The following is a 62840-nucleotide window of genomic DNA, read 5'->3' as shown; positions in this document are numbered from 1 at the left end:
AAGATTATCTGAAAATATTTCTTTATACTTAATTATAAAATTTTAAAACTCAAAAAATAATTAAAATCAAATAGATCTATAAATATATGAAAATCTAAAAAATGGACGGTCTAGATAATATGTTGCAAGATACACTATTTCTAATACTCAAAATCTTCTTCTTTTTTCTTTTTTTTTTTCATATTCATACGTCTCAATGTTGAGATGATCAAGTAGAGGGTTTTTCAACATTAAAACAACCTTTTCTTATGGATTTTTGAGATGCAACTATATTTCTACATTTTAAGGCTGCAACTTTATATAAACTTTTTATTTTTAAAAAAATTAAATTTTATAATTAAATATAAGTCACCAATATTTCCAGTATTGAAATTTCTATCGATACTATTTGAAATGCGCCTAACTTTGATTGTTTAGGACTTCTGCACTATACAAACCATGCCCATATTCAAAACTCTCTCTCCCTCTCTCCAAACGAACAATGGCTCTACGAGGGGAAAGGCTCAGAGTGATAAAGTATCATAGTGCAGATGCACCAGGTCATCTACGTCCGTTTCAATGATGGACAGTGGGGATTAGCCTTCTCCACTGTCTTATCACTATAAATGATGGTGATCTTCCGGTGATGTACGATATACCCCAGGTTTAAAGGCACAATTGGGGTGACCTGGGTCTTCCCTCCAAAAAAAATGGTTCTAGACCTGCGGATCAACGATCTAGCTTAGTGGGCCAACAAATAAAAATCAAAAAAAAAATTAAAGAACAAAAAATTGGAAAAAAAAAAAAAAAAAAAAGATAAAGTAGGGCGGGTTCTTTGAAAGAACCAGTTTTATTAGGACGTGTTTGATAACAAGAACTTGCTTCCCAAAATTTGGAAGTTACCTATTATTGTAGTTGTTATGTGTTTGATAAAGGTTAGTAAGTTTAAAATGTTAACTTACATGTTACTGTATAACTTCCCTCACTTTAAGCTTAAACAAACTTCTGTCGATTTGGAAGAGCAGCAACCTCTCAATCATCATCGATGAGTTGTATGCAGATTTTACAATTTTTTCCATATCTTTTTAGTAATTTAGGTTTTCATATCCTTTCAGAGTTTTTTTTTTTAGGAATCCTTGAAAAAAAGATTTAGGGCCTTCTTTATTTTTCTCTATTGTAGATCTGCTGTAAAAAAATTTGGGGCTTTCCCAATATTTCTTTGTTGTAAATCTCCTAGATTTTATTTTGTCTTTTGATTTCTTGTTTCATTTCTTTTCATACAGAAGCGAACAAGATACTTTGATTTATTTCATTCATTTATGATATTTAATGCCCCAAATGCATGTAAAAAAGCTGTAACCTTGATTCATATATTTATGTATTGGTGATTCTAGTTTACTGATTCTAGAGAGCTACAATAGTTCTTTATTTCATGGCTTGAAATGGGAGCCAAGAAAATCTGATTTATTTCATTGATTCATGATATTTGATGCCCCAAATGCATGTTTAAAATCAGCAACCTTGATTCATACATTGGTGATTCGAGTTTATTGATTCTAGAGAACTACAATAGTTCTTGATTTTGTGCCTTGAATTGGGAGCCATGAAATTTCAATTTACAATATGGAACTTTTATCTCTCGTTACTGTCCCTCAATAAATATTTTTTTCCCTATTGTGTTTTGGATTTCCTCTGTTTATTTAGTTGTTTTTTGTGATGTTATGTACATAACAAGGCTGAAAATGTTCTTGTATAATCTGATTTATTTCCTTGATCCATAGTGGAATGGATGAAAATTTTCTTCAAAATGGAATTGATGGTCTTCATATCTTCAAAATGGAATGGATGAAAATTTTATTTCCCATTCTCTCTCTCCTATATTTTTCTTTCATTCTTTAACATTCCAGGAGGTTATCAAACACAGAAACTCATAACTTCTTTAACATTCCAAGAGATTATCAAACGTAGAAACCCAGAACTTTTTACAGTAACTTCTTTCTTCCCATCAAAGAAAAACTTCCAATTTACAGTTCATAAACTTGCTTCCAATTATCAAACAGCCCCTTAGAGAACTAGCATGATCCCAAGGGGATATTTAGGCAGAACTGGACCATCCCAAACAATTCCTTATCCAAACCAACAATTACCAGTCCAGTTTGCTGACTTTTAAAGCCTTGGAAATACCATTTAACACCTCTGTATTTCCTAATTCACTCGAGACAAAATAGTTAGTACGTTGTTGGCTTTGATTGTGGCCTTATGAGAAAAGTAAACCTCAATTCTAATCAAAATTTTAGTTTCAAACTTCAGAAATAGAAAAAAATTAATCATATTGTCCTTAAAAATTGTGAATCTAGAAAACAAAAGATGGATTGTAACATTTATGAATCTTGAGGGGAAAGAAAGGATTGTAGGCCCTAAAAGTTCCATTTCCTAAAACCATTCTTACCTCCGTAGACTCCACTCTCTAAATTTAGACATGAAAAAAATGATTTTTTTAATATTATGAAAAAAATTTAGAATTGCATCAATATCATTTTGAACTTGGAAAATGATTAATCAAGACCTTTATTACTATTGTTACTAGATTATTATTATTGATTTATTCATTTAATTAAAAAAATTCTCAAAATATCTATAAGAGATTAATTATTTAACAATCAATATATTGTTGTTGTTATTATTATAATTATTATTAATTATAGTTGTTATTATTATTATCATTATCATCATCATCATCATCATCATCATCATCATCATCATTTTCATCATCATCATCATCATCATCATCAATAAAATTTGTATATAAAGTCGCAAAAAAAAAAAAAAAAAAAAACGGATGACTAATTTATGGGTTTGGCATTTTGTGATCAAATTTATGAAAGAACAAATAAAAACATAATTAGGGGGCTAATGGTTCCAAAGTTTTAAACTTGAGGGGGGGGGGGGGGGCAAGGGATTTTAACAATACCAAACGGCTAATAGGGATGAAAATTTTGAGGAGAGGCGTAGAAGTCATTTTCCCTACTTTTTTACTTTTCCATATGGCCCAAAACATATCTAGATCCATTCAAACATTTTAAGTACAATATTTCAAACCAATACCATCAATGTTGCACAATGTCATTTGGCACGATATTTTACATTTCACATGAAACAATTTTCTGACAGCAGGCCCATTAGTATGTTTACTAGCATCTACAAGATAATTGCAAAGATCCTTGCAGAATGACTGAAATTGGTGTTATCCTTGATTATTTCTGATCCTCAATTTGCCTTTATTCCGGGTTGTTTGATTACTGATAGTGTTTTAATAGCACATGAGTGTATTCACTCTAGAATTTCTTCATAAGAAATGGGAGCTGTAATCAAGTTGGACGTGGAAAAAGCATATGATAGAGTAGAATGGCCTATATTGCTAGAAATTTTGAATAGAATGGGATTTGGGGAGAAATGGAAGAACTGGATTTTTGGTTGTATTTCTTCCACTCATTTCTCTATTCTAATCAATGGTAGCCCGAGGAGTTTTTCAAAGCTTCAAGTGATGGAGATCCTTTATCCCCGTTTCTCTTTACTATCTATGCTGAATATTTTAACCTTACTCTCATAAATGTAGAAATCAAAGGTAATTTTTTGGGATTTAAGATTAGAAGGGACGGGCTAGTTGTGTCTCATCTGCAGTGTACAAATGACACACTTTTTTTTTGTGAGGCTGATCAGACCAAGGTGAATAATTTGGGGAGATTTATGTCTTGTTGTGAGGTGGCACTGGGATTAAAGGTTAGTTTTAAGAATACCTCTATGTTTGGGATTAATTGTGAAGGATTTAGCAGATTATTTGGAATGCAAGGTTGATACTTTTCCACTTACTTATTTGGGTCTTCTTATTTCTGATATCAATCTATCTGTATCAGTTTGGGATAAAGTCATTCAAAGAATTCAATGCAAATTGGATCTTTGGAAGCCCAAATTTCTTTCATTGGGAGGTAAAATCACCCTTCTGGGGTCTTGTCTGGCAAACCTCCATGTTTATCAGATGTCCCTTATTCAGATGCCTACTTCAGTTATTACAAAAATTGAGTGTATGATACGTAACTTTCTATGGGGCTCAAGTAAAGAAGCTAGGAAGTTTCATTTGCTTCGATGAGATAGGGCATGTACACTTAGGAGAGAAAGTGTACTGGGTTTGAGAAAGATAAGGTATGTCAATGAAGCACTTTTGTGTAAGTCGTGGTGGCGTAGAAACCTTGATAGAGATCAATTGTGGTGCCATGTATTTATCACCAAATACGGTGTGGATAGACATGGTCTTTGGATTGGAGGTGGAAAAGATAGTTCTAGTAGATCTATCTTTTGGAAATCCATTTTCTTATGCAAACGACTGCTAGCCTCTAGCACCCCGTGGTGTGTGGGTAATGGTACCCAGATTTTGTTTTGCCATCATAAGTAGTTAGGTGAAGGGCCTTTAAAACTTTACTACCCCGAAGTTTTTGAGAGAATGGAAATTCATAATGCTACAGTGGCTGAATTATTGAACGTGAGGGGCGGCAATGTTTCCTGGAACCTTCATTTCATTTATAATAGACTGTCTGATTTCATTCTTTCTTGATTTCTAATGTTGATGGAAGAGTTGAATAGGGTTTATATTTCTCAAAACATGGAGGATTAATTGATTTAAGAGATGGAGAGTGATGGTATATTCACGGTCAAGTCAGCCTGCAGACTACTTTTCAATGATCATGTACGTTGGTCTCTTCCTAAGGTGGCCCAAGTGTGGAAATGGCCTATTCCACACAAAGTTCAAGCTTTCATTTGGCTGGCAGTACAAAATGAGATACTTACATTTGATAATCTTATTAAAAGGGGGAGGATTCTACCGAACATCTGCCTTACGTGCAAGGAAGATGAGGAATCGAGTTCTCATCGTTTCAAGAATTTGGTGCTGGTTGTTTTCTCTTTTGGGGGTTAGTGTTGCTTTTCCATAAGAAGTCCTCAATGTTATCACTCAACTAGCTTTTCCTAGCTTACCTAAAGTTGGGAGTGTTGTGTAGAAGAATGTCAGAGGGGTAATTATGTAGGAGATTTGGAAGGAGCATAATAGGAGGACTTTGAGGAGAAGTGTCATCTTTTGACAAGGTCCTTATTAATATTAAACATCCTTTGTGGTGTTGGCTAGCTAGTATGAAAGAGGGTAGGGGAATCTCCGAGGTTGATGTCTCCATTAATCTTTCCAATCTCTTTAGAATGGGAATGATTAAATGCCATCCACGGTCTTTGTAGGTTGCACCAGTGCAAGGTTGTTTCAAACTTAATTTTGATGGGAGTTCTTTGGGCAATCCTCATTTGGCAGGTATTAGAGGTGTGTTGAGGGATTGGAACGGGTTAATTGTTTTCTCATATGCTGGTCCTATAGGTACATCGACTGCTAGTTCTTTTGAAATCCTAGCTCTTTTCAATGGTCTTAGAATTTTTATTTCAAAGAATTTGGGTACTGCTTGCATCGTGGAGGGAGATTCTCTTAATATGATTCAATGGTGTACTAGGGAGCAGCGAGTTCCATGAGAACTTAGGTTGGTTTGACTCCAAATTTTAGATATGGCAGCATCCTTGAGGGTTTCCTTTCACCATGTATTTAGGAAGGCAAATGTGGTGGTGGATTTGCTTCCTAAGATCGGCGTATCCTTGCCTTTTCTTCTTATTTCTGAAGATGTATTTACTCCCCTGTAATTTTTCCTATTAATAAAGCCTTGAACATTTGTCAAAAAAAAATTTCCAAGTGAAGGACCATGGTGCAAATTTAGCCCAAATTTGATGTATCAAAATATTAGAATTTCGCCCTTGATATTTATGAATTTAAAAATAATAATTTACAAGCCCTAAAAATATTATATCTTGTAAAATTCTGATTGATCATACTTTACACATTTGCACCATTTTTAGAACAACAAATTTCGTAATTAGAGGGAAAAATTTTTCTCTTGCCATCGTAGAGGCTTTCATGCTAGCTTCGCGCACGAGAACTATATTTTTTAATGGATATACTGCTTTACTTTTGATCATAAAGCTTAAGCCTTACTCTAACTTACACTTCTTTTATATAACATGAAATAAAAAATACACAAAGATAAGGCCTACGCCAAAATGAAATAATTAACAATGTGTGATCTTTGTTAAAAATAATACCTACTGACAAGGAACTTTTCGAGTAAATCGTTGGTCTGAATGAACTTTGCGAGAAAAGAATTGGTTTCACTCCATACTAGAAAAAGATATATTGAAATGAGAGATAGAGAGAGAGAGAGAAGGGGCAACCTTTCATATCATCCATTTGGATAAGGACACGTTTCTATGCGGCCAACCCGCATATTGTAGAAATGCGGGCTTGGCAATAAATATATTTTTTAAATATAATTTGATCATAATTTTTAGAGAATATATAATCTTTAACATGGAGATCATGAAGATGAAAAAAAAATAAAAATAAAACTAAAAATAATAATTATATTAAAAAAACATTTGGACCGTTAGTCCTTTTTTGTTTTTGAAAATATGTTAAAAAATGTATTAATGGAGAGCGGTTACAATGAATCAATTACATCATCAGAAATAAGAAGGGTGGGTAAAGATACTCTTGGCGAGTGAATCAACCATTGCATTGACCTACCTATAACCATATTGAAAGGAAATTGAAAGGGGTTATGCCATATCCACAATTTGAAGCCAGACAGCCCTCAGCTCCCAAGGTACTCTCTGCTCTTTATTACATCACCGGATCACATTCAAATAATCCCCCTCCATAATAAAAGCATCACCCAAATTCTTAGATATGAAAATCTTAAGACCATGGAAAAGAGTAAGGATTTCAGCATGATTAGCCATCGTTGTGCCAATGGGACTAGCAAAGGTAAAGATTGTAGACTCATTCCAATTCCTAAGAACGCCTCCAATGCCTGCCAAACCAGGATTGCATAGAACTACCATCAAAATTAAGTTTGAAACTTCCTTGTGAGGGGGCATCCCAAAGCGACCTCGGGGCGACATTTAACTATTCCCAATCTAAACATATTGTTAAGATTAATAGAAACATCAACTTCTGAGATACCCTTGCCCTCTTTTGTAACAGCTAACCAACACTATAAAGAATGCTTAATATTGTTAAGGATGTTTGATATTGTTAAGGATTCTATCAAAAGATAAAACAACTCCATCGAAAATCCTCTTGTTACGATCTTTCCATACCTCCCACATAACTGCCTCTCTCACTAACGTCCACATAACACTACCAAGAGGTAAATTATGAAAGGCTAATTGAGTAACAATACTAACTACTTCTTGTGGTAAAGTGACACTACCTCCAACTGAGACAAGAACCAGACCAAATTCTCAAAACAAAGGAGCAGTGGAAAAACAGATGCTCGCCACATAAGCCATATATTTGGTAAAATCTTACTCCTCTTAACAAGATTATCAACTGTAAAAACTTTATTTTGGTTAGCCAACTAAATGAAAGCTTGAACTTTGTGTGGAATGGGCCACTTTCATACGTGAGCCACCTGAGGTGGAGACCAATAAACTAGATCATGAAAGAACGGCCAGAATGCAGATTTAACCGTAAAGAGACTATCACTCTCCACCTCCCAAATCAGCTCGTCATCCTTATTCAAAGGAATATACACCTTATCATATATATATATATATATATATATATATATATATAAAAGAAAAATCTGGGGTTAGCACACTAGCTCATAGGAGCCCAACGACCTAAATTGAATCTGGACCGATCTGATGATCACTGATGTCCGGTAGTGTTTGAATTTTATTTTATTTTTTATAAATCCAAATTACTTGAAATTTTAGGCATGTGTTCATCAAAAATAAGTGAAGTTTCAAAAAATATGAAAAAAAATATTTTACATGAAATAAATTGACCAGAATACCTCGAAAAGATTTGGGGGGTATTTTAGTTATTTTTATTTTCACAAATAATTTTTTTATATTTTTATATTTTTATTAGTGCGCCTTGATGAGAAGAACACACATCTAAAATTTCAAGTAATTTAGATTTGTAGAAAATAAAATAAAATTCAAGTACTACTGGATATCTGTGATCGTCAGATTGGCCCAGATTCAATATAGGTCATTGAGCTCATATGTTCATATGAACTAGTGAGCTAACCCCAGCTTCCCTCCCCCCCCCCACACACACACACACACACATATATATATATATATATATATATATATATATATATATATATATTCCCAAGTGATTTTGCCTACACACATCACCATCCAAATGTCATCGTACGGTCACAATTGTCCACTAGTATTTCAATTTTCATTTTTTTCTACAAATCCAAATTACTTGAAATTTGGAGTGTGTGTTCTTAGTGAGACACACCTAATAAAAATATGAAAAAAATAATTCGTAAACTATAAATTGACCAAAATGCCGCCATAAATTTTCGAGGGTATTTTGGTCAATTCATATTTTACGAATTATTTTTTCATATTTTTATTAGGTGCTCCTCACTAAGATGTACACATGCTCCAAATTTCAGATCATTCTGATTAATAAAAAAGAATAAAAATTATATATATATATATATATATTATAGAAAAGTCTTCCCAACGCCTATAAGCAAAAATGAACAGTGATTTCGCCTATACTCATCATCGTCCAAAGTTCATCGCACAGTCTCAATTGTTTGGTAGTGTTTCATTTTTCATTTTTTTTATTATAGATTAGAATGATCTAAAATTTGGAACGTGTGTACATCTTAGTGAGACGCACCTGATAAAAATATGAAAAATATATTTTGTAAAATATAAATTGACCAAAAATACCCCTATAAAGTTTTAAGGGTATTTTGATCAATTTATATTTACGAATTATTTTTATATATATTTTTATTAGATTTTCCTATTTTTTATTAATACACTCTCCAAATTTCAAATCATTCCGATTTGTAAAAAAAAATAAAAAATGAAACACCACCGGACAACTGTCACCATGTGATGAACTTTGGACGGTAATGAGCATAAGCGAAATCACTGTTTTATATATATATATATATATATATATATATATATATATATATATATATATATATATATATATATATATAACACTACGCAACTTCTATAGGCGAAAATGAACAGTGATTTCGCCTACCCTTATCACCATCCAAACTTCATCGCATGGTCACAGTTGCCTACCCTCATCACCATCCAAACTTCATCGCACGGCCACAGTTATCCGATAGTATTTCAATTTTCAATTGTTTTCTATAAATCCAAATTACTTGAAATTGGGAGCGTATGTACATCTTAGTGAGACACACTTAATAAAAATATGAAAAAAACAATTCATAAAATATAAATTGACCAAAATGCCTTGAAAATTTACAGAGGTAGTTTGATCAATTTATATTTTGTGAATTATTTTTTTCCATATTTTTATTAAGTGTGCCTCACTAAGATGTAAACACGCTCCAAATTTCAGATTACTCCGTTTAGTATAAAAAATAATGAAAATTAAAACACTATCGGACAATTGTGACCGTGCGATGAAGTTTGGATGGTGATGAGGGTAAGCAAAATCACTATTCTTTTTTACCTATAGGCTTTTTGTAGTATTTCCATATATATGAATAGTGATTTTGCCTAGCCTCATCACCATCCAAACTTCATCGCACGGTCATAGCTGTCCGGTAGTGTTTCATTTTTTATCTTTTTTACTAATCAGAATGATCTAAAATTTGGATCGTGTATACATCTTAGTGAGGTGAACCTAATAAAAATATGAAAAAAATAATTCGTAAAATATAAATTGACCAAAATACCCCCTAAAATGTATAGGGGGATTTTGATCAATATATATTTTGCGAATTATTTTTTTTCTTCATATTTTTATTAAGTGCTCGTCACTAAGATGTACACATGCTCCAAATTTCAAGTAATTTGGATTTGTAGAAAAATAATGAAAATTGAAACACTACAGTATAACTGTGATCATGCGATGAAGTTTGGATGGTGATAAGAGTAGGTGAAATCACTATTCATTTACGCCTACAGGCATTGGAAAGAGTTTTCCCATATATATATATATATGGGACTGCCCACTAGCTCATATGAACAAATACGCCCAACGACCTAGATTGAATCTGGGCTGATCTGACGATCACGGATGTTCGGTAGTGTTTGAATTTTTGTTTTTTTTCGACAGATCTAAATCACTTAAAATTTTAAGTGTGTGTTCTTCTCATCAAGGCACACCTAATAAAAATATAAAAAAAATTTATTCGAGAAACAAATAACCAAAATACCCCCAAAACTTTTTGGGGATATTTTGGTCAATTTATTTCATGTAAAATATTTTTTTGATATTTTTCAAAGATTCACCTATTTTTTATGAACATACGTCTAAAATTTTAAGTGATTTGGATTTGTAAAAAAAAAGCTAAAATTCAAATACTACCCGAACATCCGTGATCATCAGATCGGCCGGGAATCAATTTGGGGCGTTGGGCTCATATGTTCATATGAGCTAATATATATATATATATATATATATATAATCCATCAAGGTTAGAAAACGAGACAGAAAGACGTCAGGCAACCTATTGTAAGTAAAATTCAAGTTTTATATATATATATATATATATATATATATATATATATATATATATATATATATATATATATATATATATATATATATATAATCCATCAAGGTTAGAAAACGAGACAGAAAGACGTCAGGCAACCTATTGTAAGTAAAATTCAAGTTCCACACAGCTCTACCACCTCTCATCTCTAATAAATCAGCCACCTTAGCATTCTAATTTTCCATGTTCTCAAAAATTTCAGGATAGTAGAGTTTTAAAAGCCCACCACCTAGCCATATATGATGCCAAACAAAAATATGGGTGCCATCACCCACACCCCAACGAATATTAGAAACTATCAAAGGTTTACATAAGAAAATAGATCTCCAAAAAATTGATCTACTAGAGCTGCCTCTACCACCACCAATCCACAAACTATGTCTATCCAACCCATAATTTACGACAAGAACTTGACACCAAAGTTGATCTCAAAACTGATTACTACGCCACCACCAAAGATACAATTGGTTTTAGATGGACTACCTATTTACATCTATCTTTACGATGGGTGCTTTATACCTCCAAATCGTACATTGTAAAAATGAGGTCCAGCCCCGCATGAAAGAATTTTCCTTTGGAGCATGAACTATTTATTAAATTTTGAATAATTATATAAAAAAATATATCTCTCTTTTTCTTTAAATTAAAGAAATATTTAAATTGCTTTAACTATATACTTATACCCATTTTGTCATGGTGTATTTTTTAACCCGAAATGCCCTTCACAGACTTGGTAGGGTAGTGAGGAGTGATATGCCGGTCTTTTGAGTCCCACAGTCTTAAAAGCACACGGTCAATCATCACAATCCAATGACCTTATTGGTAGAACATCACAGTGCTAATAGCGTCCTGGTGGGCCTTCATGGAGTCACAGGGTTAAGTGGGAAAGAAAGGACCGTGATAGTGCCTTTAGCACCGTATGACCGGCCTTGGACCATCACGGACTTAACATAGGTCAATGATGACCGAAGCCCACTTTGAATAAAAAAATTTTTGTGAGGACATAGTTTATAAAAAATTTGGTTATATTTTTTCTTTTTTGTTTTTTGAAAAAGGAGATATTATTTTTTTAAGGACGCAATTTTTATAAGTCGGCTGATTCATATGTAAGACTATCATTAATTTTTTAGATGAATTTTTAATCTAATTAATAGTAATATTTAATATCTAGCTTGGGGATCACTAATATAAAAAAATAAATTTTGAAAATGAAAATGATATTCTTTGGACGAATAATTTAGACCATCGGCTTTATATTTTTGTGGAACTATCATCTTTTTGTTTTTCAGGATTAGCTATAAAAGTTGTATAGAATAATCAGTGTGTATGGAAAAGATAAGTGCAGTATCATGTATTTTATGGTGAGTCTGAATATAATTTAGTTGTCAGTGATTTATTTTCATTCTTGTCATCTGATGTTTATACATAGAAAACAAGCATACATATTAATATATATTAATAGACACAGAGAGTCTCCTTGGATAAACAATGAGACTCTAACATAATATCAAAGCGAGAAATCATCTTTGCACTGTTTTGTTCTTGTATGATTGCGTATGTCGTTCTGATCTTGCTTAATCCTATCTACTTTTATCTTCGAGCAACCCATTCTATTGTTCCTGAGGCTCGTTTATCAGTCTCAGATGATCATTTTGTTGAAATCTTAAAGTTACGATTTTCTTCGGTTTCCGTTATGCTTTGATTCCGGGTGAATCTCATGCCTTTTGTCGGTGATTGCCAATGAGTTTCTCTATTTTTCGGACTGTTTCCCTTGCTAATTTGGCTGGAATTTGCATTATGAACTGTCACAGCACCGATAATTTGGCCAAGAATCTCCCCGGTGACAATAAGTCGAGTGCCTTGTTATACAGGAATGCCCCGTCAATATGAGGAGGTTACAAATCTTTTCAGCACGATATTGATGCTTTCTCCCAGCTCCTCTCCAAGCTCCCCCAAAGCCTAAAGTTTTCAATACCCCGCTAACACCACCCTACTAATAATACCTTCAACAAGCTAACTCCTAATCTACTTGGAAAAAATGGATAGAGTTGTCTTTCCCATTGAATTATAAAAAAAACAAATTGAATTATCAAGAAAACAAAAAAAAAAATCAACATCCAAAAGTAAATTTGAGATTCAGCAGGGATCGATGGTCCTTTAGAGCCCTCGCCATCTTCAACAGCTGCAAAATCAATGGCGTTCTCGATTGGCTCTACAGAAGATTTGTGCCAAATCCAGCAAAGCCCCTATGACTGCTTCTACCAGTCATGCTATACATCTCAACACAGAGTCTCTTCAAATAAACCTTAGACCTTTTTACACTTTTACATCCATCCTCATCTGTTTTACATCGATCATCGGGATGGATGTTTGATGGGGATGCCAATGTAGAAAATGCTTCCTTTTGATAATATTACCCTAAAGATTTCGAGTAAATGTTCACTTCTCTACCATCTCTCTCATAAATATTTGCTCTTTAATCAAATATTTGGGTCACTCACAATAAATCGTAATTGAATTCTGGATGTCCAACCAAATTCTAGTTTCACAAAAGGTGCTCCACTTTCATCGCATCACAAGATTCTCTATTTTTTATTTTCTAGATGATTAAAGAGATTCAAAAAGTAGAAGCTTTAACTTTATATGTTAGTAATCAAGGGCAAGAATCAATGAAAACCAGAATCAGAAATCAAATAGATCCAAGAGCCCCACAATCAAAAACATAAAGAGCTCCAAATAATAACCCAAAAACATAAGAAAAACCGAAGTAATATACTAACAATAACAGCGTTGTCAACAAGGCCATAGCCCGTCTTATTACATATATTGATAAATAAAGACTTGAAAAGACTAACAAAACAAACATATATTGATAAATAGAGACTCGAAGAGACTTTCAAAACAAACACCCAAGTTGACAACTTGAAGGGAAACCTCAAGGCAAACTTCCTAAACAACAGCTTTACAGCAACCATAGGTACTGCTGCTGCTAATCCTCCCCCATGAAAGAAAGAGAGAGAGAGAGTAACCATAGAGATTCAACCAAGGGAGCTGTTACTGGTTACTATATACCTCCATGAGAGACAGTGGTGCCATTTAGCATCAAATATGGGTATTCTTTCTGGTTTTCATCCCCCCCACATGAAAGAGAGAGAGAAACAAAGACTGATGGTACCATTAGCAGCAGCCATATACTGTTATTTGATTCTATCCTTCCATAAAAATATGAGAGGAGAGAGAGAGCACAGAGAAACAAGGAGGGTGAGTACCATTTAGCAGCACCCATGGGTACTCCTATTTGTTTCTATCCTTAACCGTAGGGTACACCTTCAGCTGCAGGGTCTTCATGTACTGAACTGCCTCTTCAAGAACACCATTTGTATCCCTATCACTCCCTCCAGGAACCAATCCTCTCAGTGTCATTAACATCTTCTTAATCCTGATCTTCCTGGATTTACTCTCGCTATCACTAAATCCATGGCTTCCTTCCGTTCTCCTCTTCTTCCTTGGCCCACAACTATCCACCACTTCTTCATTTTTTCCCAAATTTTCAATAGGCCAATGACCAGTACTCAGTTCCTGTTCTTCTTCGTCATTTCCCAAATTTTTTACTAGCGAATGACCAGTAGTCACTTCATTTTCATCTTCTTCATCATCAGAAGTCACTTCATCTTCATCGTCGGAGCTTAGAAGGGTATCAATATCTTCCCTCTCTTGATCTTCTCTCTCTTGATCTTGTCTCTCTTCAAGCAACTTGTTATTCCAAACATTACAAGAACCCTCCTCGGGAGGGGAGTATATTGGGTTCATCATATCCATTAGAGTGGCCCCTCTTTCTCTTTCACGCCGGATCCTCTCAAGTGATGCAAGGGCAACAGCTAAGATCCCTTCATTCAAACCCAATTGTGAACCATCAAATATTTCTTCTTTTCCAAATCTGTTTTCCATATTAAGATTTGGAGTCAAGCCTACAATCCTAATTGTTCCCTCTCTCGATTGATCAAACACAATCAGCCTCTTCTCAGGCTTGTTTACAGATGTAATGCCCTTGCAAGGAGGACAGGATGCTCGTTCACCAATGGATGCGTTAATTGTTGGCACCATGCGGCTTTCATTCCTTAGAGATAGAGTGGGAATACTTGGTTCCAATTTTGAGCTTTCTGGGGTTGCAGATCCCAGTTGCAGGCTCGATTCAGAGTACGTAATATGGCTCGATTCAGAGTATGAAACATTAGTTTTATTAGCCATTCTTCAAAGATGAGATATCACACTTGTCCTGAAAATGTAAATTCAATTACACAGAGAGAGAGAGAGAAGGCGCATTTGCTTAACAGAAAAGAAATTTTTCATTGGAAATTCCCGAAGCAACTAAGAAAGCACTTCCAAGCCTGCCCCAGCACCCCATGTATTTTTGTGAGAAAGTGACTGTGAAAACAGTTACCCAGGCTGGTGGAAAGCTCTCTTGGTGAAAAACGTTTCCCAGGGCCCCGGAAAGTGCTTTGACACAAAACAAAAGCACTGTTCATGAGATAAAGCAAACTTAGAGAGACATACCAGATAATGCAGAATCCCAATTTTGCTGATAAAACAAGAGATATATGTACAGGAATTTGCTTGCGGTTTGTGTGAATCAGAACCACCAGCATTGTTCAATCTGTTCTGACATTTTGGAGTTACGAGAGAGTGCATGCGAATGGATCTTGCTTTGATTCTTCTTCAGAGCCAGACAGAAGGGAGAGTTTATGACAAAGGGTTTTCTACGTAACAGGCTTGAGCAACTGGCGGAAATACTCAGCCTACAAATCAAACAGTGAAGTATTAGCGAATGAAGAACAAATGGAAGTGAGACTCAACTGCAGTTTCAATCCACGTTATGGACCCATTACATTATGTGAATTTCCCAAAGCTGTAGATCCAAGATTTGGGTCCTTCATAAAATGGAGCTTAACATTCCATACACATAAAAATTGGAACGCATAGTAAAATATGAAATGCTAATGGCATTTGAAGGCCAGAGTTTTAGAGAAGATGAAATGAGGGTGAGATAAAAATTTGAAGGCATAGAATGTAGATGGAAAGCGGTAACTGCTTCTATCTATAACAGAAAAACTCTTTAACAGAATCATGGATAATTACATCAACAAATCCATCAAAAAGAAACAAGGCAAATCTCACAAGAACATAAAGCTAATTTCACTCAGCAATAAGACATGTGTAGCACAGGCAGCTTTAACGCATTTTGAATTTTTTAAGCAAGTAGTGTATCACACGAAGTACTGATATAAAAATCATTTGACAAAGTTCTCAAAACCTATGCAAAAGTAAAGGCAAACAACCAATAGCTGCACAATATTATTTGAACATAGAGAAGGGTCTTGTCAAAGTTCCATACATGCAGTTCAGAGATGCTACATTTTGTAACCATGTATCGTGATATTCCAAGTGCAAAATTGACAAGAAAGATGTCAAGCTACCTACTATGCGAAATAATATTTTGAGTGCCATTTATAATATCATAACTCCATGTCTCTGCATTCATAAGGTACAACAATACCAACTGGCTATGCAATGACAAGATTTCAATTTAAGTTACAACTTTTCATGGGCTTCCTCAAATGAATGGAGATTTCAATAAAAAATCGAACAACAAAAATTAAAAAGAAATGAACAGATGGGACATCATATGCCTCAAGCAAAGGAATACAATTCAAAGATTGAAGCATACACTGAGTAAGCCTCAAGTTTGATACTACACGATCAAGCACGCCTTTACTCCTAGACAAGACTTATGAATTTCACTCCAACACATACATTTTTCTATCATTCAATTCATATATAGGATATGCAATCTCATGGTGAATAATCAGATATGTAAGCATGACATACGGGTGGCCATTAAACGTATCAATCTTCGATCTGGGTTAATGAAAATGTCAAAGCAAGTTCTAAATCAGTAGAATGGTGCTATATTGTGGGTTGTGGGCAGCTCATATTGTCACATTTTAAACAATTCACCTTTCAATTATTTACTAATGGTATTTATCACTGTGCAATCCACATAACTTTGGAAAGAATTAGCGTTCTAAAACTAGTTCTAAAACTAGAGCGACTCTAAGTAGGAAGCGGCCGCTTGGGCAAGTCTGAGCAGGAACCGACCAAACTCAGCCAGTGTCTAAATTTTATTAATTATAATTTTGTACACACTCGCCCGAGGCTGTATAAGCCACTTGGACTCGGAAGCCCGCCAGTTCCAAGTCCAAGCCTTGTTTTTTAATCAAGGTAGAACAAGAAAGTAATCTTCCTGATTCCCTATCATTTGAATTAATCAACGTAGAACGAGAGAGAGAGAAGCTCCATTCCCAAATGAATTCCTAATGAGAAAAAGTAAACCAAGAAAGAAGCCCAAACAGAATCCATAACAGTGCAGTAAAAAGGTATATAAATTAAAGGTTCTAACACAAGCAAAAGCTGTTAAAAAGATAATGTTCACAATAGAACTCGAATTAGCAATGGGAAGTCAAACCATAAAAGGAACACCGGAGGAGTGCAGGTCTCAAATCAGGTTAGTCGTGAGAGTATAATTGACTAAACTCAAAGTTAAAAAACAAATCTCAAACTTCATGGCACCAGACAAGAATTAGACGTCTAATGACTAGGAGTAATTACAACCTCCTTGTTACAAAGATAAATGATATCCTAGTACACAATTTCTTACATTATTTGCTTCAATATTAAAATGGCGGACATCATGATAATTTGAGGGGCATTTATGCTCTCTCTCTCTCTCATTGAGGGGCACTTATGCATACATTTCTCTCCCATATGCAATTCTCTCCCATATGCAAGCACGCGCACACAAATAAATGCATATGTTTTATCAAAAGGGAATAGAGCTGAGGCTCTAAGCAATCAAATTGGAGCCTACCACAAAAATTTCACTAGAAGAGGTTGTTTTGATGCCCAAATATCCTCAAATTGATCATCTCAACATCAAGATGGATGGACGTAAGAAAAAAAAAATAGATTTCAAAATTTGAAAATAGTGTATTTTGTAATGCATGTTTGGACCATCAATTTTTAAGATTTTCAAGTTTTTATACATATGTCGGTCTACACAATTTTTTAAGCTTTAAACTTTATAAATAAAGATGCAATTATAAATAAAGATGCAATTATATTTTAAAGCTATGACAAAGATTTTCAGTATTGAAACCACATTTCTCCAATACTATTTGAAGTTAGGCTCTAATTTGATTGTTTAGAGCCTAGGCTCTATACAAACCGCACCCTCTTTATCAAATGCTCACAGACAAATGCATGTGTTTTATCACATGCTCCTGGTATGGGACGCTTGTGCATTCCCACGTGCACACAACATTCATGAATCTGCTTTTGCGCGTGCTCCCCACTGCCTAGTCCGCACGTGTATATCATGCATGATTACATCATCATACATCTCATGCATGTGAGAGATATGCATGACCATAATGCATGTATTGTGAGGGCAAACCATCAAAAAAAACTTGCATGTGTGGGCCGGGAGCAGTCGGCGGGCCCTAAAAAAGTAGACGTAGCCAGAGTTAGGGCCCGGTTAGAGACAGTGCCAGTGTCAGCCCTGTTTGGCCCGCCCAGCCCTTTTTTTTTCTTTTTTTTCTTTTTTTTCTTCATTTGTTTTTGGGCCTGGTCCTAAGGACAGATCCGGGCCTGGTCCTAAGGACAGATCCGAGACTGGGTCTTTTTTCTTCATTTGTTTTTGGGCCTAGTCCTAAGGACAGATCCGAGACTGGGCCAGACCCAGGGCTGGGCCCACAGCCACCCTTAAAAAAAATATGACGAAATGACAATGTTATCCCCAGAAAATATCAAGCAATTTTTTAGTGGGAGGTTGAAGTTGCACCCCTCTACTCTCATTCCTTATTGAGTACCCATGTTTTGGGTGGAAAACCAAAAACACACATTATATAGCGTTTACCTTAAATTAGACCCCTTTCAATAATAATAATTTTTTCTCCATATTTCTCCGTAAATAAGGAACACAAACTCAATCGATCAAAAAATATTCTTTGTGATGATTCAGAAAAAATTACTACCCCAATTAATGGGGTCAGAGAAAGAGGAGAGAGAGATAGAATTCCTTAGAACTTGAAAAGCAGAGGGAGATTCCAAATTCAGAAGCTTGAACGAGAAAGAGAGGAGCAAATAGGGTTTTGATTAGACAGACCTGGCAGCCTTGGAGAGGTTGAAAGCAAGCTATAACCCTAACTACGATGGTAGCGCGCCCATTCTCTTCATAGTGTTTCAATGCCCTGAATCTCGCCTTTCCAGCCGCTTGGCACACCATAACTCTCTCTCTCTCTGCTGTAAAAACCTTATGATCGCCCGAAACCCTAAAACCCCCACAGTAAATTCTACTATAAATTACTCAGAAACAAAAACCCTAAAATGATGGTACAAATCTGCAATCCGTCAGATCCGATCACTCGATTCAACCAAAAACCCACTTTCCTGAAACCCAAGAGCCGATTACAAAAACCCGAAAGCTCTGAATAAGGATTGAAAGAGAAAACAAAGAATATAGGGATCAGGTTTAGGCTTTATTCGCAAACTCGTGGGATCTCTAAAGAATAACCCTGCAAATATTGACATTAAGGGAAACCCCCTCTCTGTAAACATCAACAGACAACCTAAACCACCGCATCTTCTTCCTCCCTATCTCTCTACCACATCCTCTCTCTCTCAAAAACACTCTCTCTCTCTAAAGAAATGCAAACAAGGGGGAAACTGTAACGAGAAGAAGACTTATTATTCTTCTTCTTCCTCTCAACTTTCTCTCTCTAAAAATCTAGAAGTAACAGTGAAGGAGTAGAGACAGAGAGAGATAAATGGCGAGAGGTAAACCCTAGAAATAGATTTGTTACAGTGGAGCATTCGTACGACTACGGTGACTCGTCAATGCTCTGTTGACCAGAGAGCATCGTTAACATATTGACACGGGTTCCAACCCTTGGGTTAAATTCTAACCCAAGGTTAGCGTTGCCCAGCATTTGGAGACCTTTAGTCCCTATATTTTAGGTAAATGACATTGGAGGTCCTCAAGCTTTTGGGAAATTACTTTTGAATCGCGCACCACGCTTTGCGAGAAAGCAAACAGTAACCTCTCACTTTCGAAGTGGAACCATAATTGCTGATAAAGCACAAAGATCTCTTTCTCAGTGGAATCATAATTACTAATCTCTCTCTCTCTACAAACTCCCACTCTCATTTTGTAAGTGGAAAACACAATTTTAAGGCAATTACGCTTTCTGATTTCCATAAATATGGGTGCCGTTTGTGTAGAGCCGGGGCTCTAAACAATCAAACTAAAACCCACCTTCAAATGGTATTGAGAAATATGGTTTTAATATTGAAAATCTTTATAATAACCATTAAATATGTTTTATCTTTAATTATAAAATTTAAAGCTTAAAAAATAGTGTAGATCGAACAGATCTATGAAAAACTTGATAATCTCCAAAATAGACCGTCCAAAAATGCATCACAAGATGCACTATTTCAAAAACTTGAAATCCATATATTTTTTTTCATGTTAATGCATATTGATGTCGAGATGTTCAATTTATGGATATTTGGACATTAAAATAACCTCTTCCAATGAAAATTGTGAAGTGGGGTCTAATTTGATTGTTAAAGCCTCGGCTCTATTTGAAACTTTTTCCTTCCATTAAGTCAAACCAGCATTTTAGGATATTTCCCCTCAAAAACTAGGGCTGACAAATGGCTCAGGCATTATAAAAGTAGGGCCTAGGCTCGAGGGAAGGCTAGGCCTCATGCCTAAAGCAAGTGCTAGTCCGGTTCAATCCGATCGACTTTTTTTTTTTTTTTTCTTGTTATTTTTTCTGCGTACATGTTTAGCACAGTTCTAACAAGGCAAGGGTAAGCCTATACGGACAAGGGTCAAAACAAGTCTGGCCAGTTGCCACCTTGATCAAAATCTAATCAAAGTTATTCCCAATCTTTTAGATCTAAGGATAAATAAGTCAGATTTTGTTAAAATAACACACTCTCACCCTCATAACCTATCTAAACTCCAGGATAACATGAGTCAATTTTTCTTAAAACAATGCCTTCTTTATGCATGTAGTCCTGTAGCTTAAGCAACCTATTGTTTTTTAAACATCCTTGATTAATTCTTTAATGTGAAAGGAACCCATTTCATTTTATAGTTTAGTCATTCTAGTCAGCCTCATAGTAAAGTACACCTTAAAAATTATTAGAGAAGGTCTCTTTTTATGTTGGAAAACTTTCAAATCGATCGTTTTGACTTTGTGATTCATAGATAAAGAAAAAAAAGGTATTTCTAGTCCTAAAACTAGTTCATCTGTTAACACGTTATCAAGATAATCCATTTTCAAGATCTTCAAGTATTTATAGATCAATTTGATTGTCACCACTATTGAAACTTTAAATTTCAAAATTCAAACAATAATAGATTTTCATAACATTGTAAGGTTTTGTGCGTGTTTTCAGTATAATTTTGTGATGCACCTTACTTCAATAATATAAAGTTGACACCTTACACAAACCTTACCCCCTTGAATAATGATGAGTGAGAAAGTAGAGAGAGAAACCATGGAAAAATACATGGTTTGGCTTCACACTTTCTCCGACGGCAAATGGACCAAGCACGGTTCACGTGCCACCTCTACCGCTCCTTTTTATCTTCTCATGCACCTTTTTATTATGGGTGCGGTTTGTGTAGAGCCGAGGCTCTAAACAATCAAATTAGAGCCCATCTAAACAATCAAATTAGAGCCAATCTTTAAATAGTGTCGAGAAAATTGGTTTCAATACTGAAAATCTTTGTAACAGTTTTAAAATATATTATTAACTTTAATTATAAAATTTAAAGCTTCAAAAATAGTGTAGGTTGGGCATATCTAAGAAACTTTAAAAATTGACGATTAAAAAATGCGTTACTAGATGTAGTATTTTCAAAAATTGAAGTCTATTTTTTCTCATTTCCATGTATCTTGATGTCAAGATGATTAATTTGAGCATAATTGTACATAAAAACAACCAATTCTAATGAAAATTTTAAGATAGGCTCTAATTTGATTGTTTAGAGCCTCGGCTCTATATAAACCTTCCCCTTTTATTATACGATGCCGTGTACGTGTGTACATTAGTTAGGGAAAATAATGTTTTATAAGCACTACATTCTCTGCAAAGGACAATTATTAAAGAGTAATTTATAAGTAATCGGATCTCTCTTTTCCCACCTTTCACATATACATCGTCTTCCATATGTGATTAGTTTAAGAAAAGCGTGGGATGCATGGAGCACTAAACCACTAAATTAATCCTCTTCTATTATCAAGCATTTTAGGATGTAAAATGCATGATTAATCTAGAGTTTTTCTAGGACCCCAAATTTTGGAGATGTGACCTAGACCAATTGTCAAGAAAAAACTTTATGCATATGCTTTGAAATGTAATATGATAAAATTCGAATTTTTTTTGCAGTTTGATTCAAGTGTTTAGAAACTCAAAATGTACTGGTTATTAAAAATACGAATATGGTGATTATGAAGTGGTCACAAAGTTCCATAAGATATTTTAAAGCAATTTTTGGGTAGGAGAGTAAATATTCAATTTATTCGCATGGGAGTACACTAATAGACATGCTCCTTCTCTAACATTTTTTTTTATTACAAAGCTAAAAAAAGTTCTTTTTTATAAAAAGAAAAAACAAGTTGAAAGGGCAAGAAATAACTAAGACACACTATCAGCCACCAAGAGAACAGGTTTGAAACACCCTCCTTAGCTAGAGAGTAAGCAGTCTTATTAGCCTCTTTATGCACATGTCCGAAAGTGATCTTCATAGAATGAGTAAAGTCCAAAGTGCACAGCTAGGTTGATCTCAATCTCCATAAGATATATTCCTTATTGCACCATTTAACAACATTTGGAAAATCCCTTTTGACAATAATTGGAGCACCAACAAACCGTTCTGAAAGAAACTGGATACCCTGCAATAGAGAACAAAACTATGCTTAGTTCATAGAGGAAATGCCACAAGGTCCAGAATAAAAGAGCACCAATGCAACCTTTGAATTACGCACCACACCTCCCAACCCCAACGGATCACTCAAAAGAACTCTCATCAAAATTTAGCTTAAGACAAACCAATGGTGGCGAGACCTAAAACACCTTAGCTCTAGGCTTATGGACATTCATCTTATATACATTATCCAGATTCACATATGAAATCAACCTTGGTAAGACCCCAATGCTCTTTAGTTATCAACATCCAACTCCACAAAGAACCTATAATCTTATCCTTCATTCTATCCTCACTCAATCACAACACCTCAAGACCTCACCACACTTCCCTTAGCACCACAGCCCTAAAACTTGTCCAAACCATTTTCCAACTTTTGTCAGGCCAGGTATATTTCATATGATCCAAAATATCCCTAGAAATCTTAGTATGGACAAATAAGTACCCATCTTCGAACGACACACCGGTCCATATATTAAATACTAAAGGATAATAAAGAAATAAATGATCATTAATTTTCTCATCATTTTTGCACATCATGCATATATTAATAAAATACTTAGGTGTTACTCAAAGCTAATTTGGGAAGTTTGCAAGTCATTATGATGGCTTGTAGCTTATAGACGAATGACAAAAGAGGCAAATGCTACCTCTCCATTGTCATAACTAGCATATATAGATAAGTAACAGATGGATTTAGATATAAATATAAGATGTAGTGCACCAGGTGTGACCTTGAAATGACACCAATTTCCAATAAGAGAAAAGATTAATGGATTCTAAGATTGGACTAATCATTATTAATCAAACTTATTTCTTTGTATTTCATTGTGGTTGTGATCAACTAAATTGTCAATTTTAAAAAAATCAAGGGTGATTAGGCAATGGATGTGGGTAATAAATTTGAAAATTAACTAGGGCTAGATTAAAAACAAAAAATTGATTTGTGTCGACAAAAAATACACATAAATTTCTATTTTGGAAGAAACAATTGCTTCGTTTTAGAGGCTTCATAACCCAAAGTTAGTGAAGGAATTAATTCCCGCGTGCCAAAGTTCTATCCCTTTCTACAGTTGGCATATAACCTAATATATATCCTAACTAATAAGATTTTTCGTCTTTAAAGACGAGTCGAATTTTGAGAGCTTGCGGATGTACCATGTACCCTAAATGATAGGCACTTTTTTTTTTTTTTTGGTAATTGAATGGGAAAAACATCCTTTACCCATTTTTTCAAATAGTTTAAGAGTTCTTTTTTTAAAAAAAAAAATTTATTTTTAAAATGTTAATGAGGTAGTCAGTGAGAATAGAAACCATACATTGTGTCTAAAGGTGTGGGCCCGTACCCCTTTCCCTACACTGGATGATAGGCTGAAAACGAAACTTACCATAATTTTAGAGACAATTGCCTATGTTGAACTAGTCGGTTACAACTTGAAAAGATTCGTAACCCAAAATTGGGATATATTATTTTTCGCGTTCCAAATTTTTTGTCCCTTGCTAAATTTGGCTATACCACTTAATATATAATGCGAAAAACAAGTTCCTTTTTTGAAACGAGTGAATATATCATTAGAAAAGCATCTTCTTTTTTGGAAAAGTTTATATACAGTCGAGGCTCTAAATAATCAAATTTGAGCCTACCTCAAAATTTTTACTAGAAGAAGTTGTTTTGATGCCCAAGTATCCTCAAATTAATTATCTCGACATCAAAATACATGGATAGACATAAAACAAATGGATTTCAAGTTTTGAAAATAGTGTATTTTGTAACACATTTTTTGACCGTTAATTTTCAAGTTTTTCAAGTTTTCATAGATCTAACTATCTGTACTATTTTTTAAGCTTTAAACTTTATAAATAAAGATGAAAATATATTTTAAGGCTATCACAAAGATTTTCAATATTGAAACCACATTTCTCGATACTATTTGAAGGTAGGCTCTAATTTGATCGTTTAGAGCCTAGGCTTTGTACAAACCGCACCCCTCCTTTTTAGTATGGGTTTTCTAGTAATTTCCTCATATAATACAAAATGTTCTCTCCTATCATGTATATGTTCATTGTCAATTAAGCCCTATTTGATAACAGGAAGTTAAATGTTCTTTGGAAACTGGAAGTTTTTCTTTCATTTCTGGAAAAATACTACCATTGATGGTTGGAAAGGTTTCCAAATTTCAAAGAAGCTCCAACTATTGAAACAAATGATTATTATATGGAAAATGAATGTTTGGGGAGATGTACAATCTAAAATCAAAGTTGCAAAGTCTTATATAGAGGAGTTAGATAATATTCAGTTTAGGGTGTGGTTTCTATGAGGTTGCAACCTTAAACAATCCAATTAAGGCGCACCTTACAATTTTATCATGACATGCAATTTTGTTGTAAAAAATTCTTAATATAATCTTAAAATCTATTTTCGTACCTAATTAAAAAATGTTAATTTAAAAAATGGCTAAAATCAAATAAATCGATAAATATATGAAAATCTTGAAAATAGACAGTCTATATAATGTGTTGCAAGATGCGCTATTTTCAGGACTCAAAAACGTTTTCTTTTTCATATTCATACATCTCGATGTCGAGATGATCGATTAGAGGGTTTTTTCAACATTAAAACAATATTTCTGATAGATTTTTAAGGTGCCTATGTGATTCTACATTTTAAGGTTGTAACCTCATATAAACTTTTCCTTTCAGTTTATGGGAGGTATTCTAACACATGATCAATTCAGAGACAGAAGCTTATGGGTGGCTATGTACAAACAATTGCTTAATTTGGAGGAAATCCATTGGAGATAAAGATATCATATGAAATGACTCAAGAAAAGCGATAAAAACACGAGATTCTTCCATGCCATTGCCAATGCAAAGAAAATGGATAACTCAATTCAAAGCCTTCGTATTAAAGAAATAGACTGTGACAACATATCATAGGTTTAAAGGGCCCTGGTTGATCATTTCAAGAAGTCTTATGAGGCCGATAGTGGGATTCAACTATCCATTCAAGATCTACTTTTTACTAGGTTACCGTTAGAACAAGTTCAGTGGTTGGAGAAAAAAATTAAAGAGCAAGAAATCAAAGATGCAGTCTTTAGCCTAGGCAAAAATAAGGCTCCTGGTCCAGATGGATACCCAATGACATTTTTTCAATCTTTTTGAGATATTTTGAAAGATGATATTGTTCAATTATTGGAATAATTTTATTTGAGGAGTAAAATTAATATTGCCATGAATTCCACTTTTATTGTTTTAATTCCAAAGAAAAATGTCATTGGGGAGATCAAAGATATTCGGCCTATTAGTCTTATTAGTAGTCTTTATAAAATAATAGCAAAGATTTTAGCTAATAGACTGTGCCAAGTGATTCACATGGTTATTAAAGGATCACAATCAACATTCTTGAAGGTAGGCAAATTATGGATAATAGTTTAGTTGCACAAGAATGTATCCACTCAAGAATCAAGGATGACAAACCGAGTTTTATTTGTAAGTTAGACTTTGAGAAGGCTTGTGATAAGGTTGATTGGGGGGGTACTGCAAAGTATCATGGCTAAAATGGGTTTTCGTTCAAAGAGGAGATTGTGGATTGATGGTTAGCCTCATTGTTTAGTTATTGTTAATGGCAAAGCAACTAGTTTTTTCAAATGATCAAGAGGATTGAGACAATGGGACATTCTTTCACCATTTTTATATACTTTGGTGGCAAAGAGCTTTAATGTCATGCTTAATGGATTGACAGTGCAATGGATCATATCAGGTGTTAATATTGGTAATAATGGTCTTATAGTATCACATTTACAGTAAATTGATGATACCATTATATTATGTGATCACACGATTAAAGAAATCACTTGTCTATGGATTTTCTTGAAAAATGTGGAACTCTCAACTGGACTTAAAGTTAATTTGAATAAAAGCAAGCTCATTGGTATTGTCTGTCTGCAAATGATAGTTTCAATAATGACACATTTATTAGGTTGTGATGTTGAGTCATTACCTTGTACTTATTTGGGAATACCTCTAGTGGATTTGAAACTTTCAAGATCAATTTGAGATCTGATGGTTGAGAGATTTGACAAGAAACTGGACACTTAGAAAGCTAAAATTCATTCTATGGGGGAAAGATATACGTTGATTAAATCTACTTTGTTCAACCTCCCAGTATATTTTATGTCTTTATTTAAGGTGCCAAAATAAGTTGAAAAACAACTAGAGATAATTATGAGAAATTTCTTGTGGGGAGGAGATGACATAATAAGGAAATGATTTCATATGGTGAGTTTGGGAAAAAGTTTGTAGACCAATGAAGGAGGGGGGATTGGGTGTTAGGAGACTAAAGCATATGAACTCGACAGTTTTAGTAAAATGGTGGTGGATGATCCATACACAACCTGAGTCTTTCTAGGTGTTTGTTCTGAGAGATAAATATAGAATGGATTTGAACTTTTGCCTCATTAAAAGTCCAAGAAACAAGATAAGTTTGTCCCATGTTTGGAGATGTATTGGCTATGAAAGATCTGTGTATCTACGACAATTTCGAAAAATAGTGAGGAATGGATAATCCACTCTCTTTAGATTTGACAAATGGATTGGAGATGACCGACTGGAGGTACAAACATATTCATTGAGGAGTATCAGACATTGTTGGAATTATTGAATGACATATATTTAACTCCGAATATGGATGATAATTTTATTTGAGATCCTACCCCTTCGAGAGATTTTTTGGTTAAATCAACGTACAATCTATTATTTTATGATTGTTGGAGAGAGTTGGATGCTTGTTTATTCCAGATTAAGACATTGCATGTGCCTCTTAAAGTGTAACTATTCTTAAGGATCCTGTGTTAAGATAAATTGACAACTTGAAAAATAGATGTTTAATTATCACCAATGTATGTATCCTATGCAATGACAGTGATGAATTTCGTAACATCTTTTTCACTCATACCCTTTTGTTACATATCTTTGGGATTGAGCTCAGTAGTACCTCAATCTATCATTACATTTGCCCCAAAATGTTAGAGCTCTTCTTGACCAATGGATCACACCCGATATTTCAAAGATGTGACCTATTCTTTGGAGATCTATTTGGATTAGCCTTATTTGGAATGTGTGGAAGGAAAGAAATAGAAGAGTATTTGATAGTATAAGGACAAATTTCTCTACATTAAAATCGAATATTTTGGCAGTTGCGTCTGATTGGTTCTTTGCACATAATGATAATGGATTTATGCCTAAAAATCTTCTTATTAGCAATCCCTTGGCAGTGGCGACTACTAGTGTTACCACCAACACTCCTAGAGAGGTTGTTTGGATACCACCACCAGTGAATCACGACAAACTTAATTTTGATGGAAGTTCACTTGGCAATCCATGGCGAACTGACTATGGTGGACTCCTTAGAAATAATTGGTTCACATTATATTTTCTTACTCTGGTCCTTGTGGTATCACAACAACAAAAGAGGCGGAAGCACGATGTTTATTATAAGGTTTGAAATTGCTATGCACTTTGAAAGGGGGCAAGATTATCAAAGGAGACTGAACGAATGTCATCGCCTAAAGTAAGATAAATATCCATTTTCCTTAGAGATTAAGGACTATTTTTCATCAAATATGGGATATTTTGTCAACCTCTTTGCAACAGTCCAACATTGTTATAGAGAGGCGAATGAAGATGCAAACTTTCTTGCCAAATGAGGAGTCCATACTCCCTCTATGTTGGTTACTTCATTTCTGTAATCTTATGTCTTTACTTGAACATCTTGTATTTTACATATGAATAAATAATAAGTCGTACGTTACCGTTCAAAAAAAAAGAAAAAAGAACATGAATATTATCTTTCTGGAAGTGTGAATGACTCTGCTTAATACAATGCTCTATCTGGAATTTTAAGGACGCTTTAAAACCATTTATTTGAACCTCAAATGTTTGGCTTCTATAAATCTGTAAATAAACCAATTTTTCATAATTTTTAGGGCGTATTTAATAAGCATAAGTTTTTGGAAGTGGGAGTTAAATGTCCCACTTCCATGTTTGATATTATTATGTGGAAGCTGTAAAGTGGAAGGGCAACCTTCCATGTAGCTTTTTTTTAGTGTTAAAATGGGTTCATTTTTGGAAGACCTCTCTTCCATAAGAAATGATGGAAGAACAGTCTTCTATAATTTGTGGGTGTTGAGACAGCCTGGTGTATCCCGATGATATTTGCATACCAGCCAGCTTTCTTAAATCACATTGATTTCCCTTAATCAGGCTGATTATTATTCCCTATTGTGGACTCTTCAATATAGAATGCTATCATGTACAATTCTATATATCTGTACAAGGTAGCCATAGAAGGGTCATAATAATACTGATTAATTCTCCCTTCGTAGAGGTAGGCCCAATCGGCTAAACCACGTAAATTCTTGTGTACTCTTTTTCACTCCTTTACTCTTAATTTGGTTTCAGAGCTAGTCAATCTACCAATAGCAACTCATTGCTCACGAGTGGTTTCTTCATCACTCTTAATCATGGAGAATTTTTATCGAGGTAGACATTCTCTTACTAGAGAAGCAGCTATTTTTTCTTAAGTTGCTCACCTCTCTCGTGCATCTTGCAGTCTCTTTGCTTGCATATTGCTTGTCCGTTGTATCTTGCTTGCAACTTGCTTGCGACTTGCATCCATTGATTGCATCTTGTTGTGGCCTTCTATTTTGTTTTTATCGTGGCCCATCCATTATTTTCCAAAACTTTGATACAAATTTATTGCTTTCCATATCTTTGATGCAAAAGCAAAAGAACTTGCTTCCCTCTCTTTCCATATTCTCGACTACTTTCTATATCCCTTGTCTGCAACCACGCCATTGCAAAGGTTCGATTCACAACAGTTAGCAAAGTGGTTTAGTTTCGATGTTAAGATTTAGTTTTGGATTAATCAATCGATTTCATGCCTTAAAACCCCATCCCTAGGCTTCCTCTATTGTTCTCAAGACCACTCCAACCACCTCTGCCATCTCTGCGGCATCCCATAACCGCTAGAAAATTATATTAAGAACTTTGTTGCATCTATTTTTCAGTGATATGCAAACACACCAAGTTACTGAAAACCCAAACTACTGTGTTTTCTCTCTCTACCTCTTACTTCATGTTGCTTTCATTCCTTTGGCTCCTTGCCATCATCATCTCATTGCTACTACCTCTCTCTTCTAACCTTGGTTTGCACCCCATTCCTTTTTCCTCCACCATCTGTGACTGATGCTGAGAAGCTTTCTTAAGTCTCTCATCTCTTTCTCTGTGACGAATTCTGTTGTTTTTTGCAACATCAGTTTTGGGAGGGCACTCCTCTTCATTCCTCATACTGTATGGTGAATGCTCCCTTCTTTTGGAAGAGTTGCGACTAAGTTGGCCACCACCATCAACAACCTTATTAGTAGATGGAGAATCGTCGTTCTCCCGTGTGTTTCCCCTCCTGTGTTTTCACAATAAAACCCAAAATCTATCTTCTCTCATAAGTTTGTAGTAAACCCCTGAAACCACATTATTTCAAGAATGCAATATTCTTATTCAACAATTTTGTAGGCTATCTATTCGCCATCTTCAACAACTACAAGGTTTTGGACCTCTTGGTTTTTCAGGTATTCTTTTTCGGTATTTTTTTCTGCTTGGCTCGGTAAGGACTTTCTTCATTCCTTTTTATTTAACCATTGTATTTGTTCTAATGGCTGAAAATTCCAACAATAATGAGCCAAATCCCAACCTTAGAATATCCACTGAATTATTAAAGGGAGGGGTTAATTATATTTTTGGACAAACTCTGCCAAATTATTTATTAGTGGAAAAGAAAAATTGGGATACATACATGGAACTAAAAAGGCCCCTCCAAGTATTGATCCAAAATATGAGGAATGGGAAACCAACAATGATTTGGTAAAATGTTGGCTTTTGAATTCTATGGCTCGCAAAATTGCTTCTAGATTTCAGTTTTGCTCCATGACTACCGCTGTCTGGTCTAAAGTGTATGGAGGTCTAAATAATGCTGCAAAAGTTTATCAAATTAAACAAAAAATTATGAATTTGAAGTTGGGTGATCAAACTTTTAGTGAGCTTATAGTGAGCTTATTGGCGTTGTCTTTGATACATTTGATTAACTGGATTCTTATCTACCCACCACTACTGATTTGAAAATACATAAAACTAAAAAAGATCAAGAAAATACATTCGCCTTGTTGTCTACTCTTGTACCTGAATATGAGGCTTTGACAAGCCAAATCTTACTATTTAAAGAAATGCTTGATTTTGATTTTGTTTGTTCCATTATTAATAGAGAAGAATCTAGGCGTTAAGCTATGATTGGAAATGATAAAAATCATCCAGAACAATCTGATAGGTCGACTCTTAAAAGTGAAACTCATCATAGCTCTGGAAAAGCCTTAATTTCAAACTTTAAACCCGGGCGTGGTTGTGGCAAAAACCGTGGTACTGGAAGACCTTACTATCCTGAATGTAAGAAAGAAGGCCATCTCATAGAAAATTGGTAGAAAATTCACCCTGAAAAAAGGCGAATAAAATGCAAGGAAAAAATAAAAACTCTGCTTAAATAGCCAACAATGATGTTCATCAAACTCTTGAGAAGTTAGCTCAAATATTTCAGAATTTTCACAGAGCTTCGATTGCTTCCAACTCTGAGTGTCCTAACCATGAACCAAGTAAATCCGTTTCTTTTGTTTCCCAATCACCAAAATCATTGGTTATTGATTCTGGAGCTATTGATTATATAACTGAGACTTCTAATCTGCTTTTATATATTGATAAAATATGAAAGGGAATCATGTCACAATAGCAGATGGAACTCTCATTCATGTTGAAGAAAATGGAAAAACCAAAATTTTTAGTAGCTCATCTTCCTATGATGTTCTTTATTTACCTTCTTTTTCATCTAATATTTTATCTGTTAGTAAAATCACCCAAAGTCACAACTGTGACGTAATCTTTTCTCCTTCAAATGTGTTGTTCCAGGACCTGGTCACGAGGAGAAAGATTGGTGAGGGGAAGCTGGTTCATGGGCTTTACATTTTGAATTCTGCCACAAAAGCCCTTGTCACTTCTAAAGAGAAGGAGGTAACAAATAGTATACAATGGCATATGAGATTCGGACATCCCTCTGAGAAAATTCTTTGTTATATTTTTCCTTCATTGCATTTAGACACTATGGGCTGTAATATTTGTCGATACTTGAAACAAACTTGTTTGCCCTTTAGAAGTTCTTATAGAACATCTCTTGCTCCATTTAATTTAATTCACATCGATGTTTGGGGACCTACTCCAATTAAATCTACTTGTGGACATCGATATTTTGTGATATTTATTGATGATCTTTCGAGAATAATTTGGGTATATTTACTCCATTCAAAAGATCAAGTTTTTCCCATGTTTCGAGAGTTCTCTAAATGATTGAAACTCAATTTGATGCCAAAATTAAAGTGTTGCAATCTGACAATAGGATAGAGTATGTGAACAACAATTTTTCCACTTATCTTAAAGACAAATGAATTATTCACCAAACTTATTGCGTTGGAACTACTTAACAAAATGGAATTGCCGAATGCAAGAATCGCCATTTACTTGAGGTCACTCAAGCTCTGGTGTTTTAGAGCAATATGCCAAAACATTTTTGGGGCGATGTTGTTTTAACATGTTACTTGATCAATATATGACCAAGCAAACTTTTAAAAAATAGATCTCCTATGGAAGTTCTAAAGGAAAGAAGATTTCTTTGAATCATCTCAAAATATTTGGACATGTCTGTTTCGTGCACAGTCAAAATGTTGATAAATTAAGCGCTACAGCAAAAAAATGTATTTTCATCGAATACTATCCCACTCAAAAGGCATATAAATGCTATGATCCGATCAACCACTAGGTTATCATTTCCCGTGATGTTGTTTTTCGAGAAAATGAACCATATTTTGTTCCCACTAAGGAAAATTTGATTCAAGGGGAGACGCATATGGTTATGCCCAACATTACTGTTGATAATTTTGATATTGATAAAAATGATGAAAATGAGAATGGAGGAGAAGCAGTTGAAGTTCCTCATGAAGAAGAACCTTGAGTTGAACCACACCAAATCGACTCTCGTGTGGCCTCCCCATACATTTGTCGACCTCAATATATCACTCGTCTCCTAAGTAAGTTTCATGATTTTTATACCTATACTTCCACCTATCTTATTGAACAATTTGTTAATTACTCTCATATCTCTCAAAATTACTTTTCTTATCTTAGCTCAGTTTCTTCCAATATGGAACCTGCTAACTTCCAAGAGGTTATTTCCAAGTACAGGAGTGATGGTACAATTGATAGGCACAAAGCTAGGTTGGTTACAAAAGGATTTACACAAACTTATGGTGAAGACTATAAAGAAACTTTCTCACCTGTGGCCAAAATGAACTCTATTAGAGTTCTTCTTTCAATTGTCACAAATCAAAATTGGCCCTTGTTCCAACTCGATGTAAAAAATTCTTTTCTTCAAGGTGATTTCGAGGAAGAGGTGTATATGGAAATACCTCATGGACACCCTAAAAAAAATTCTGATCTTGTGTGCAAATTAAAGAAAGCAATATATGGCTTAAAACAATCTCCTAAGGCTTAGTATGCCAAATTAAGCAGTGCCTTATTAAATAATGATTTTACTAAAAGTGCTGCTGATTCTTCTATGTTTATTAAAAGGAATTCTACTGGAATCGTTGTTGTATTGGTACATGTTGATGACATTATAGTCATTGGGAGCCACATACAAGGGATTGATCAACTAAAGAAATATCTCGGCAAGGTTTTTGATATTAAAGATGTACGAAAATTAAGGTATTTCCTTGTTATAGAAGTCGCTTATTCTAAGAAAGGATTGTTTCTTTCACAATGGAAATGTACTTTAGATATCTTGAGAGAAATTGGTAAAATTGGAGCTAAACCTATTGATACTTCAGTTAAGGTAAACAACAAGATCTCCATCGAGGATGGGGAACTTCTTCAAGATGTTGAAAAATATCAATGAATTGTTGAAAAATTAGTTTACTTAACTATTACCATACCATATACACCTATGCTGTGAACATAATTAGTCAGTTCATGCATAACCGTAGATTTTCTCACATGCAGGCTGTTGATAGAATTCTAAGATATTTAAAATCTTCCCCTGGTCATGGAATCTGGATGAAAAATAATGGACATGAAAACATAATTGGTTATTGTGATGCAGATTGAGTTGGTAACCCTTCAGATATAAAATCTACCATAGGTTTCTGTACTGTTATTGGTGGAAATATTGTCACATGGAAAAGTAAAAAGCAAAATGTTGTCGCTAGATCTAGTGCTGAGGAAGAATATCATGCCATGGCGTCCACAACTTGTGAACTAATTTGGTTAAAATCCTTCTCAATGATTTAGGTTTCAAGTCAGTCAAGCCAATACCATTATTTTGTGATAACCAAGCTGCAATCCATATTGCAACTAATCTTGTTTTTCATTAAATAACTAAACATATTGAAGTTGATTGTCATTTGTCAGGGGGAAGGTTCAAGCCAATACAATTTGTACGCCTCATATTAACAGTAAAAATCAACTTGCAGATATCTTCACTAAAGCAGTTGGCGAGGAAAAATTCATTCGTACTATTGACAAGTTAGGCTCGTTCAATCTCTTCGCACCAACTTGAGGGGGAGTGTTGAGACAGTCTGGTATATTCCAATGATATCTGCATATTAGTTAGCTTTCCTAAATCACGTTAATTTCCCTTAATCAAGCTGATTATTGTTTCTTATTGCGGACTCTTCAATATAGAATATTATCATGTACAATTTTACATATTTGTACAAGAGAGTCATAGAAGGGTCATAATAATACAGATTAATCCTCCCTTCGTAGAGGTAGGCCCAATCGGCTGAACCACGTAAATTCTTGTGTACTCTTTTTTTCTCCCATACTCTTAGCCGTGGAAGAGTCCCTTCCACCACGTGTCAAACACGCCCTTAGTGATATAAGAACTTATGTCTTCTACGAAGGAAATTTTTAAGACACCCCCATTCTTAGTAGTTCTTAAAAATTAAAGGTTTAGATCAAGTGTATAAGGAGTCGGTTATGTTCTCTCTCTCTCCAACCCATCCCCTAAATGAGTACAAATATTTCATGACTCCATGAACAAACCCACATCAAATTACACTTGAGAATACTTTATGATAAAAAAGAGTACGCTCATATAAGGGCATCCATAAATCCGCAAAAATTCATTCAAACTCAAGTAGAACTTAGTCTTGCACATTCGGTTAATTTTTCACCATTTGGATGGCCACTGTACAATCCATCTCCGAAAAAAATTTCATGATATGCATAGGAGGAAAACCTATGTTCATTTCTTGGTTGCCCATACATTCTCTTGTGCAAATATAAAAAAAAGAAAATTATAGGAAAGCTATGTTTACTCTCATTTGTTTCTTTGTATCCACTGACTCTATACTCTTACCTATAAGTGTTCCTATATTTTATGTGGCTAGGTGAATTCTATTCTCTTGGACTAGCTTCTTTACCCACACTCATCTAGACTATTACGGGAATCCTTGTCTATTTTTCACCACAATCAAGTGGCGTTGTGACACGTTACTTCTGAGAAACGCCTTGGCTAACCCTTGTTCATTTCTCACTATACCCGGGTTTTGGTATAGTGTGTCGTTTACAAGGAATGCCCTAACACAAGCAGAAAGTATATATTCTGGTTTTATAAGAACTTTTGGTAAAGTTTTATGTTGGTTGCGTACCTAACACAACCCACCCCTTTTACTCGGGCTTGGAACGAGTTAAGAGAGAATTTAAGGTCCTCATCCTTCTTAAACCAATATTACCAATACATAGATATTAAAAATGAAAAATAATGATAGACAAATTATCTAGAAAACCCTCAAGGTTCTTGAAAACAAAATAATACCCCAACTAGAATTTCCAAGTCCACCTCAACAATGTAAATGATAAACATGCACCCCTCAAAAATAATTAATTTTTGATATAAAACAAAAAGAAAAGAATTTTTTTTAAAAAAGAAAGAAGTAAAAGCGTTTGATTTATTTGATAACAGAAAAAGTATAAATGCATCAAAACTGACTAAAAAAACAACTTAAACTAGAAGCGATATATATTTTCTCTTGATAAAAAAGATACAATTAGTTAAGAGAAACAACTAAACTAAATGCCAAAAAGAAACTTTCATTATTTTTTGAGGTAATATTGCCTCATTAAGGGTATAACCCTTGATAGAATAGAACAACAGACTAGGATTCATGTAGAAGACAACAAATAGTTGGAAAAAGGCTATGATGAAGATAATAGTAATATATAAAGCAACCTACATAGTGAGAGATGATAAAATAATTAGCAAGTGGTTAGGGAGAAGTAGTGTCTGTTGGGTAGGTTCGTGGCGCGCTCGCGTAAGAGATGTTTGTTTATGTGTGAAGAATGAAAGAGAGATATTTTTATGTTTGTGCACGTATGCAAGTGAGAGAGAGATGTCTATGGTTTGCCTGCACATATGCATTGGTGTGTGTCACTAAGCTCTATATTCAAAATGACAGAAGTAATGGCCTACTGACCTTTTAACCTTACTATCAAGCCTCTTTGTTTAGCATCATGCGTATGAAGCAAGTGGCGTGTGCAGTTTCCTTAGCAACAAATCACAGAGGATCAACAAGACTTTTGCTACTTTGGTGGAGTTAAACACTCTCTCCTAGTAGACCAATTCTTTAGACCGACAAACTTATATGAGGGTGGTGAAGTCCTTTCAGTCTTAACTAAGCAAAAAACGAGGCTGGTGTGGCATTGTTGCATGGCTCATTCACAGCGGCCAAAGTTCCTTGATGGGAAACTAATGGCAAGATGGTATGAATGGATGGCTATGAGCAACTCAAACACAGGCTTGGTTCATTGGAAGATGAATAGCTCGACCTAATAGGATACGCAAGAAGTGAGCTGACCATACTTCTGGTTGGGCAGGTGCGTTGGCCATAAAGGTGATGGGCATCTGAATTGTGTAATTGCACTTGTGTTATTTTGTAATGATCATTGGTCATGTAAAGGTAATGGACATCTGAATTGTGTTATTGTGTAACATGTATGAGTTGGTGTATGCACAATAATGGATAGTGAATGTCATGAGCCTTGCAATGTATCAAAAAATATGCCCTATAAAATGAGCTGACAAGGTCTTATAGCTCCCTCTTACTGAGCCATGAGCATCCATCAGTGTGGGGTGTGGGCTGGTATTAATGTAGTAGGTAGTAAATGTGATATAAGCTTTAATGGGTATTGTAATAGTGTATCAATGCATGGGGGTTATATAAACCCCATGGCCAGATCATAGAGAGATTCGTAACTGTATACTTGCACAATTGTCTAGTAAAATAAGAGTGGCCTACGGCCATGTCTATTGCTTGTGCTAATGTGATCCTTGTGCACGTGCTTGACTTTGCTCTTTCCTCTTGAGTGGCTTGTGGGAGAACGGTCTAGCTTTAGTCAGGGTTGGATTTAAGCTTGGCGTCGTATAGGTTAGTTAGTGACATTTGGTAGGTTGGCATTGAAGTGGAGATTAGGTGATCATGGGTGGTGTCCGTGTTGAAATTCAAGATAATGTCAACCACCACAAGGAGCAGTTGAATTGAATCTTGATCTAAGGTGTCCAAGACAGTGGATTGGGGCAAAACCTCACTGCCTTGAAGGTTCGGATTAGTGACTTGGAATCTAAAGTACAGGACCATTGTGATACTTGTGATGCTCCTGTGGAAAGGCTCATATACGGTCTCAAAACCGTTTATGAATACGTCTAATGCCATCCTTTTGAGCCTTCAAAAAAATGCGACACTTTCCAAAAAGGCTTCAACAACATCATGACAGGCAAGAATCGAAAAACTGTGAGGGTGCTAGAGCCAAGGGCATTAAATGGCCAGAGCTCCAAAGTATTGGAGAATTTCTTAGGGGACATGGAGCAATACATTGAAAATACTTATGCCCATGAAGAGGATCATATTGGCATTTGTACAAGTATATCACTAAAGACTCAGAGCTAAAGTAGGGGATGTGGGTGAAGGACACACTTCAACTTGGGAGGCCTTGAAACGAGAGCTAAAAGATTAGTTCTTAATGTAGTTCAAGGCCTTGGGAAAAACCTGCTCAATACACCTATTGCACAACACAACTAGTAAAGAATTGTGCACACGCTTGGGAGGAGTCCAGGCCACAACGTTGCTGAGGTGACTAACTCAGGTGTCAAGTGATGACTCAATCAATGCATTATAAAGAAACTGTTTATGGTGATGAATGACTAATGGTCTTAGATTAAAAAAGCTGCCAATCAAGTGCCCAAGCGACTGCCAAGGAGGGCCAGGGGCATGGGGGTATAGCCCAAGCCTAGGCGAAGAGGGTCCCGCTTAGGCCGGCACCCAGCACCTAGCCATGGGCAGGCAACCAAGAACTGTGCCCACCTAGGGGCGAAAATGGAAAGGTGGGGTTTAGGTTGCGATGTGAGAGAACATCCACCCAACTTAAGTGAGGCGAAGAAGCAATATGGCAAGTAACATGAGTTTAGTAAGCATAACTCAAATTGTGGTAAGGCGGGTGTGAGCCCTTCCTTTTGAGGGGCGTTTGGGGCAGCATACGTCAAGATGGCATCAACGGACCTAACCATTCACTCAAGAAGATACATAATGGCAGCTTAAGGGCCTGAGTTGTGTGCATGACTAGAGACTTGGTGACGATTGAAAAACAATGAACTTGGCCAAAGGTGCGAGATGAGACAGGGTGGCAACATTGGACCTAACTATGAAAGAGCCGCTTTTTTACAATAAAAGAATGTGTTTTTTGAATAGTTCAGTGGTAGGAATTGAACTTGAGATGTAGCTATGCTAAATGTTTGCTTCTAACCACTCAAGCTCAAGTCCAATTCCTAAAAAAGAGGCTTTGTCCATGCAAATATTAAGCCTAGAGCGAAAGTAATCATTTATGGGGACCCAACATACGATAGTATGACATGGATATCAGAGTGAAGGTGGGGGAGGCATGTTAGACCCTTTTTTTTAGTGACATGCATGTCTGCTGTTCCCCTTAGCGACGAAACAAATGACAAAGAACCCGGAAGTCAAGAGTGGACTTGTGCTACTTGGTTGGAGTTAGCTCTCATGGTATACCAATTACTTAGACAACAAATGTATGTGAGGGATGTGAACTCCCTTTAATCTTGATCAGCAAGACTGGTGCAGTGATGCCGCATGGCGCATATACTTGTCGGTTAACGGCTAAAGGCCTTTGTGCTAGACCTAGGGCAAGACGGTGCAAACAAATAGCTAAGGCCAATTTCAATAGAGGTTTTGATGGTTGGACCATGAATAGCTCGACCTAACAAGAAATGGCCACAAAACATATGCACCAGGTGAGCTAACTATGCACTTGGTTAGATAGGGGCACTGACCCTATTGTTCAAGTGTGAGCATTTGAATTGTGTAAGCCCATATATAGGATTGTGCAATGGCCATTGACTATGTGAGATAGTAGTTTGCAATGCAGCTGATTTAGGGTATAATAAGCTGGTGCAATTGACTATGCAAGTCTGAATTAACATGCATAAGTACTTAAAACTCGAGGAATGGTTTAATTAAAAACTTGTTACCCCTTCAGAATGACTCACAAGGTCATTCTTTTAAGTTTTGAGGAGTGGACAAGTGTTACTACTCCAATACAATGGTAGATAGTGAATGTAGCACACGCCTCACTTTATTGTAATAGTGAATCAATATGCAAAGGTTATATAAACCCTTGTCTCAAATCCTTAAAATAGATTAGTAGCAGATACTCATGCAAACAAATAGTTAAATAAGAGTGAACCACAATCGATTATCTATTGCTTGTATTTGGGACGAGTCTTGCACATTCCTTGACTTTGCTCCTTCCTAGAAAACTAGCCTAGCTTTAATCAGGATGGAACCTAAAACCTGTATTGTCCTGCGACAGATTTTACCCCATGAAACTTTCGACATTTCACCAACTTTACAATGGTGTTTTACTGTAATAATATGCCTTCCTTAACAAAATATGCGTCAACAAACAGAGCCGAAGCAATGTGGTCAAAGCGCTCAACCTAACACTTATTGGACGTGTGGTTCACATGAAAATGTTTCCTAAAAAACTTTTTTACATAAAAAAATTTCTCATACGGTCAAATGTGGAAATACTTTTACATCAATTAATTGTTAATTAGTGTGAAAAGATATACTATGACCAATTCATATGAAAATAGTCCCACACTTGATCGCATGAGAGATTTTTTTAATGTAAAAATAATTTTTAAAAAATATTTTCACACAAACCAAACATATTAGTGTTTTTCGAAGAGAGCCATTACTGTGTGTGTGAGAAAGAGAGAGAGAGGACATATTGTGCTAACTGCGTAACATATAAATTTTTCAAGGAACAAAATTAGAACATAATCTGAATTTCTTCAAATGTCTCGCCCAACCATCACATAATTCACTTTGATTTTTCCATTTATAGCATGTTTGGGTACATGGATTTCTAGTTTCTTGGATATTGCCAAAATCCACCGTTTGGATTATTAGGATACTTAAAATCAAGAAAATCAAAATTATGAAAATAAGGCACACTTTCTCATAATTTCATTTCCATACTAAAAGCTGATTTTTTGAATTTCCAAGGCCCATGGATTTCACTCAATTGGCTCCCTCAACCCAAAATATAGGGAACATTTGGTAGGCATGAAAATTTTAGAGAGAGAAAGTACCTAAATTTTTTTAAAGCGATAAACTATTGCAAAATTTTTAGAGATAAACTATCGCAAATTTTAACTTTTAGAGAGAGTTTATTTAAATTTTGAAAGAGAGAAAGTATGTTAAAATTTTAGATAGAAAAAGTAACAAAAATTTAAAACGATAAACTATCTCAAAATTTTAGAGAGAGAAACTATCTCAAATTTAGTTTTAGGGAACAACTATCATATTTTAGAGAGAGAAACTATGTCAAACTTTTACAAAGAAACTATTTCAAAAATTTTAAAGAGAAACAATCTCAATTTTAAATTTTTAGAGAGAGAAACTATATCAAATTTTAGAGAGAGTACCTAAAAAAAGTTTGAGATAAAAACTATCTCAAAATTTCTAGAGAGAGAAAATATATCAAACCTTAAGTTTTAGAGAGAAAGTATTCTTAAAATTGTAGAGAAAGTATACTTCAATTTTTAAAAAGAAACAACCATAAATTTTAGAAAGAGAAATTGCTGAAAAAAAATTAGAGAGAAATATCTCAAGTTTTTTAGAAAAAGAAACTATCTCAAATTTTGAGTTTTAGAGAGAGAAACTATATTAAAAATATAAAGATAGAAAGTATATCAACTTTTAAAGAGAAAAACCATCTAAAAATTTTTAGAGATTGAAACTATCTCAAAATTTTTGTAGAGATAAACTATTACAAAATTTATGTTTCAAAAAGATAAAATATCTTAAAATTTTAGAAAGATAAACTACATCAAATTTTGGAAAGAGAAAATACATGAAATTTTTAGAGTGAAACTATCTCCAAAAACTTCAAAGAGACTCTCAAAATTTAAGTTTTGGAAAGAAAAAGTATCTCAAATTTTAAATTTTAGAGAAAGAAACTATATCAAATTTTAGAGACACTGCATCAAATTTTAAAGAGAGAAAATATCTCAAAATTTTAGAGAGAAATTATCTCAAAGTTAAAATTTTAGTGAGAAAAAGCATCCTAAAATTTAAGAGAGTAACTATAGCAAATTTTAAAAATAAAGTATATAAACATTTTTAGAAAGAGAAACTATCACAAAATTTTGAGAGAGAATTTATTTCAAATTTAGATGTTAAAGAGAAAGTACCTTAGAATTTGAGAAAAAAACTGTCATATTTTAAAAAGAGAAAGTACTTAAAAATATTTCGAGAGAGAAACTATCTCAAAATTATTAAAGAGGGAAACTATCTTAAGTTTTAAGTTTTATAGAGAGGGTATATTAAAATTTTAGAAAGAAAAACTATATTAAATTTTAGAGAGAGAAAGCACCTAAAAATTTTAGAGAGAAACTATCTCAAAATTTTTAGAAAAAATTTCAAATTTTAAGTTTCGGATAGAAAGTATATTAAATTCTAGAGAGAGAACCATATCAAAATTTAGAGAGAGAAACTATCTCAAAATTTTTATAGACTATCTCAAATTTTAAAGTTTAAGGAGAGAAACTTTATCAAGTTTTGTTACCAAACAATGTAAATGAAAGTAATTGCAAGGAATCCATGAATTTTAAATATATCCAAACAAGAGATTTGAAGAATCTATGATAAAAATCCTTAATATTGAAAATCCATAGATTTCCTTGGATTTCAAATATCCAAGATTCTTAATTTCCCCCGATCCAAACGGGCCCTAATGGCAATTTAGAAATGGGTGTGGTTTTTAAAAGGTTGCAACCTTAAACAATAGGCACACCTCCAAATTTTATTGTAACATGAAACTTTTCCCAACCCTCATTTGATTTTCTAATTGTGCTAATCATAATGAATTACACATCCATTAGATGGAATGTAGAGTGCATGCGAGTCATCCTTGGTTTTCACCCTTCCATTCAAAATTTTGGTTTTTCACCCATCCATTCAAAATTTTGGTGAACTAAAACTGCTTAGAAACACATTTTGTATCCAACAAAAAAATTCTCCCATAAAATCTACTTTTCTCACATCCAAGCCACCCCAAATGCTTGAATCACCCATGTCTACTGCATATTAAAGAGAAAAAATGGTTATTTTTAAACACTCCAAAGAAATGAAATGCAAGCTTATTGTCTATCAATTTACTCCAACCCAAATCTGTGCGGCATATGATAACCAAAATTGTGCGGCATATGATGTATTAAGCAGCCCGAAATCACAAAAGGCAAAGTCATTAACAATTAATACATTTCGAAGTTTTAAATATATACATGTTACGAGGAGACAACACAAGAAATAGAGGTAAATTACCACGGGTGCGGTTTGCATAGAGCTTCGGCTCTAAAGAATCAAATTAGAACCTACCTTCAAATAGTGTCGAAAAATACGGTTTTAATACTGGAAATCTTTGTGAAAGCTTTCAACTATATTTTCATCTTTATTTATAAAGTTTAAAGCTTCAAAAATAATGTAGATCGACATATCTATGAAAACTTCAAAATCAACGGTCAAAAAACCCATTGCAAAATACAACATTTCCAAAACTTGAAATCCATTTTTTTTTCTCATGATTATGCATCTTGATGTTGAGATTATCAATTTGACGATATTTGGGCATCAAAACATCTTCTAGTGAAAGTTTTGCAGTAGACTCAAATTTGATTGTTTAAAGCCTCGGCTCTATATAGACTTTTCCCAATTACCACATCATGCTTTATACTTTTAAGAGATATACTTTTAAGACACTCACACAAACTTGATTTTGCATAGATGCAAGCAGTGTTTCAAAAACCGGATCAGCAGGTGGACCGTTCACCCGTGGATCCATGTTGGGTTGTGATTCAAATCAGGTTTAAATCGGTCTAAATCGGTGATTCAAAAATAAGTATTAAAAATAAAATAAAGGTTTATAAGGTGCAGATTTAGAAGACGTAAAAAAACATTAGATAAACAATATATATATATATATATATATATAGAGAGAGAGAGAGAATAATGATCCTATGAGACCCTCACACACCCATGTGTGTAGGACCCCAAAGAATCACCAATATTTTGGTACAGATCTCTAGAAAAGTTATCATATGGATATAAGACTTGACTTTTATAGAGATCTGTACCAAATTTAATGGTTATTCTTTAAGATCCTACACAGATGGGTGTGATATATATATATAAGGGCCGGGGCCAAGGCCGAGACCAGGGGCTATAGCATACTGGAACCGGTGCAATTCCAATTACTTCCCACCCCGATAGGGGATCTAAATCAGAAATCGCCAGGTTTCAGAATGCGTTACACTAGATGCAATAGATAAAAAGTAGGCATTTTGATTACCAATAAATGGCATTACTAACATCCAAATATAATGAACGGACAGCCTACGACTTGAAAAAAAACAATGAAGCAAAAGCCGGAAGATTTATTAGGAAACTCTATATTGCAGTTTGACCAGAAGATTTACTAGGAAACTCTATATTGCAGTTTGGCCAGAAGATTTATTAGGAAACTTTATATTGCAGCTTGAATTGCTCTCTTCCGCATTCCCACACACAAAGGCAATGGTGTTGCTTGCACTGACAGGAATCCCAATGCATTCACTCAGATGAATCACCCACATTATAATCGCAATTATTATATATAATCATGAAAAATTAGATCTCGTGCCCAGAAATTCACTTCCAAGTATTGGATGCCCTTGCAAGGCTGCTTTAAATAAAGCCATGGAAAAGAAACACGAACAAGCTGGTGAGACCAAACTGAAACCTAAACAAAGCAGTATCGAAAAGAGAACTATCTGCAATGGAAGACATTGATGGAGAGGTTCATGTATATACACAGCTCAACAAAGAGGTTTTGTCCCAGGGCAAGTATTTTACCTGATTACTGCAGTATATGTCCAACTCATAAGAAAGGCATTATCTATCTTGCTTAAGGATTGGATAGGTTCTTGAGGTCATCTTCCTTGGCAAACCAATCGGGTATGATTTTTGAAGCATGGGGATAGAGATCCTTGTAGGCATTCCTGATTGTGCCTTCTGCTACCCCAGTTGCGTTCGAGATATCTGCAACTATGCCACCAAAGTATCCACCAGTTATCACAACACATGCATCTCTCTCTCGGTATCCACCAATTATCACAACACATGCATATCTCTCTCTCTCACACGGTATCCACCAATTATTACAACAAATGCATCTCTCTCTCTCTCTCTCTCTCAGTATCCACCAATTATCACAACACATGCATCTCTCTCTCTAGTGTATATGAGCTTCTTCTTTCTTTTTTTTGACAAGGTTATGCATTTTCTTGTGTGAATAACAAAATATTCAAACCTTTGAGCTGGATCTTATTGGCATCTGTTGATAGCTGGGATATCATGTAAATGACAGCAGCTGCAATTGATATAGGGCTCCTCCTGCAAAATAGTTGGAAATTTGTTGGGTCAATATTCCAAGATTTAAATACATTCGACAGATTACACACAAGTTGTATGCATGATGCTATGTGGAAAATAATTACCACGTGCAAAGTTTATAAACGAAGTCAGTCAATTGTTTGGGTCTAGAGTCTAGACTATGGTGTCAACCTCTGACCAGAGAGGTCAGCTCACACTGGTTTTCATTAAACTAAACCCTAGTCAGTGAGAGCTTCATTTATTTCTACCCCAAAGAAAAAACAAAAGAGTTAAAGCTTGGCTCCTTAATTGGACCCAAGACCATTCCGTGCCATAATAGCAAGAAAAGTATCAGAATTAGACCTAAACTCTCTTAATTATGTAGCACGAAGAAGACTCACCTTATATCAAGCTCTTCCGATTTCACAACAGCTTCTGAGGCAGCTTTCTTCTCCTGATTTGTCATATTGAGAGTGGAACAGAAACGTCTCTGAACAACCAGAAAGTAAAACAACATTAAACGAGGCTTACCAAAGGTGAGTATTGCAGAGATAGTTGAAGATAGTTTTTAACTAATTTTAATTTATCTTGTATGTAATGTAGATATATCTCTTGATAAATACTAGATTATTTAGTTTGATGCAGATATCTTTCTTGATAAAGACTAGATTAGTTAGTCATTATCAATAACTGATTAGCCGTATATATATGTGGTACTTTGTATACTCTTTATGATTAATCTATATACACAGATTTCTATAGAGGATTCAGAATTTTAACATGGTATCAGAGCAATTAATCATCCAAAACGTTTCTCTCGTCAAAGCTTCCTTGCACAAGTTTTCTTAACTTTATTTTTCTTTTTCTGGTGAAATCTGAGATGCCTCTCTTTCTTTCATTGTTCTTCGGTCTCTTCAAATCTCCGTTGAATTTTTTTTTTTTTTTGGCTTGCCCTTTGCATATTGGCGTCTACAACAGGGTAGCAACGAGTGTCAAGGATTCATGCTTTGCAAGCAAAACCCCGTATTGGTATCCCTTTTATTTTGTTGATGTTGCATGTATGCATCTTTGGCAGCAATAAGCAACTAAGTTGGTCTCACGCACAAGTTGTGCCAAATTTTTTTGCTTTGTCAACATCAGCAATAGCTTCGTCAAAAGCTCAAGCTCTTTGCTTTAAATTAGGTTATCTTCTACAAGTTGATGAAGAGCGTGATGTCTTCGCATTTGGTGTGATTGATCTCTCTACGCTCTCCGTGAGCCCCTATTTGGTGGAGCTCTTCTTCATAAGCACCCGTGAATCTTTCTCTTCCCAAGGTCCATAGGGACCATATTATATCACGACAAAGTCGTCTTGAGAAAATTTGCACATGGCTTCTGAAAAAGAAGATGTATTAGCTATAAAACTTGATGGAAAAAACTATCTCGATTGGCAATTCCATTTTCAATTTTTTGTTGAAGGAAAAGGTTTGTGGAGGTATGTTGATGGCACTGAACCTAAACCGGTGATACCCAATGCTAAAGATATCCAACAATGGAAGATCAACAATGCAAAAATTATCTCATGGATCCTCGGCTCTGTAGATTTGGATATTGGACGGCAAATGAGAGGCTTCCGTATCGCGAAAAAAATATGAGAATATTTGAAAAAAGTTTATCAGCAACCAAATCGCTTCCAAATTGAGTATGATATGTTTTATTATAGCCACGGGGAGAAAACTATTCAGGAATATTATGCTGGTTTCATGAACTTGCGGACAGAATATGAATCTGTCAACTTGAAGGCTATCACTAGTGCTTGTTGCATTAAGAGCTTAATGGAGATAAATGGTGACAGGAAGGTGATGCAGTTTTTTACTAAATTGCGCCCAGACTGTGAGATTGTTCGAGCTAATATTTTGAATCGCAAAACATTAGCAAATATGGATGCTATTCTAGGTGAATTACTTCGTGAAGAGACAAGAATCATGACCCAAGCCACAATTGAGAGACAGAAGACTATAGAGTCTGTACTTGTGACTCAACGGGCTAGAGGAACACCATCACAAAAGGATCCATATTTGCTGCAATGTTATGAGTGTAAAGAATATGGTCATATAGCATCCCAGTGTACAAAGAAAAATTTTTGTTCTTATTGTAAACGTGCTGGGCATATTATCACAGAATGTCGACATCCTTCTCAGCGAGGCAACCAGGCATTCGATACACGAAAACCTTTTTACAGGGCATACCAAGTTGCTAATGATGCTTCCATGAGACTAAAGGTAGAGAACCTCCATCCAGCACTATTCATGACCCAAATACGACAATGTCCCAAATCAGATGATATTCAACAGTTAGTACAAAGCTCTGTATCTATGGCTATCTCTTCTGCTTTCTCTGCTATGGGCTTTATTGGTATGACCTCTCACCTATCCCCTAGTGTAAATCCCCTTTGGTTTATTGATTCGGGTGCCTCTAATCATAACACTGAAGTACACACAAGTCCAGCATCTACTAAACCATACCAAGGTAATAGTCAGATTCTCAAAAGCTAATACGGAGAAACTGAATATTATTGGTACTGATAATCTTTTCACTTTCTATCTCCCATAGTGCATCTTTTCATTTACGTAATGTCCTCTTCGTTCCTAAATTAACTGCTAGTCTAATCTCTGTGGGCCAACTAGCTGATGATGGTTACAATATTCAATTTTCTCGGGATGGTTGTCTAATACAAGACCAACGCACTGGGAGAGTGATAGGGAAAGGGCGTAGAATTGGTCGTTTGTTCGCCTAGGAGTTTGAGAGATGCTTCTTTCTTTTCTCCAACGAATTGTGATTTTTTTGTTTCCAATAAACAATGGCATATGTGGCATCGGAGACTTGGTCATCCAAATGCAAATAAATTAGATACTTTGTTTCGTTCTGGTTCATTGCCCAATAAAGCACTTGACTTGAATTCTATCAATAAATCTTGTATTAGTTATTCTTTAAATAAAAGCATCAGTTTGCCTTTTTCGACTCAAGTATAGATAAAACAACTGCACCTTTCCATCTCATTCATAGTGATGTGTGGGGTCTTGCTCCAACTTTATCCAGAATGGGATATAAGTATTTTGTTTTGTTCATTGATGATTGTAAACGATATACATGGATATATTTTATGTGTCATAAATAAAAAATGTTCTCCCATTTTAAAACGTTTTTATCCATGATTGCAACTCAGTTTAATATCAAAGTAAAAATCTTACGATCATGTCATATCTTAGAAGTTGTGAAAACCCTTATGCATAACTCTCGCATTCCTCATAGTTTTTGGTTTGAAGCTGCATCAACAGCGGTTTATCTCATAAATCGCCTCCCATCCTTGGTTTGGCATAAACAATCTCCATATTATTCATTATTTCATATTCAACCTGATTATTCTCTCTTGCATGTTTTTGGATCTGTATGTTTCGTTCATCTTCCTCAACATGAACGGACAAAATTTATTGTTCAAGCAGTCACTCGTGTTTTTATGGGTTATTGTCCCAACCAAAAAGGGTTTCTATGTTATGATCCAATAGCTCGTCGTATACGCATTTCTTGCAATGTCATCTTTTTTGAAAGCATCTTTTATTAATCTTCAATTGCAAAATCATCAGGGTCCTCTGCTCCTTTCTTTCCGGATTTCTCCACTGATAAACCATCTCACCTTTTAGCGCCTCAACAACAAAGCCAACAACACCAATCCATGCACACTCCATCTCACCAACCAGACCAAAGTCAAACCTCCGCCCTACTTATAAGTGATTCTTTTCTTACTCCTATTGATAGCTCTACTTAGTTACGACGTTCTTCACGTGTACTTCACCCACCTACTCGATATGGCTTCTCCCTTGATGATTTTAACTTTTCACTACAGCCTAGAGCTTTATTTACTTCTCTTGATACTATTGAGGTTTCTTCTAAAAACCTAAATCTCTGTTTACTCCCTAGATCATTATTTGCCCCTTTAGATTCAGTGAATATTCCTTCCTCCCACCAGCAAGCCTTGACTATTCCATGTTGGAAAGAGGCAATGGATGCAGAGATCAGTGCCTTATTGGACAATGACACTTGGGATCTTGTTCCGTGTCCTCCTCACACATCTATTATTGAAAGTAAATGGGTCTTTTCTGTGCAGCTTAAATCTGATGGTAGGATCGAGTGATATAAAGCATAATTAGTTGCTCAAGGTTACAAACAGGAGTATGGTATAGACTATGATGAAACGTTTGCTCCTGTTGTTAAAATGACTACTGTACGAACCGTAATTGCCCTCTCAGTTATTCGTCAGTGGACTATATCTCAGATGGATGTGAAAAATGTATTTCTCCATGGACATTTGAAAGAGACAGTATATATGCGACCTCCTCCTGGTTATTGCAATGATAAATCTATGATATGTCATTTGAAAAATCCTTGTATGGTTTAAAACAAGCTCTAAGAGCTTGGTTTGAACGATTTCGACAGGTCTTTCTGCATGCTCGGTTGAAACAAAATGCTCATGACTATTTTCCATTTACTCATCATTGTTCTTCAGGAATAACAATCCTTCTCCTATATGTTGATGATATTCTCATCACTGGAGACAACCTTGATAATATCGAACACTTGAAAGAGCTTCTCAGTCAATCATTCAAAATGAAAGATTTGGGTCCGTTAACTTATTTTCTTGGGCAAAAGATTTATTATTCCCCTAATGAATACATAGTTAACCAAAAGAAGTACACCAAAGACTTGATCAAAATGGCCAACTTATCTGACGATAAACGAGTGTATACACCAATGGAAGTGAATGTAAAATATCGAAACGATGATGGAGACAAACTTTCGAATTCCACTCATTTATAAACTACTGGTTGGGAGTTTACTTTATCTCACTATGACTCGTCCGGATATATCTCATGCAGTACAGGTCGTTAGCCAATTTGTTGCTGAACCTCGTCGCATCCACCTCTCAGTTGTCCATCGAATTATTCGTTATCTACGGGGTACATACCATAGAGGTCTATTATTCTCTTCTAACTCTTCTCTCCAGTTACGTGCCTATGCTGATGCGGATTGGGCAGGATGCCCTGATATTAGACGCTCAACCACTGGGTGGTGTATTTTTCTTGGAGATTCTCTTATATCATGAAAATGTAAGAAACAACTGTCTAAATCTTCTGCAGAAGCAGAATACCGAGCAATGTCCTCCGCTTATTGTGAAATTACTTGGTTGAGATGCCTTTTGCAGGACCTCAATATTCTTCATCGAACTCCTACACCATTGCATGTTGATAGTATGAGTGTCATCCGTATTGCATCCAATCCAGTGTTTCATGACCGCACAAAGCATATAGAAGTTGATTGTCATTTCATTCGTGAAAAATTTCTGGCCGGAGAAGTTACACTTCCTCATATTACTTCACAACAACAACTTGCAGATATCTTTACGAAAGCAATGATTCATACTCGTCATGACTATCTCATTGACAAACTGATGATGTTCATCCAACGTCAGTTTGAGGGGGAGTGTAGAGATAGTTGAGGATAGTTTTTAACTAATTTTAATTTATCTTGTATGTAATATAGATATCTCTCTTGATAAATACTAGATTAGTTAGTCATTATCAATAATTGATTAGCCGTATATTTATACGGTACTTTGTATACCCTTTATGATAAATCTATATACACAGATTTCTATGGAGGATTCAGAATTTTAACAAGTATGATATAACACGTGTACATTGGGGTAAGTTGACCTCTCAAATCATGGATGGTGATGGAGAGCATGCCACAGAATAAGGCATGACCTCAATGGAGGGCCCCACATTCTATCCATCACTATCCATAATTTCATTGAATGGTGATAAATCCAATGGACTACGACTTTATATAGTCCTTGAATTATAATATACTTTGCCTTGATGGAGAAGCCTGCATATCACAGTTGTTCCATTTAAGAGATCTGAGCGAGCAAAAAGAGATAGAATGAAAATAAAATTGTAGTGAAGTGAAAAAAAGAATACCATAAAACCACCAGCATGAATTGTTCCCATCTCCATCGATTTACCCGTCTCTACCTCAAGCAGCTTCACAATGTGTTCTTTGGCTCGACCAATTTCCTTCTTTGACGCCCCATTGGTAACTGAGCATATTTCTGCAACCAAAAAGCACAATGATGCAGTCAGCTTTTGAAGGACACAAATATTGACCAGAATGTCATTTGCAATCGCAAATAGGTCTCTGTGCGATATATGACTACTATCTCTAGGGTTTTTTCCCTAATTTGGATGTTTCAGACCTCAAATCTTGGCTAAAAGGCAGTTAATTTTTTTATTATAAACTTTGGAATTAATTAAGAAGGTTTAGAGATTTTGATTTTATGTTGAAGTTAAAATTGTTTTCTTTTTGCTCTAGAAGTGTTATAGAAGATTTTAACTTCCTAATTTTGTGCACAGGCTGGTTTAAATTATAAAAGACCTAGTTCCTTAATGTTGAAAAGATGGATTTTAAGTTGCTTAACTTCCAAGTTAAGCCAGATAAAGGGTTTCTACATCAATAAAATAAAGATGCAAGGCCAATCATAGAAGAGATTCAGGAAAAAATAAAGTTTGCTTTTGTTTGTTGCTGTTAATTCTATCATGAGGCGCTGATGCCTCTAGTGTTGATTCCATAATGTGACATTGATGTATCTTGTCAATGGTGCTGACTCTATGAATCCTAGTTTGGGGTAGTTGAAGTTGCCAATTCAATTCTACATACCCTAATTTGCACATGGTATAGACTCTTTATAGAAGTTAGGATTTCTTTTCTTTCTTTTTTTCCCCTTCTCCCTCCATCATTCATATCTTATTTCTCTCTGTAACCCAACACCTATCAAAAGCCAAAGGTAAAACTGCCTCCATCGTCCTAGAAGCTCTCTTAAATACAGGAAAAGCAACCCCAAACAAGCCCTAATCATATACCTTCCATCCCAAGTATTTTTATTAATAAAACCAGCCCCAGAGGCCTTGCTTCCATCCTTGTATCCTGCTTGACTACTAAATTTCAGCAATTTGACTTCCCCTAAACCTTGTAATTCAAACCCTAAACTTATCTTAACCTCATTAAGCCCGCCCCATAGAACTACCCTAAGTCCCACCTCCTTTAGGCGTCCTATCATCCACAACTCCACTACTACTCGCCTTAAGAGAGCTCAATATAATCTAAACTTTGTAGGAAACCTAAAACTTTTGAAACTTCCATCCTAACTTAATTAGATCTCCAAAGATATACAAGTCCTTTTTTTGTTAGCCCAACTCACGTGTTACACTCGAGTAGGAGCTATGTTTCCTGGGTTATACATCGGACAAGATCAATAGTCAAGTTTGTTACGGTCCTGAGATGTCCCCATCAAAAAATACTAGGAAAGTAGAAAGCTAACAACTAAGATGTCCTAAAACAAATTACCAAAGTAGAAGGCGGTTGATGTAATGGGTTTTTTTGGTTCTTTTTTTTTTTCCTACTATTTTTAAGATTTTAGATTTGGAGTTATTTTGGGTTTCTAGTTTTCTTTAGGGCTATTTTTATCATTTTTTGGTTGTGGGAATCTACTAGGGTGGACTCCCTTGCAGAAAGAGATGGTATATGCTCTCAACCTTTTAATTTTACTTTGATTTTCGGATTTATTATTTTCACCCTCCATCAATTGGTATCAGAGCTTTGAGATCCATAATGAAGCTTTCACAAACAATTACTGATCTAGTTATGAAACACATTGATCAAATAATTGAGAAAGCCAAATAAGACATGTTAGAAGGCCTACGCAATAAGTGTTAAAAGATCAGCTCAATAGATGGCAACAAGAGAAAGAAAAATATGAAGAGGTAAATCTCAGTGTGAAAGATGTTGACAACTCAAATGTGCCCAAAATTTCGACAACCAATTATGAAGAAGAAGATACGCTAGTTGCAGTACGTGAAATATCATCATTTGACCTCAAAGGAGAAATCAACATTAAGTTGCGTATTTTAGAGGTCCATTACAATTTGATAATTAAGTCTTTGATCAACTATTCTTTTTGAAACTGTCTTCGATCAACTATTTCGTTGAAGAAGACAAGGTACCTAGAGAATATGATGAATTCAATAAGCTCGAGGTCGAGTTTTCCAACCCCGAGAGAATGATGTAATTAGTTTTTTATATTTTTTTTAAAAAAATTTAGTTTATTACTCTTTAGATTTTAGATTTGGGGTTATTTTGGATTTCTAGTTTTCTTTAAAACTATCTTTATCTTTTTTTGGTTGTATAGATCTTTGAGGTTGCAGATCCTGAGAGAGGATATATTCTCTCTACCCTTTAATTTTATTTTTATTTTTATAGAAATTTTATTATTTTTCTCCCTGCATCAGCTTTGAACCACAATTCCAAATGGCTTACTCTTCTCTGCACCTGAAACCCCCACAAAATAATAAGAACCCTATGTAGCTTCTTCCTATTCTAACACATCCTTAATCTTCAACCATAGAAACCTCCAATTCAGAGCAGAAACCATCTAAACTCCAAACCCTGGGCCTTTTCCAAAAACCCCACACCACTATTGCTCAACAAATGGAATCCATATGACCCCAAACTATAACCCTGGTTCTCATAGAAGCGGCGAACAAGACAGATTTCAGTACTTTGATGATCATAAAGGGAGGAGCATAATCCATTTGATAGTTGATCACCAATGAAATATGTAAGCAATGAAGATAGCGACGATAAATCAAGGACTTCACCTTGGGAACTTAACAAGAAAGAAGAAATTTTGGCTAATTAGGATTTGGGTGTTTCTCAAAAGACATAGAACATGCCTAATTGAATTGTGTGATTGGCAATCAAGTTGCAGAGGCTATTTTGCAATGGGCGAGAGTGGAAATAAGGATCTGGAGAGCAGGTGGAGGAATTTGTTTCAAGAAGAGACTTGAAGAGAATGGGGAGCTTTCTCTTGTCTCTCTCACCTCTTTCTATTAGCTGTTTTTTTCTCTTTTACTTTTAGATAGATATCATTTTAGTTGAGGCTCCTTTTCTTACTGCTAGGCCGGGGATAAGGCCATTGAGAGTTTCAGAGGATTTTGGATTAAACAACCACATGAAAGGGATAGAATTAGCTGCTTGTGGTTTTAAAACAACCAAACTGTCTAGTACCCCACAAAATAAGCTCATAAGGTTTTCAATGTATCTTTGAAAATTTGCAACATTATTGAATGACAAGCCTTTTTATAGTTGACATCCAGACCAAGCCATACCTTTCACAGTGCGAGGCATTTGCTCTTGCCGACAAGCAATATACAGGCAAGCTGCATAAATTGCATCCTGGTTTCTTCCTTTCACAGACTTTAGATCTTCCACCTTTTTATAGATCTCATTTGCCAGATCCTTCAAGAGAAATCATACCAATGATTAAACACAAATACTGAGAAAATCAAACCAGAACTATAGATCACATTGCTTGGAACAAATGAGTCTAAAACATCATAAATTCTTATTAGTGATTGAAATATCCTTCAGAAAAATTTAAAAGCTAAAATACTTTTTTTGAGAATTTCAAAGCTAAAATATTGAAAACTATCATACATCAAAAAACGGGGCATCTGCAACACAGACTCCAATCTGTAAAGGTATTATATCATGAATGCTCACAATAAACCAAATGCATTACTGCCACGACTGTCCTGCAGCTAATAGCACGGATGCGATGGTGATTCTTTCATTCTTTTAAAAATAGAGGGATGACAAGGAAAGAATCATAAACCACAGCAAACCTCATCTAGGAAAGTTGTCAACCAGCAAGGTTAATATCACTACGTTACTTGGAGGCTAAAGGAGAAGTCATATTGGGACCTTACTACATGTGTGTTATATGATCCTCACTGACTTTGAATAAAGAGAGAAAGGTTGAGGGAGAAGAGAGACAAAAGGAGAGGAACAAGTTAGAGAAGGCATTCCGATGAGATACTACTTTGAATCTGCACAAGGACTAAGTTCCTGAGATTGGGTCTTCAGGTGAAAAAGCAAAAGAAGGATGCTATCGCTGACCGTTCCAGTTTTTCTCCTTACCATTCTTTTCTCATCACTTTGTCAAGACTAAGACTATCTATCACCTGTTGAAAAAAAAAAATTCCAAATTTCATTTATAATGTTTGTCACATTCCAAACTAGCCTGTGAACATTCTCCTTTGACTAAACTAGATTTATATCTCTTAAAAAAGCCTTTTTCATGATAGCTTCACATAAGAATGTTTCGGCTTCTTCAGCTAGGATCATGGTTTGCGGAATTATAGTGCAGTTGATAAAAATTGCACGTAATTGCAATAGCAAAGAGCTTTAAATAGCTGGAAAAGTTAAATGGCAGAATGTCAGTATACTAACATGATCCAGGACATAACCACGTGTCAGCTGAAATGTGATTCACAAGGAAGATAAAAACTGAGAGGCAAATTTTCCAAAGCAGGAATGCAGAACCCAAAGCATCTGATACAATCCTGAAAGATTAACTCCACACTTGATGAGCAAAAGAGGAATGTAGAAGGCGGTGGCGAACGGTTTTCTAAACACCCAAACATGAGTAACAAACATCAGGAAACTCAATACCCTGACAGAGCAAGTGATCACCAGTCAGAGGTTTATCCAGCATGGCTAACCAGTTAAAAATGAGACTCATCCTCGCAGTAAGAAAAACCCTCCATGTGGGGGCTCAAGCTTTGCATGATAGACCAGGAGATCCCAATTTTGGTCGAAGGAGATTGACTTTGTGTCCTCAAGTGGATGAGGAAACTCCACCCCCATGGAGGCTCACAATTACAATTGATAAGTTATTTCCTATGTCTATTTTGAGATGATTTTCCTTTGAACATGTACCCAGGGAAGATATTGAGAGAGTAGATGCACTTATTAAAAGTCAAGTGTTATGCGATAGCATCTTAGTGGGTGGCCCTTTTGAGTCAGTGGAAGGTCACCTCATCATCTCCTTGAAATGATGCTATTGATTGGCACTTTTACCCCATTATTGATTTATAATCATATACATTTGATGAGATGCTTTGTACTCTATCTTTTAAGGCAATTGAAGTCGCAGATGCATGCACCAAGTGTCTTACTGGATGGCCCTTCAAAGTTACCGAGATATCACCTTGCCATCTCCTTGACATGATAGCATTGGTTTGTGCTTTTATTAGTCTCAATGAATTTTTATTAACATTTTGTTCCTCAAAAAAATAATTTGTTTAAAAAAAAAGGGGAAATTATAGATACCTCCCAAATTCAACTTTCTAGACATCGTATCCCCCAAAACTTTTTGTATCCCACTGCAAACAGCATTAGTGTTTTTCTTTATATTTACCCCCAAGTCAAAAAGTCAATTGATTTAGGACAAAAACGCCCTTACTTTCTCTCTTCTCCTCTATTTGGGGGTCACATGACTCTCTCTCTCTGCCCACACTCTCTCCCAAAGTAAACACCCTCTCTCTCTCTCTCTCTCTCTCTCTCTCTCTCTCTCTGATAATGCAGTCCGGCACATAAGATGCCGGACCAAAATTTTTGCGGTCCAGCACACTACCGCATTACCAACCTTAACTCAAATTCTAATCGGTACCGCAAAAATCTTAATCCATAGCTAGAGAGAGAGAGAGGATGGGTAGAGAGAGACATAAAAAGAAAGACAGAGAATGAGAGAGAGAGAATGTGAGAGAGAGAATGAGAGAATGGGTTTTTAATTTGGGAGAGAGAGTCACGTGATCCCAAAATAGAGGATAAGAGATAGAGTAAGGGTATTTTTGTCCTAAATCCATTGACTTTTTGACTGGGGGTGGGGGGGGTAAATATAAAGATAAACAATATTGGGGTTTAGGGTGGGATACAAAAGTTTTGGGGGTTAGGATGGCTAGAAAGTTGAATAGGGAGGACCACTTGCTGCAGTTTGTCTCCCATGGGCTTGTCTTTTGCACTATTTACCAATCCTCTTTCTTAAAAAATTAAATACATTTAATTGTCAAGAATGCAAACATGGTGTACTAGTAGTATAATTTGGATTAGAATAGCACAAAATGAGTCACAAAAAAGGAATAAGAATCACACTAATGTATGAATAATGTTTATTAGAAAATACAATTTGATTCAGCATCACAAGAGGCAGATATGTCAAATGCTGTGTGCATCTATCTACATTCATCGTTAACTTGTAACATCAAAAGCACAAATCAACTTTCGCAGAGAGAGTGCACAACAAACAAAGGGAATTCCATATGGAAATGGTAATGGTCAGTGGATTGAATACCTTGATGGTCGGAACAAGTCCCAACCTGAAAAAATCCAAAGACATAATCAGAAGCTGATCCCTTTTCCTCACCCATTACAAAGTAAAAAGAAATGATAGCACATTCTCTCAAAGAACAATTAAACAAGAGAAAACCATGCACTTTTTCCATATATTGCAATGGATGAAATCCTCGTAACTCTGACAAGTACCCCATACTTCCTATAGAAGTGCTATGTAGCGTTGTGGAAATAAATTTCTCACTGTTTCATCAAAGGTTTCATATAATGAATTTGCAACTAGCTATGATATAACAGTTACATATAGAAAGAAGTTTCTCCTCGTGAGAAGCTATTTAACTTAAGTGAATGCATTTCCAACGGCACTCATCCAAAGCGAACCAAATGAGAAGTAGTGCAAATGCAGCAAGTTTGCCCATTGTATTTCTGAAGACTCTGACGATGAAAACGTTTTAATGGTACAAATACAGCAAATTGGAACAGGATGAATCACAGAAAGGAACTAAAAGCGCTCTAACAGATGAAAATGGCAAACGACAACCATTGATCTTAAGTCAAATCATTACCCCCACTCCCCCTCTTCCAAGCTATCAAATTGATAATAGTCCCAAGTTCAAGAAAGTATATTATGCATGCAGAATCCAGGTAAACTAACAATTTCAGAAGAATATGGAATACACCCTGGAAATTTCATGGAATTGATTTGAGAGTCAAAGCAGGCAGTATTACTGCCAGCTCAGCAACCAACCAATGGATTAATCTATAGTACAAACTTGAAAAATGAAGCAAAAGCAGTTAAAATGCAAAACAGACAAGGAATTTTCATATCAGAGTAAAGTTCAAAGACGGCTATGAGATATGTTTGTACACATATAGTTTAAGAACTCAGGTGCAAATACAGCTTATGGCTACAAGGACTGAAAATTTTGATGGATAGATTTGAAAAAGATGTGAGGAATCTCCAATTGCTTTAATAGCTGTAAATATAGAAACTCAAGGAGGGCTCTACACGTACTACTCCAAGATTTGAACTAAAAAGGCTTTGAATTACCAACAATTTGGAAGAGATAAGCGACAAGAATAAGAGAAGGAGTGGACTAATACATCAGTCAAATCACTGAGTACTTAGTCATGCAAAAGAGTCAGCTAGCTCAATAGCACCCATGAGACGTGAGCAAAGGACACCTTTCTATTGCTGCATAAGTCAAATACTTCTTTCAACTTATCAGCAAGCATCCACGGGAATGGTCCCCGCCATGGTCGGTCCCAAGCCAGTCATGCCAGTCCCAGGCCCAGAGAAAGGAGGGCGGTTATGTTAGGTTGGTGGTCAACATAAAAGTTTGCCACATCTATTTCAAGAATCGTGAAGGCCGAAGCCAACCCCACATAGTTGGGATAAGGCTCAGATGATGATGATCAACGGAAATGGCCCCTTCCCAAACGTTCACTAATAGCACACAACTAATCCCCCTCCATAATGACAAAGGCAGAAAGAATACTTTTAAATAATAACAGCAATTTCAGCTTCATTGGTATCAATGATGCACAGGAAGACCAGAAAAACAAGCAAGGTATTTTTACCAACATTAAAGAACATCAACAAAATGAAACAAGTGATCATTTAAGAATCAACCATGCAAGAACCTGGTATAGATCCAATTTCTATATATTTATTCAAAATGGGGTGAGGGCCCTGCAAACAGTGGTCAGCCCAGGTTGGGAGATATCAAGGCCTACTAAAAGAAGAGGCATTTAGCCATTTCACAGATCAAGGGCTTGAGTACATACAGTTGAAGGTGAGGTATTCAGAAATTGGACAGTAAAATCGAGAATAGCAAACAGCATGAGCATTTTCTTCATTTCATCTAGTAAAGCAAGACATGACAGAATCAATTGTTGGGTAGAATGAAAACTCAAAGGCTATGTGTTTCACACAATAGAAAGCACAAGAAGCACCATAAATGATAGGAGAAATGGCAAAAATCCCAAATGTCCATCATATTTTGTAGAAAAGCCGTTTTCTAAAATAAGGACCATTCATTTGAGAAACCCTCTCTGATTCCCCCTTATTTCTCATTTCCCCAATTTTCAAAATAAGGTTTGTTTTTTGAGAAATCAGCCACATTTTACCCTTTTTCTCTTTTTTTTCATTTTTTTACCCACTTCCCATTTCGATTTTTGTTTGTCCTTCCACTTTTATCCTCCTTTCTCTGTTCTCTCCCCATTTCTTTATTTTCCATTCCCCCTTTCTCATTTTCTCCCAATATAACAGCCATTACCATTAAATGTCCTCTCTGTTGTACCACCATAACAGTGTTTTTAAATTCTTCATCAACAGTCTAAGCATACCTTTCAGCCATGGCAGCTATGGTGCCGAAAGCTTGGATAAGGGAGCGATCAGGGTTGGAGCCACGATTTTGCCATCGACCAAGAGATGAAGAGAGGAAGTCACCCTGTGCACCATTGGGTTTTGAAATCACAGTTGAGAGGCCCCCATCACTGAGCAGTGGGTTGTATGCAGCCCCGACACGAACTGGGTCGGTGTCGCCACTCTCATTCGCAAAAGTCCTCCACTCTGAGGTCTCATCAATGGAGTGTGCCTCCAAAACCAATCCACACTCTGAACACACTGTGTCACCAGCCGAATGGTCAAACACCACCTCTGTCTGAGTCTTGCACTCTGGGCAATGCATCTCCGTCATCTTTCTCTGTAAACTAGTGAACCTCGAAATAATAATCCCCTCCCTCTCTACCTGAAATGCTCCGATTATGATGCTTCTAAAGACAACAGCCCCTTTCTCTCGTCTGCTTCTAAAGACAACAGCCCCTTTCTCTCGTCTCCAATTTTATGTAAATCCTTAGAAAGCAAAGGGCCCTAGGAACACAGGTTCCCGGTGACCTTGATCTTAGCAAAGATTCGGCAGTGTTTGCCTTAATCAAGACCCAAATCTCCAAATCACTAATTCAACCAGATCTCTAATCAAGACCCAATTGGGTGACCTGTAGCTAATAACTCCTGTCACACAGATTCTACCTTGGTATGGAAGCGTTTGCCCTAATTTACACAAATCTCCAATCACCAAATGACAGTGTTTTGTCCAATTTCCCAAATCTCCCCAATGTTTGTCCAATTTCTCAAATCTCCCCAATGCAACTAGTCCCTTTCTCTCCTTCAGCTGGCAACTCCCGCAATCCAGTGTTTGCCCTAGTGCCCCCAATATTCCAGTGATTCTTCAAGACTCATTTCTCTCTCTGTCTCGAATGGTCAAGTTATCCTTCGGACAACAGCTCCTGCAACACGGTGTTCGCCCTAATATCCCAAACCCCTTACTCTCTCTATATCAGCCTCCAGTGATCCTTAAGTTTAGTCACTGCAATACAGAATTTGCCCTACTGTCCTCCCTCAATAAATCACTCTCTCTCTCTATCTCCAGCTTCTCTGTTTGCCCTAATTTCTCCAGACCTTTCTCACTCTCCTTTACCCAAATCTTTTTCGCTTCTTCAGACCCCCTCCCTCAATCCCCCTCTCTCGATATATCTTTGCCCTAATTTTCTAGGACTCAGAGATCTCTTTCTATCTTTGCCCTATTTCTCTGATATTTTTCCCCTAATTTGCCTTCTAGGGCTCGGATATCTACTCTCTATCTTTGTCCTAATTCTATATGATTCAGAAACCATTCGTCAGGCCCCTGTCTCTCTCTATCTTTGCCCTAATTCTCTAGGATTCCGAAATCACTGGTCAGGACCCGTCTCTATCTATTTTCGCCCTAATTCTCTAGTATTCAGATGCCTCTCACTCTCTCTCGGATTTTCTAGGTCTCTCCTCTCTCTCTCTCTGTTTACACCGACCTTCATTGTTTGTCTGCAAATTTGTTTTTCCTTGGGTACGCGTTCTCGCAAAAGGATATAACAAGCGATTGAAGAAAGAAGGCGTCGGTGGGATATTTATAGATCCGACGCAAGGCGTGGGCGGTTTCACCCTGTAGTGGCGGGAAGTTGGCTATGAAACAAGAAAATCAGGGTTAATGGGACATGGATCAGGCCTTTTCTCTTTCGGCTTTTTTTTTTTTTAATTTAGTGGGGTACCGTTTCTTCGAGTAGATTTGGAGTTGGCTGTTTTTATTTATTTATTTATTTTTTTTTTTAGTTCGTTTCTTTTTTTTGTTTTTTTTTTGGTGGTAGTGGTGGTGGCGATAGCGACGGTGGTGGTGGTGTTAGCAGTGAAAAATAGAAGTCACTTCTTATCTTTGAGATATAGAATACCCCTAAGTTTACATCCATTTTAATATAAGAGAGTAATATTTGAACGGTGTGGTTTCTACAAGGCTGCAACCTTATAATTCAATTAAGGTGCACTTCTAAATTTTACAATAACATAAATAATTCTTAGGATTTTATTTTTATATTTAATTAATGGGTTTGTTTAGAGTTAACGATCCCTCAAAATATAAAGGTTAAAGTTAAAAGCGGTTGTGATGGGTGTATATATCAAAAAGATGATTACTTTTTGTTTAAAAAATTATTTTAACATATAAGTCAACTATTACACAAGATAAATTTGAAATTTTTCCAAAAGTACAACAGCATTTCAAAGGTTAGGGTTCTAGCAATTTATTTATAAAGTACCCTTGTTTTTTTAGTAAAAATTTCAAATTTACTTTTTATGGAGATGACAAAAGTACCTTTATCTTGTAGTAATATTTATAAAATCACTCTTACTTAATGATTAAGATATCACAAAAAATAACTTTTTTAAAAGAACATACTACAAAATTAATAGATCCACCCTCCACAACTCTCTCTATCTTTTAACCTTTATAATTTCAAAGGTTGTGAAGTTTAAATTATCCCTTAATTATAAAATTTTAAACTCAAACAATGGTTAAAATTACATAGATCTATAGAAATATGAAAAATCTTGAAAATGGACAATTTAAATAATATGTTGCGAGATACACTATATCTATATCTCAAAATCGTTTTTTTTTCATATTCATACATCTCAATGTCGAGATGATCAATTAGAGAGTTCTTCAACATTAAAACAACATTTGTCAAGGGATTTTTGAGGCCCATCTTAATTCTAGGTATTAAGATTGCAACCTTATATATATATTTTTATATATTCCAAAAACATACTTACCATGTTTAGGGGATTAGGGGAAGAGAGTGGACAAGACTGATTGAGAGAGTAGCGTGGGGTAGATCTTTTATTGGACCCAGACCTTATTCGTGGGTCCAAAACTTGTACTTGTACCCGGACCCATGTCGGGTACATCTGGTGGGTATGAGTCGGGTCCATTGCCACCCCTAAATAAAAAGAAAATCAAGGAGATAGATAACATCCTAAAATTTAGAGAAAGAGTTTAGGGTTGGATTTCGTTATCCTAATCCAATGCTTCTTTTAGAGGTGCTATAATACTTATCTTGAATAAGTTTTTTTTTTCTAATTTAATAACTAAAGAAGCTTTAATGTTTATCTTGAGAGCAATGATTTCATATAAGGGTTGTATAGTAATATAATACAACAATCTTCAAAAACTATGTTAAGGCTATTTATTTCATCTAAATTTTAACATCTAAATATAATACAATTTTCATATAAGGTAATATAATACTCTTTTCATTCTAACAAACAATAAAAATTAGAAAACGCAACATCGAAAGTATTTGTTTAGCCCAATAAACATAGGCCGTCCTATT

At 35.5% G+C, this 62840-nt stretch overlaps 2 protein-coding genes across 8 annotated transcripts; both read right to left on the bottom strand.

Annotated features, from left to right (window-relative positions):
• Window positions 1-13405: 13405 nt before the first annotated feature.
• Window positions 13406-19479, bottom strand: LOC18442766 (uncharacterized). The gene is made up of 3 exons (XM_006852973.4): window positions 18874-19479; window positions 15207-15448; window positions 13406-14928 (listed from the first exon to the last, which is right to left on the bottom strand). The coding sequence occupies exon 3, from the start codon at window positions 14898-14900 to the stop codon at window positions 13947-13949; it is 954 nt and encodes a 317-aa protein (XP_006853035.1). The 5' UTR covers window positions 14901-14928; window positions 15207-15448; window positions 18874-19479; the 3' UTR covers window positions 13406-13946.
• A 2861-nt stretch (window positions 19480-22340) lies between these two features.
• Window positions 22341-61052, bottom strand: LOC18442760 (transcription initiation factor IIB). 7 transcript variants are annotated; one of them, XR_016051356.1, is made up of 8 exons: window positions 59487-61052; window positions 57139-57163; window positions 54113-54242; window positions 50870-51000; window positions 45254-45342; window positions 44791-44873; window positions 44334-44525; window positions 22341-22681 (listed from the first exon to the last, which is right to left on the bottom strand). XR_016051356.1 is itself a non-coding variant. In XM_011628187.3 (7 exons), exons 1-7 carry the CDS (start codon window positions 59837-59839, stop codon window positions 44386-44388), a joined length of 951 nt encoding a protein of 316 aa, XP_011626489.1. In that variant the 5' UTR covers window positions 59840-61052; the 3' UTR covers window positions 44074-44385. The 7 variants fall into 7 exon arrangements, 2 of the variants coding, with proteins under 2 accessions (XP_011626489.1, XP_006853036.1); XR_016051358.1 differs by lacking the exon at window positions 22341-22681 and adding an exon at window positions 42264-42523; XR_016051355.1 differs by lacking the exon at window positions 22341-22681 and adding an exon at window positions 42264-42520.
• Window positions 61053-62840: the final 1788 nt, after the last annotated feature.

This window comes from Amborella trichopoda, chromosome 1, assembly GCF_054954075.1.
Source record: "Amborella trichopoda isolate Santa Cruz 75 chromosome 1, AtrichopodaSantaCruz75HAP2 v2.0, whole genome shotgun sequence".
In the NCBI taxonomy this organism is placed as follows: Eukaryota; Viridiplantae; Streptophyta; class Magnoliopsida; order Amborellales; family Amborellaceae; genus Amborella; species Amborella trichopoda.
The sequence above is the reverse complement of the archived record's forward strand: the minus strand, read 5'-3'. Positions and strand labels throughout refer to the sequence as shown.

Bases quoted from the DNA above. Each gene is read 5' to 3' on its own strand.
- LOC18442766 (XM_006852973.4), bottom strand. From the start codon at position 14,900: ATGGCTAATAAAACTAATGTTTCATACTCTGAATCGAGCCATATTACG.
- LOC18442760 (XM_011628187.3), bottom strand. From the start codon at position 59,839: ATGACGGAGATGCATTGCCCAGAGTGCAAGACTCAGACAGAGGTGGTG. The intron at 54,243-57,138 runs GTATTCAATCCA...TTTCTCTTGAAG, and splicing joins GACTTGTTCCGACCATCAAG to GATCTGGCAAATGAGATCTA. The intron at 51,001-54,112 runs GTATGGCTTGGT...TTTTGGTTGCAG, and splicing joins AATGCCTCGCACTGTGAAAG to AAATATGCTCAGTTACCAAT.